Genomic DNA, 71,755 nt, shown 5'->3' on the forward strand with positions numbered 1-71,755 from the left:
AGGTTTCTTCCCAAACCATAATTCATACGGTGTCGTCTCAACGGATTTCGACGGAGCCCTATTTAAAGTGAATGCGGCAGTCTCTAAAGCATAGCCCCAAAATGAGAGCGGTAGATCGGTAAGAGACATCATAGATCGCACCATATCCAATAGAGTGCGATTACGACGTTCGGACACACCATTTCGCTGAGGTGTTCCAGGCGGCGTGAGTTGTGAAACTATTCCACATTTCCTTAAGTGTGTGCCAAATTCGTGACTCAAATATTCCCCTCCACGATCTGATCGTAAGAACTTTATTTTTCTGTCACGTTGATTCTCAACCTCACTCTGAAATTCCTTGAACTTTTCAAAGGTCTCAGACTTGTGTTTCATTAGGTAGACATACCCATATCTACTCAAGTCATCAGTGAGAGTGAGAACATAACGATAGCCACCGCGAGCCTCAACACTCATTGGACCGCACACATCAGTATGTATGATTTCCAATAAGTTGGTTGCTTGCTCCATTGTTCCGGAGAACGGAGTCTTGGTCATCTTACCCATGAGGCATGGTTCGCACGTGTCAAATGATTCGTAATCAAGAGACTCCAAAAGTCCATCTGCATGGAGCTTCTTCATGCATTTGACACCAATGTGACCAAGACGGCAGTGCCACAAGTATGTGGGACTATCATTATCAACCTTACATCTTTTGGTATTCACACTATGAATATGTGTAACACTACGTTCGAGATTCATTAAGAATAAACCATTAACCAGCGGGGCATGACCATAAAACATATCTCTCATATAAATAGAACAACCATTATTCTCGGATTTAAATGAGTAGCCATCTCGAATTAAACGAGATCCTGATACAATGTTCATGCTCAAAGCTGGCACTAAATAACAATTATTGAGGTTTAAAACTAATCCCGTAGGTAAATGTAGAGGTAGCGTGCCGACGGCGATCACATCGACCTTGGAACCATTCCTGACGCGCATCGTCACCTCGTCCTTTGCCAGTCTCTGTTTATTCCGCAGCTCCTGCTTTGAGTTACAAATATGAGCAACCGCACCGGTATCAAATACCCAGGAGCTACTACGAGTGCTGGTAAGGTACACATCAATAACATGTATATCACATATACCTCTGGTGTTGCCGGCCTTCTTGTCCGCTAAGTACTTGGGGCAGTTCCGCTTCCAGTGACCACTTCCCTTGCAATAAAAGCACTCAGTCTCAGGCTTGGGTCCATTCTTTGGCTTCTTCCCGGCAACTGGCTTACTGGGCACGGCAACTCCCTTGCCGTCCTTCTTGAAGTTCTTCTTACCCTTGCCTTTCTTGAACTTAGTGGTTTTATTCACCATCAACACTTGATGTTCCTTTTTGATCTCCACCTCTGCTGATTTCAGCATTGAATATACCTCAGGAATGGTCTTTTTCATCCCCTGCATATTGAAGTTCATCACAAAGCTCTTGTAGCTCGCTGGAAGCGACTGAAGGATTCTGTCAATGACCGCGTCATCCGGGAGATTAACTCCCAGCTGAGTCAAGCGGTTGTTTAACCCAGACATTTTGAGTATGTGCTCACTGACAGAACTATTTTCCTCCATCTTACAACTGAAGAACTTGTCGGAGACTTCATATCCCTCGACCCGTGCATGAGCTTGGAAAACCATTTTCAGCTCTTCGAACATCTCATATGCTCCGTGTTGCTCAAAATGCTTTTGGAGCCCCGGTTCTAAGCTGTAAAGCATGCCGCACTGAACGAGGGAGTAATCATCAGCACGCTGCTGCCAAGCGTTCATAACGTCTTGGTTCTCTGGGATGGGTGCGTCACCTAGCGGTGCTTCTAGGACATAATCTTTCTTGGCAGCAATGAGGATGATCCTCAGGTTCCGGACCCAGTCCGTATAGTTGCTGCCATCATCTTTCAGTTTGGTTTTCTCTAGGAATGCGTTGAAGTTGAGGGCAACATTAGCGTGGGCCATTTGATCTACAAGACATATTGTAAAGATTTTAGACTAAGTTCATGATAATTAAGTTCATCTAATCAAATTATTCAATGAACTCCCACTCAGATAGACATCCCTCTAGTCATCTAAGTGAAACATGATCCGAGTCAACTAGGCCGTGTCCAATCATCACGTGAGACGGGCTAGTCAACATCGGTGAACATCTTCATGTTGATCGTATCTTCTATACGACTCATGCTCGACCTTTCGGTCTTCCGTGTTTCGAGGCCATGTCTGTACATGCTAGGCTCGTCAAGTCAACCTAAGTGTATTGCGTGTGTAAATCTGGCTTACACCCGTTGTATTCGAACGTTAGAATCTATCACACCCGATCATCACGTGGTGCTTCGAAACAACGAACCTTCGCAACGGTGCACAGTTAGGGGGAACACTTTCTTGAAATTATTGCGAGGGATCATCTTATTTAAGCTACCGTCGTTCTAAGCAAATAAGATGTAAAACATGATAAACATCACATGCAATCAAATAGTGACATGATATGGCCAGTATCATATTCCTCCTTTGATCTCCATCTTCGGGGCGCCATGATCATCTTCGTCACCGGCATGACACCATGATCTCCATCATCATGATCTCCATCATCGTGTCTTCATGAAGTTGTCACGCCAACGATTACTTCTAGTTCTATGGCTAACGTGTTTAGCAATAAAGTAAAGTAATTTACATGGCGTTATTCAATGACACGCAGGTCATACAAAAATAAAGACAACTCCTATGGCTCCTGCTGGTTGTCATACTCATCGACATGCAAGTCGTGATTCCTATTACAAGAACATGATCAATCTCATACATCACATATATTTCATTCATCACATCCTTTTGGCCATATCACATCACAAGGCATATGCTGCAAAAACAAGTTAGACGTCCTCTAATTGTTGTTGCATGTTTTTACGTGGCTTCTATAGGTTTCTAGCAAGAACGTTTCTTACCTACGTAAAACCACAACGTGATATGCCAATTTCTATTTACCCTTCATAAGGACCCTTTTCATCAAATCCGATCCGACTAAAGTGGGAGAGACAGACACCCGCTAGCCACCTTATGCAACTAGTGCATGTCAGTCGGTGGAACCTGTCTCACGTGAGCGTACGTGTAAGGTCGGTCCGGGCTGCTTCATCCCACGATGCCGCCGAATCAAGATAAGACTAGTAACGGCAAGTAAATTGACAATATCGACGCCCACAACTGCTTTGTGTTCTAGTCGTGCATAGAAACTACGCATAGACCTAGCTCATGATGCCACTATTGGAGATCGTTGCAGAAATTAAAAAAAATTCTACGCATCACCAAGAACAATCTATGGAGTCTTCTAGCAACGAGAGGGAAAAGAGTGCATCTACGTACCCTTGTAGATCGCGCGCGGAAGCGTTCAAGAGAACGGGGTTGATGGAGTCGTACTCGTCATGATCCAAATCACCGATGATCCTAGCGCCAAACGGACGGCACCTCCGCGTTCAACACACGTACGGTTGGGGAAGACGTCTCCTCCTTCTTGATCTAGCAAGGGGGAGGGAGAGGTTGATGGAGATCCAGCAGCACGACGGCGTGGTGGTGGAAGCAGCGGGGATCTCGGCAGGGCTTCGCCAAGCTCAGCGAGAGGGAGAGGGAGGCGCCAGGGGCAGGGGTGCGTCTCCCATGCGCCTCCCCACTATATAGGGGTGGAGGGGGCTGGTTTCTTGCCCTCCAAGTCCATTGGGGCGTTGGCAAAGGTGGGGGAAAGAAATCCCATCATTTCCCTTCCCCACCAATTGTTATCCCCCTTTTTTAGGGATCTTGATCTTATCCCTTCAGGATATGATCTTATTCCTTCTAAGGTGGGATCTTGGTGCGCCTTGACCAGGGGCGTGGGGCCTTGCCCCCACTACCCACGCTCATGTGGGTCCCCCCATGCAGGTGGGCCCCACTTCGGAACCTTCTAGAACCTTCCCGGTACAATACCGAAAAATCCCAAACATTTTTCGGTGGCCAAAATAGGACTTCCCATATATAAATCTTTACCTCCGGACCATTCCGGAACTCCTCGTGACGTCCGGGATCTCATCCGGGACTCCGAACAACTTTCGGTTAACCGCATACTAATATCTCTACAACTCTAGCATCACCGAACCTTAAGTGTGTAGACCCTACGGGTTCGGGAGACATGCAGACATGACCGAGACGACTCTCCGGTCAATAACCAACAGCGGGATCTGGATACCCATGTTGGCTCCCACATGTTCCACGATGATCTCATCGGATGAACCACGATGTCGAGGATTCAATCAATCCCGTATACAATTCCCTTTGTCAATCGGTACGTTACTTGCCCGAGATTCGATCGTCGGTATCCCAATACCTTGTTCAATCTCGTTACCGGCAAGTCACTTTACTCGTACCGTAATGCATGATCCCGTGACCAAACACTTGGTCACATTGAGCTCATTATGATGATGCATTACCGAGTGGGCCCAGAGATACCTCTCCGTCATACGGAGTGACAAATCCCAGTCTCGATTCGTGCCAACCCAACAGACACTTTCGGAGATACCCATAGTGCACCTTTATAGCCACCCAGTTACGTTGTGACGTTTGGCACACCCAAAGCACTCCTATGGTATTCGGGAGTTGCACAATCTCATGGTCTAAGGAAATGATACTTGACATTTGGAAAAGCTCTAGCAAATGAACTACACGATCTTGTGCTATGCTTAGGATTGGGTCTTGTCCATCACATCATTCTCCTAATGATGTGATCCCGTTATCAATGACATCCAATGTCCATAGTCAGGAAACCATGACTATCTGTTGATCAACGGGCTAGTCAACTAGAGGCTCACTAGGGACATGTTGTGGTCTATGTATTCACACATGTATTACGATTTCCGGATAACACAATTATAGCATGAACAATAGACAATTATCATGAACAAGGTAATATAATAATAACCATTTTATTATTGCCTCTAGGGCATATTTCCAACACTGCCAACTGCTGTTGGTCGTATTAATAGTGGCACTTTTGATCACATCGGGGAGAGGGCACGGAGCAAGATGCAGGGATGGTCAGAAAAGCTACTGGCTTGTGTCGGGCGGGAAACCTTGCTAAAGTCGGTGGTTCAAGCCATTCCAACTTACTCGATGAGTACTTTTTTGCTCACTAAAAAAGTCTGTAAGAGTCTTACTTCCCCAATGGCAAATTTTTTTGGAGTAGCTCTCTTGACAAGAATGGAATGCATTGGGTGTCGTGGAAGAATCTAGCAACACCGAAGTGCAAAGGAGGTATGGGTTTTCGAGACCCTCATCAGTTTAACCTTGCGCTACTGGGAAAGCACGGGTGGAGATTCCTAACCAATCCGAGCTCTCTCTGTGCAAGGGTTTTAAAGGGCCGCTACTTTCCTGACACGGATTTTATGCATGCAACAGTCCCTAAGTCTGCATCTGCAACTTGGAGGGCGATCATAGCTGGCAGGGAAGCTTTGAAGGTAGGCTTGATCAAAAGAGTGGGAGATGGATCTTCCATTGATGCATGGACAGATAAGTGGATTCCGGGCACAATTTCTATGTCCCCCATGATGAAACCAGCGTCTGCTACAATCCACATGGTGTCAGACCTCATTGACACGGATAACTGGTCCTGGCGACAGGAGCTAGTTAGGTCAAACTTCATTGCCCCAGATGCGGATGCGATCCTCAACATACCAATCAGGCGTGGGGGTGGTGATGATTTCTTTGCTTGGGCCTTTGAGACTTCAGGTAACTACACAGTTAAATCGGCGTACCTTGCTCTAATGACTCAGAACGAGCGTCTTGCTCTAGGAGAAGGGACGGATACCAGAGCTTCAAGAGATGAATCACTACTGTGGAGTGCTCTGTGGAAACTCAAAGTTATCCCAAAGGTGCGTGTGTTTTGGTGGCGTGTACTTCGACGGATACTGCCTGATGAGTGCACACTCAAACACCGCCATATTGCAGTCATCGACAGATGCAATGTTTGCTTGGCCAAGGAGGAAGATCTCATGCATGCACTTATTCATTGCACACATGCACAGCGCTTCTGGAATGAAGCGTTTGCTTGGTTTGGCATCAGATTACCTCCACTTCACCCGGACTCTTGGTCTCGGGATATCTTATGTGATACTCGGTTTTCTGAGGATGATCGACCAAAAATCATCACCATCATGTGGACGATCTGGCACTCTCGCAACCGAGTTAAACATGGAGAAGAAGGTAGGGGCCCGACAGCAGCTCTCCGAGCCACTAAGGAAGCCCTAGCCCTACTTGAGATGCCACGCAACACACCGATTGTTCTTCCTGGACATGGGTGGAGACCACCAGAACAAGGCGTGATCAAGCTCACAACTGATGGGGCATTGAATTTTGCAGATGGAAGGGGGGTGCAGGTGGTGTAGCTCGTTCCTCGAATGCATTATTGGGGGCCTGGTACAAACCATTCGTGGGCATCTCTGGCCCACTTATTGTTGAAGCTTTGGCAATGCGAGAGGGAGCCCGCTTTGCTGCACTACGAGGGCTATCGCATGTGATCATGGAAGTGGACTGTCTGGAGTTGGTGACACTCTGGAACACTCGCCACAATTCTAGATCGATTGTGGCACCTATCTTAGAAGAAATAGGAGAGCTAGTCTTTAATTTTCCTGTATTTGTGATTCAGCATGTAAACCGGTCGGCAAACTTACCGGCACATCTTTGTGCTAAGCATGCTTGCACTCTGAATGTGACCGGAAGTTGGCTCGACAAAACCCGAGCTTCCTGGTATCAAGCCTACTGGCTGATTGTCCAAGGATCTCTTTTGTTGAATAAAAGCTCTCTGATTTGATCGAAAAAAGAGTGCTAAGTTTTTCTTTTTAAGGAATCTCGCCAACTTTATTCATTCAAGAAATGTTCAAAGGTACTCCATGTCTACCTATGGCTAAAAGGTTTTATATAGTGGGAGTACAAAGTCATGTGGATTTTTTGAACCAAACATGCCTACCTATGGCTAAATTACAAGCCATTTTAGAGCCAGGGCTTTGCCTCCTCCTCCTCCTCCTCCTCCAAGAAAGAAAGTTAGGGTTCGTGCCTCTCGCCGGCGCCGGCGCAGGTCCGCCTCGTCTCCGGTGGCCCTAGGGCCATGGAGGCGCGGTGGATCCTGGCAAGGGCCGGCAGGAGGGCTCCGTTTTTAGTCGTTTTTTTCAATCTTGTTAGGGTTTGTGTCCTACTCAGGAAGGTGAGACGGCGGCGGCTCCCTGAAGATGAAATAAAGGTCTCCCCGTCTAGTCCCCGTTCCGGCGGTGCGTCTAGAATCGTTGGTGGGCGTGTGGAGGTGTGTCTCCGGCAGATCTATCTTTGGTGGATTTGCTCGGATCTCGTCGTTGTTCGTCCACGTTCGTGTGTCTTCGGTTTGGATCCTTCCGATCTACGTTATTTTTCATCGGCGGCGGTTGCTGTTCTGGGGTGCTGGTCCTATGGGGCCTTAGCACGACGACTTCCCGACTGTCTACTACAATAAGTTGTGCCCGGCTCCGGCGATGGAGGGGCGATGACGGCGGCGCGCCTTCGGCTCGCTTCGGTGCTTGTAGTCGTCGCTAGGTGGTCTACGGGTCTGGATGTAATTTTTATTTCTGGTGTTTGTTGTACTGCCATGATTGAAGATGAATAGATTGGAAGTTTTTTCGCAAAAAAAAAATTTACAAGCCATTTTGCTAAGATTGTGAGCTTCAAAAATAAAGTTCCTATGCTCGTGAATGAAAATACACAACTCAGAAAATTTCACACTCTCTACTATCTCCTTGACTATTGCTGCATGAGGCCCTCCAGTGCCCTGCTTGATGTCCTTCACAGCACCTTCACAATATGATGCAACATAGAATCTTTGCACACCCAGGTCCGCAGCAAGTGCCAAAGATACCCGGAAAGCATATGTTTCTACGATCGTTGGCACCCGGGGTCGTGGGTTGGCCATGTACTGTAGCGTCGATTTTCACTATTTTACTGTTTTGCATGATTTTTTTTCTTGTTTTCCTTTTGTTCACACACATTGTACATTATTCTTAGACATTAGGAATATACTTCTAAACAAGTTTACCATTTTTCAAATATATGATTATCATTTTTTGAACAAAATACCCTTTTCTGTCTATTTTTACATTGTACCTTTTCATATACATCTAAAACATTTTTTATACATGCTTAAACATTTTCAAATAAATAATTAGCATTCGTTTACAATATAAGTTTTTGATATTTTTTAATATGTGTTAAAAAATAAAATACACGTTGGAACACTATTTATTAATACTAAGTATTTTTAAACTACACAGACACTTTTGTACATTGTACAAATAACATTTTTTTAAATAACAAACATATTTTTGAAACTCGTGAATATTTTTAATGAATGTACATTTTATTAAATGGTACAACACACTTTTCTTAATTACATGAACTTTTTTACATTGTATAGACGTTTTTAAAAATTCACATACATTGTTTTGAAATACATAGCATTTTAAAATGTCACAAACATTTTAGTTGAATTCTACCAACATATTTAAAAAATTACGCTTACAATTTTTGTACATTGTGTTAACATTTTTCAAATTCATGGATCTATTTTTTTCTTAAGTAAAATTAAGTTTTGAAAATATGTATTCAGAATATTTTCTAAAATATGAACAAAACAATAAAAATTAAGAAATGAGTGAATGGAAAAACAGCAAAGAAAAATGACTGATCTGCGAAAGCTACTTGTGCCTCCCTATTAATAGTATCGCCTGACGCGAGACGAGCTTCTGTCTCGGCAGAGGCGAGACAAAGCCACGCCCCTGCTACATGATTGAGTACAAAAAAAGTGTTTTTTAAAACAATTGTTTTTATGAAAATTACCCAGATGTATTATCAAAATTTGTTGTTAAAAAAGTTCACCAAAAGTACACATTTTTTTCTTCAAAATGACTCGGATCTATTATAAAAGTTCGTCAATAGTGCAAAGCAGCTCAAACATAATAAAAATTATATCGAGGTCCCTAGACAAACAAATGACCAATCTCGCACTAGAACAAGTCGTCACCGCTTCCTTACCGAAGCTGGCCTTACCTTGTCGATGACAGTCGAGAAATCTTCGTGCACGTTCCCCTATGGACCAACTCCCTGGAGCCGCAGTTGTCTTTGTTGTCTTTGTTGAACCCTTGAATCGATCTAAAGAATCTGACACCAAATCTCATCGTCGCAAACGCACAACGAGAAACCCTAAACTTGCCACCCCCAAATAGTTGGCTGGAATATACGACGAAGCTCCGTCTAATCTATTCCAACAAACGAACTTAAGGAGGATCTGAAGCAGGGAGACTGACTCGAAGAAGAAGCGCCCAACCTATCTACTAGACGAAGCTGAGGCACCAGGATTACCCTTTCCACCACCGCCGCCAGAGCGACGGGCAGACAGGAGACGAATCCATAGACTCGTCGACGGAGATCGAGGGGAGGAAGGATGTTCCCTAGTCACCTTGCAAAAGTACAAAGTGTGCCCCAAAAGATACATCGAGGACTCTAGATCAGTGAACGACCACTACCACTGCTACAATGAGTTGTCGACGTGCTGATGTTGTCGCTCCCCTACCAGAGCCGACCTAACCTTTTCGACGATAGTTGGAAAGTTTTCATGCACGTGCCCCTAAGTACCAATGCTCTGGAGCTATAATCATCATTGTTGAACCATTGAACAAATCCGAAGCACATGGCACCATATCTCACCATGGCGCACACATATCGAGAAACCCTAACATCACCTCTCAAGGAGACAACGGGAATCTATGTCGAAGTTCTGTCAACACCATCCATATGGACGAACTCGAGGTGGATCGGCGCCCGGAAGACCAATTACAAGAAGAAGCGACGCCCTTGCGAGGAAAAAAGAAACCTAACCTAAGCTACTAATTGGAGCCAAGGCACCGGGATTCCCCTCCCGACAATCGGCCATCGGATGCGGCAGACAGAGGGAAGACGAATCCACGGGTTCACCTGCGGAGCCTAGAGGGGAAGAGTATGCCCTAGCCACCACTTACAAGGAGAAGGGAAGGTGTATGTTCCTTGTTATAAAAGAAAATTTAGTGTTCAAGTGATTTTCAATCCGAGTGTGACAAGCGTCAGGAGGTGAAGCTTGTGAAATCTAAACATAAGGGAATGGGCCGGGGGGAGATAACATCAGTGACATTCATTTGGTTTTAGTATAGCATGAATACTACCGAGTTTTTGGAGAAACCAAAACCCTAACTTTACCCTTAGGAAGATGTGTGGGGATGGGTGTGGGGGGGGGGGGGGGGGGGGCAATAGTGGACCATGGAAATGACAATGACTTGGGAAGCTAATACCAACGCCAAAGCGATAGTACAACGCATCAATGTTTAGATGGATATCTGACATTGGTCTCCTTCACTTGACAATGTCGTCTCCAGCGCAGGCAAATCTACCCAACGGGGTAGGAGAATACGAGGTGAGAGGAGCTAGACCATGAGGAAACGACTCATGTTGACAATAGAGGCAATATATCGATTGATTCATATAAAATTTTAGAAGAAACCACTTCATTTTGAAATGTTTTTTCTCTTTACCATGTCGTAGTGGGAAACACATGAATAAAAATGAATCATGAAAATATAGCACTTAAGTATCATGTAGTGTCTTGTGGATTCACACGACAATGAAGAACATAAAGATTTCACCTGGCGGTTATTTGGATGCACTACAAAAACCCTGTAGAAAATTGATTTCCAAATTAGAGGGAGTGAGGAGGGTAGATAAACCGACTTGGACTTCTCAAAGATCACATGTTCCAAATCCTGCAAAACGGCGAGAGAAAAATATTTCCCATATATCTATTCCTAAAAGTTGAAGGATCTGCCAGGAGAATTTTCAATGAGTGCAACCCTATAAAATCCCTACAAGTTCCTTTTATTCCAAAACAACCCTGAATTGTTGGACCAATTGCAAGTCTCCTTACAACTTTTTTTGAGGGCTTCTCCTTACAAGTAGGTGGCCAGACAGTGCAGTTGAGGCCAAAACTCACCTGAATAACCTGGACCCATGGATAAGTGGCTTCCTCCGTTCGCTACCGATTTAAAATCGCTATTTAGATTGACACTGCTACACGAGTAGTTAACTAGTTATATAAAATGTTATAGCACAAATGCACGTCTCAAAAAGAAAGAAAAAACTTCGGTACAAATCTTATTATTCACATAAGCGTTCTGTTGAAGATATATGGTCTCAGGCTTTCCCTATTCGGCCCTTCTCATTATTTGTATAAAAATGTTTTTCCTAAACTTGTTGCTAATACATTCTCTACTGTCCATTTGGGTGTTATATATGTTATATTTGGTATTGATTTCTCTGCCAACATTTGCCCTTGGGGGCGATAACAATGTGATATAGTTTATTTTGCTGGCACATTAAGATTCATATCTCGTTTAAATTACAACAAATATAATACCAGAAATGTGTGTCGAGGAATCATGATAGGACTATGGTTGTGATATATGCTTTCAAGTGTTTTATTGTTTGTAAAAAGATCGGTGTGTGGCAATGCATGACTAATGGTACTGAGATCAACGTCCTGCAATTCAAACCATATACCAAACTAAGGCTCCAATTTTAGAATCTGCCTGTCGATTTCGTCTTGGTCTTCCATATGGAAGGTGCCAGTGTTGGGTGGGCTCGTTTTGTAAGTGGTTGTGTCTTGTGGTCGTAGGTGTCGGTGGGGAAACGCAGGTTTCTTCATTGGGTCAAAGTCGGGGCGGCTCAGGGTTTGTTGGGCAAGCGTCGATTTGTACCGTGAATGCTATATCTCTCTTATAGCGAGAATAGCATCCGTCTCTCCTGAAGGCGCGCACATACAGGGCCAGCCCGTTAGCTCAGGTCATTCGCTTGTGCTTAGGTCGCTCGCTCGGTCGGTTCCACGTACTGGTTTGGTGCTTTTTTTTTCTTTTTCATTTACTATTCTTTCGGTTTTCATTCCTCTTCACCCTTTTTTTGGTTTTATGTTTTTCTTTGTTTACTCGTCGGTTTTCTTTGTTTCTTTCATGGTTTTACTGGGGTTTCTTTCTTTCTTTTTGTCTTTGTTTCTTTCTCGATTTTCTTTGACTTTTGCTTTTCATTCTTTTGATCTCAACTCCTTTTACATACACATTCAGTATTTTTCATATACACCAGAAACATTTTTTGTATACACGTTTACATTTTTCAAATGCATGATTAATATTTTAAAATAATATTTTTATGTCTATTTTTTCATACATGTTATACATTTGTTTATATATCAGGAACATTTTTTATATAGACGTTTAACATTTTTCAAACACATGATTAACAACCACGCATGGGGGAAGGTTGGGATGTGCGACCCCGTACCTCCGGCGCACCTGACGATGGGAATGGATCAGCGTTATCCATTGGGATACTGGTCCAGCCATAATTTCAAGGTTGAAGGATCTTTTGGGCAGACTTCATAAGAAAATTGGTACAGGAAGCAGGTCATCGTCGGCTGACCGGGATAAGCGGGTCGACCCAAATTTAGTGATCCAAGGCTCTAGTATGTCGTTGCAGTGCACATGCCTTTTCAAGGTTGTTACCCCTAATACTTATATTAATTTTTTTTAATCTATTGACCCAAGACTTTTTTGGTTTCAGAGTTACAAATATGCTACCTTACGATGTAAACGATTCATGGTATGTAGTTGCATATGTTCCTTTTTTTCTTTGAACAAATAAATTCTAAATATCCTAACCTAATAGAAATCCCTTCTGCTAAATGATGCTGTTTTTTTGAACGGGTAGATGATACTAGTTGAAATAATACTTGTTGTATAAATGCTCTTTTATTCTTGTGCAATCTGGTATTGAAACGGGTCAGACCATGTTGCCCAACAAGACATGAGTCCACTCGGTATTGAACAATTAGGCCGGCTCCATGTCCGTGACAGAACAGACGGGCCGACAGGGACGAGGTCCGTGCCAGAGCGGGCCAGCCCATTCCCAAATCGCAAGTCTCGTTATAGCCACGTGGACAGACACTTTCAAGTGGAGCTTGAAACTCCTCTAAAAAAAAGTGGAGCTTGAAACTCACTCGAGTAACCCGGGCCCACGGGTCAGCACCTTCCTCCAGCCGCCACCACGCACGGCCATCGGAGCGCCACAAAGCCCAGCTCCCCACCACTCTCCCTCCTCCCCCGCCTCCGATCGCGCAGACAGCAGACGTGCAGCCCCTCCGGCCGCTCGCTCTCCGGCGCCCTTCTCCAGCGGCTCCTCGCAGCGCAGCGCAGGTACCGGTTGCCGAACTCGACCCGCGTGTCGGGAACTCGGGATCTGGGTGCTGGACTGCTGGTACGTTTGATCTCCTGCGGGCGTGCAAAGTACTCCCTAGTTTATGATTCTGCTTTGTACTACTGTGTGTGGTTTTACACGAACCTTGCGCAGACCCTGCTACTTTTGTATTATCCATTTGCACGGTGAATGAAATTGGGAGCTCTGCTCCTCAATTTCAAGCTCCTCTAGTAGCAGGTGAACTGTAAATCATTATCCATCGATTATAAGTCAGGGAGTTGCCATGCTTTACTTTTCAATCAGTGTTGTACCTTCAAGTTTGGGATCCTTCTGCAATAAGTCAATTATTATTGTGCTGCAATACCGAAACTCCAAAATGTTGATCCACCTGTTTGTGTTTGGGATATCTGATACAGCGGCATAGATGGCTACTGGGAGGGGCATTAGCCAGCTTCTGAAGAAAGTATTTCGCCAGCACCCATCTGTAAGTACTTCCCAAATCTTTAAAAAAAATTACCATTTCAAAAAATTAGTTTACCATATTATGTTATTCACTTTTGACTGTTGGCCATTATTAATTTACCATATTATGTTATTCGCTTTTGACTATTTGCCTTTAACCTGAAAAAATAGAGCCAGCATCTTAAGTCACTGTAGTTGGTCAAAAGTGTTATAGTTACAACATTACCTATGCATGCACCAAATTAGTACTATTTATTAGTTATCTTGTACTTCTTCTTACAGGGTTCATCTCTTCTTTCTTCAACCCGGATATATCATGGAGAAGGAATCACTGGCTTCACTGGACTGAAAGCATTGGCTATTCTTGGAGTTGGTGCTTCTGGCCTTTTAAGCTTTGGTACAATAGCGTCAGCTGATGAAGCAGAGCATGGGCTCGAATCTCCGAGCTATCCCTGGCCACATGAAGGCATTCTTAGTTCTTATGATCACGCATCGTAAGTAAAATCATATTCTCTTGTCAAACAACTTTTCTTGACCAGTTTTGACTCTAACAAATAGCATGGAAGCACAATAGCTATTTGATCATACATACAATATTATGCTTGAGTCCACTTAGGACAATATAAAAAAGTATACAATTGTTCTTTTTCCATAAGCCGGCAAATTGCGTTGGTGTTCCACTATTGGAACCAACAACAGAGCAACAGTCCAAGTTCAGCAACAGGGGAATAGTAGTACAATTATGCTATCTGTAAAAACCTTCTCTTAAATTGGTAATATCTCTTGTAAACCTCTTTAATTCTTTTGAAAACATATGAGCAGAATAAGGCGTGGACACCAAGTTTATCAGCAAGTGTGTGCCTCCTGCCACTCGATGTCTCTGGTGGGTGTTGCCTACACAGAGGAGGAAACAAAAGCAATGGCTGCTGAGATTGAGGTGGTTGATGGGCCCAACGATGAAGGCGAAATGTTCACGCGCCCGGGTAAGCTGAGTGACCGTCTCCCACAACCATATGCGAATGAGCAAGCAGCTCGATTTTCAAATGGTGGAGCATACCCTCCAGACCTCAGCTTGATCACAAAGGTGACCGACTAATGGATTCTGGTTGCATTCATCCAATATTTGGCCTCAAAATTGTACTCCCTCTGTCCCACAATATAAGAACGTTCTTATATTATGGGACGGAGGGAGTATCTCACCCTTTGCTAACATTTTTGCAGGCCAGGCACAATGGCCAGAACTATGTTTTTTCTCTCCTTACTGGTTACCGTGATCCACCTGCTGGCGTCTCGGTAATCCTCTCTCGTTTATATTTGGTGTTGATGGCTTCTTGTGGTTCTCAATTTGATCTTTCCCAGTGTATATACTTTTATTATGCGTAAGTAGTAGCAGCAACCATGTGGATACAATGGACTCACATTGGCGCACGATGGCATACAGTTGTTCTGGATTGGCACTGAATTTACCCAAACTTTAATCCTTTCACACTATTTTCTTCTAATGGTTCATTATTCGAGCTAAACATGTATGCATTACCTAGTATATTTCCCACGCTGACACATGCAGTTTTGGAACTGTAGTTAAGAATTCAGATGTGTTTTTTTGTAGGTTCTTCTTATTACAACATGTTGTGACTTGTTGGTGCTGCTAGATAGTCATTTTAGTTGTAGTGGCATGTTGATCAGCCTGATAAAGTGGGGTTGGATATCCCACAAGATTGTCAGCTGCTATTCTAAAGAGTATGAATAAAAATCTTCTTGGGAGTTCTAAAGAGTATGAACAAAAATCTTCTTGGGAGCTCTATTTTTTCTTTGCTAGTTTTATGTATAACCAGTTTTAAATGTTGGACCCCCAGTTCCCTATAAATTATAAGCGTCATAGCTAAACTCTAAGGTGCATTATGCAACTGGGTTAACAATATTATCACTAGCCTTTATGCTATTCAACTTCAAGGTTTGGTCTACTAAGTGAAGAATCTTAAAATGCTGTGCCACTCTCTGGTCACTAAACCTAATTTTTTTCACTTGGAATTTGAAAGGATTAGCAACTTCATCTGAGATTTTTTTTTTGAAAAATTCCTCTGAGAATTCTACTGTGAAAAGGAATATTGTAATCAAATTTTCCAGTGAGTATGCATCTTTCTCTCTTGATGGAAGTTGTCTGGTAAGGTAGTTAGCTTGTTTTGGTTATACCCTCATAAAATTCACCCCCTAGCCTATTCGTATTTGCTCTCTGATTGAGTCTTAAATCTTAACCTTCTGCTTTTGATTTAAAAATCTAGATTCGTGAAGGCTTGCATTACAATCCCTACTTTCCTGGTGGCGCCATAGCCATGCCCAAGATGCTTAGTGATGGAGCTGTCGAGTATGAAGACGGTACTCCTGCAACGGAAGCTCAGGTAAGTCTTACTTTTCTATTGTGAGCATCACGGAACTTGTGCCGCGGATTCAGTACTAAATTAAAGGATGGTTTGTTTCTTCTGTCTACAATTCCAGATGGGTAAAGATGTTGTCTCATTCTTGTCATGGGCAGCTGAGCCTGAGATGGAAGAGAGAAAGCTGGTAGCCCTCTTGCTCTACACCACCCATTTTATTTGAATGGCAGCATAAATTATCTACTCCGTAATTGCTTACTCCACCTTGTGATTGTGTCATAGATGGGAGTCAAATGGATCTTCCTACTCTCGCTCGCGCTTATGCAAGCCGCGTATTACCGGCGCATGAAGTGGTCAGTCTACAAGTCCCGCAAGCTGGTCCTTGATGTGGTCAATTGAGGACCAACGCTTGGTTTTCTTCAAACATTTCTTGGGTAATTAGAAATATTTGAAATAAGGAGTACATGATGTACGTTTTCACACTGGCATGGTTGCCATGCATGCCTAGAATGCATTATTCTTGTCTACAATTACTCTCATCTTTTTGGGGGACACGGTTTTCAAAATTTGAAATGTCAACAGTGCCAACAATCATCTAGCAGAAATATCAGACAGAGATTGTAAATATATCTGTGCTTTGTTGATCAAATTTACTTTTACTTTGTTTCTTAAGTGGCAGTTTCAGGATTTGGGGAATATATGTATAGATAGTGCCGCAAGCCAGCAAGTCAGAAATCCATATTTGCATTCTAACTTAATTACAGTCTACCATCAACTTTTATATTTGTCATAGCAATTAGAATCAAATTAAAAAGAGGAATGGGAAGTCCAAGGAGACCGGAGCTGGTATCACCGGGAAGAACCGAGCAGGGCGCACAACACGACCTCCACTGATTTTTCTAAATTGTTACATTACTGGAAAAAAATCCTAGGCTACTACGAGATGTATGAGTTGTTCATTTTCGCCTTCTGTTGTATCCATGAACTGCTCATCTTGGTGATTTGTGAAGTGCTCATCAGCTACGTAGTTTATGAATAGGTCATCATGATCTGTGAGTTGTTCATCGCCTATGCAATTTAAGAACTGCTCGGATTTATGAATTGCTCACCTTCAGCCATGTAATTCAAGAAGGATTTGCCATGCTTTGCAACTAAAATTGCCACTCGGCAAACATAATTTGTCATGAAAAACATTTAATTTGTCATACTCATCTCTGTGAACACACACATACTTTATCCCTATTAGCACATCTGAGATTGCACTATCATGTCCTGCATGACGGCCTATGTAAGTAATGGTTGGAAGAATTTTCTTTAATTAAGACTCCCTTCGATCCATAATAAATGTCGCAGCTTTGAACTAAGGCCGTGTTCTGAGTGGAGGGATAGAAAAAACATAGGAATATAAACCTGTGAAGGAATTGGGTTGCATGTAGCTTGAAAACCTTTGTGATACTCAAATAGAGGATCGGCTAAAACTGAGGTGTTCGGGTCATGGGATAAAATCCAAAGAAAAAGCTAATTGTTGGTACCCACCAAGTTGTAGGCAAACACCAGCACTAGGGCGCAGCTAGTACCTTTCTTTCTCACATACAACATTTTATTTGGGGTACTTCTGCTTTTCCTCGGGCATCCGCCAACAAATGAGTTTGGAGTAGATTTTTTTTCCTTCGGAATAAACACAAGAAGCCAGCATTTCTTTTGGAATACTGTACTGCTATCCGACAATGCGAACACTTCAAAGGAAAAGCATTCAGCAGGAATTCTTGCGTGTAAAAATCCTGCAAAATTCCTGTGAAACGAACGGGCCTAAGGTTATATATTTTTTTAAGATCGTGTAAAATGGCGTGCATGTCTAGCAGTGAGAGTCTTTGGACTCATACAGCCCAGTAAAAAGCCCAGATAACTGCAAAAAGAAAAAAAATCCCGCAGCATCCATCATCCATCCATCTCGTCGCCCCGCACCAAACCAAACCCTCACCGGCTCGCCGCGACCCACCGCCGGCGCGGATGGGAGCACCCAACGCCGGCGCTCTCGCCGCTTATCCCTAAGAAGTCCGCGCGCCACGCATCTGGTACGTCCTCTTTTCCCTCGCTCTCCCCTCACTGCTAGGACGTAGTATCATTCTAACCTCTCGTCCTCCGCCCCGATCTCTGCAGATTAGCCGCTCGTTTCCTCCCAGGAGATGGCGACGGGATCCATGGAGGCGGCCCTCATGAGCGATCCGACGATCAAGCTCCCAGACGACCTCCTGGTCGAGGTCATCTCGCGCGTGCCCTACAAGTCCACCTGCTGCTGTAAGTGCGTCTCCACGCGCTGGCGGGACCTCATCACCCACCCCGACCACCGCGAGAAGCTTCCCCAGTCGACCCTCACCGGCTTCTTCTACAAAACCTACGGCATGGGCCGCGATCCACGGTGTCCACATGTTTACCAAAGCGTCTCGGGGAGCTGGTGCCCTCTTGACGCCTCACTCTCGTTCCTACCTGAATGCAAGGAGCTCGACATCTTGGATTGCTGCAACGGCCTCCTCCTCTGCCGACGCCGGACTGCCCCCAAGGCGTTGGATGACCCTGGGACGTTGGAGTACGTGGTGTGCAATCCTGCTACTGAGAAGTGGGTATCGGTGCCCGCCACCGAGTATTCCTTGTTCGTGAACGATGCTCGCCTGGGATTCGACCCGTCCGTCTCCTCCCACTTCCATGTGTTCGAGTTGGTAACTGCCGTGGCTTTGAATCTGAATAATAAGTATGATTATTGCATCGAAGAGGTGGGGATATACTCTTCCAAAGCTGGTGGTTGGACGCATCAAATTGTTTGGGACAATCCAATTGAGATACTCTGCTTATCAGGTGGCGCATTTTTCAACGGAGTGTTGTATTTACGTTCTGATAGTGATACAGTTGCAGCCATCGACGTGCAGGGTAATTATAGGATCATTCCTATTCCTACTTCACCTGATGCTCGTGGTGTTCCTAATGTTTATGTATCACGGGGACAATTGTATCTCACAGATCATGGTTCTTCTGAACTGTCAATCTGGGTTCTTGAAGATTCTATTAGTGAAAATTGTTGGACATTGAAGCTCAAAGTCAGCTACATGCAACTGGTCGGAGTAGAGTATTCAAGCGCCGGGGAACATTATGGTGTTATCTCAGCCCACCCAGAAGACAATGTGATGTTCATAACTGTAGAATCTGCATCGAGGATCTTTCCGCAGATGAAATTATTTTCATACGAAATGGATTCGAGGGAGCCGCGGTTCATATGTGATCTTGGACGGAATTCAAGGTGCCCTTATCTTCCATATGTTCCTTTGTTCTCGGAGTCATTGGCGGACGGGCACTAAATGTTTGTGTATTGAAGCCTTCACAATTGTCCATCTTACTGATGATGATAGTGAACTTAGATCTTGAATATGAGTAATCTGGGTAAGTTGTGATAAGCTGTTGGTGCTTGACTGAAGTCATGTACCTAACATTATGCTGCGAGCTATTCAGTCAACTTCTCTGTTAATCATGGATACGTGACCGTTATATATAGATACGGCATGTACCTGTTGGTGCTTGAGTGATGTACTCCCTCCGTAAACTAATATAAGAGCGTTTAGATCACTACTTTAGTAGTCTAAACGCTCTTATATTAGTTTACAGAGGAAGTATATAACAGTACTCTGCCCGTGTTTGTGTAGTGTTATATATATATTGGAACTATTATGAATATTTTAATATCTGCATTCTGGTCTCTGTTATTTCTCTATTGGGTATACCAACTTTTATTTGCGGCAGTACATGATAACATGAATGGTTATGTTGTTGTTCTTAATCTGTCCTATAATCTATCTTGTTGTTTGGGTGGACCTGGAATGGCCAGGGCTGCTGTTGCATTTCCACGGAGATTCAGTTGTCTTTGGTATTTCATTTATGTGCACTATTTTCATGTCTGCTGAAGCCGAGATTCAGTTTTCTGATATATGAACTGCTGTTTCCATGCAAGTGCTTTTTTGCCTTTCTGGTTTTGATTGTGTTCGTGTCACCTTCAGTGGTCTCAAAGCACGGTTCCTCCAGATGCAAGTTCTAACAGACGAGTTGCCCGCTTCATTCATGGGGACTGGGGTTGCAGATTTATCAACACAAAAACTTCTTATTGTTTGTTCCATACCGTAATTTTGATTGTTTGTCAAATGATATATATCTGGAGAACGTTCAGATTGAAGGCAATATGGTCTGCACATTTGAGTCAGTTCTAGATGAAGAGTGAGATTTGGCATGCGTTGTGCACCAGGATATGTGGTTGGTATGTGTAGTGGATGGCATTTGTGTTGATTTGTTCAATTCATGAGCAAAAATTGTCTGATGGTTTCTTGCTGCGATCCAATCTTCAACGCTTGTACCTGAACATTTTTTAAGAGTTTAATGTAATTAAAAACAGTGTTCGTTGAATTTTAAAAAATGTAACTATAAAATTATTTATGTATTAAAAATCTTCTTGTAATTTAAGAAATTCATGTAATATTAGATGAGAAATTTGAAATTACTCGTTTCTTGTTGAATTATTGTTTATATATTTTACAGGAAAGAAGAAAACAGGAAAAATAAATTTATGTTTAAAATGTTTAATAATTACCAATAAATAGAAACAAAAAGGGAAAAACTAAACATGGAAAGGAAAGAAAAGGAAGAGAAAACCTACTTTTGATAGATAATAAAGATAATAAAATGAAAAAGACCAATAAAAACTTGAAAAACAAAAGAAATAGAAGAAACGTCACAGGCCTAGAATGGTGTGGTGCGTCCTTCCTGAACTAAACGGTGCACAAAGCGTGGAATAGGATGCCTGATGCACATTCAACCAAGTAGATAAATGTAAAGCAGCTTGATTAGGTCCAGGGTACGGCAGGGGTTGTGTTGAGAAACGATAAAGGTAATTTTATTGCAGGAGGTTTGAAAATTGATCATTGTGTGGACACTCTAACAACAAAAGCTTGGTCTCTTAGATTTGACCTCATCATAAATTTTGATAATCTCGAGGTGATTGAAACCATAAATAATGGCTAACGGTTAACAGGAGTAGCGGCGGCAGTTTTCGATGATTGCTATTTTTTAGCTTGTGATTTTTCTATTTGTAGATTTGAACATTGTAATAGAGAAGCAAATAAAGTTGCGCACGAGCTTGCTAAATTGGCTAGATTTTCCTCTATTATTGACTGGTTTGAGGAGCCTATGTATGAAATTGTACCTTTCCTCACGAACGGTGTATCTGTTATATCAGTTGAATAAAGTTCATATGTTTTCCAATAAAAAAGGGCCGGGGTTCTCATAGTTTCAGGAGCAAAGATGGCACACGCCAGGTGCACGTTAGGCTAGTACTCCGGTAGTAGTTAATTAAGCTTTGCTTAGCTAGAGCGTAGCTAAATCTTTTTGCCAGCACAACGTAAGCCTCGATCTTCGCCTCATTTTGTTTATTCAAGATGGTGAGATGATTGACGTCACTGCCTACGCAATTGAACCCGGTGGACACACACTGGTTCGTCTCTCGACGGTATACAATCGACTCGTCGGACGGAAGGGTGCAATCATGCAGTATAATTTTGAATTTATTTTGCTATTAACATCTCACTATATATGCAGCTAAGGAAAATATCCAGCTCCATCGTTTGGAAGCAAGAAAATATTCATCACATGTAGCATAGCGTCACCGATTCTTTTTTATTGAGGCAAGCGTCACCCATATATATGATAGAATAAGTATAATTACTTAGTGTTAGGTCTTAGTTCATTGAGATTTAAGCAAGTCTCAGTCAAGTGACATAACATGAATGAAAGAAGAAAAAAGCTAACTTTTTTTCCATAGATCTTAATGTAAGATCTCATAGATATAGCATCGACTAGTATTTTTAGTCGACCGAGGCTTAACAAGACTGAATAAGTTAGACTAGCCACAATGAAGAGTAACATACATATATCCTCAGACTATGTTATTATCTTCATAGTGGGTAGTAACATAAGTATGGTAACACGCGAAGCCTCATTTATTGAGTAATAGACTCATATTGCATTGGGACATGTGATGTTACAGTAACTAGCTAAATTACTCAAACTACCTCTCTTCTCATTAACTCATTGCCACATAAGCAAATTTGCTGAGTTGGACTCGATGTTACTGCTGAAGTTACTCCCATTGTGGCTAGTCTTAAGTAACTCCTACAGCTAATTAAGGGCTAACCTTGTTAGGCGAGCCTTGATACCAAAACTTATCTCGTCACACCACGAAATTTTAATTTCAAGCCAACCGACCATTGACCAAATACTCCGGTGCGATTCCCCTGATCCCCTCCACTACAAATGCCCCGGTCCGCTCTCGTCTGACTCCACCTGCAGAGACCTTCTGTTCCTACTACAATGGCCCGCTTCGCCACCCTCGCCGTGCTCCTCCTCTCCCTCCTGGCCGTCGCTAGCTGCCGCGTCCTTGAGACCATCCCCGACGACCAGGGCCCACCCAACGCCGTCCTCCTCACCCAAGATGATCAGGCGGATGCTGCTGCTGAGGTGACCCTTCCGGCTTTGCCCACTCCGGCCGTCGCCGTGGACGAGGGCGTGCTCCAGCTCCCCTCCCACCGCCGCCCCTGCCACCTCCACCGTCACCTCTGGTGGGCGCGCCACCACGGCCTCTCCCACCACCGCGGCGCGTTCTCCGGCCCGGGCGAGCCTCGTGTCCATCCCGCCGTCGACGTCGTCGTGCCCACCGATCTTGCCCGCGGGGAAGAGCAAGAGCCCAGGGAAGCTGAGCTGGAGGCGGTCGCGGAGCCTGACCCCGACTCACGCCCGGACACCGACGCCGCAGAGAAGCTGCCTCATGGCGAGGAGGAGGAAGAGGCAGCGAACGCGTGGAAGGTGGAGATGATCAAGAGATTCCGCCACGGCATCCGCTTCCACCATCGCCACCACCACGAGCAGGACAAGGATGAAGGCACGAGCATGAAACTGTTCGAACGCTTCCACCACCGCCACCATCTCCGCCACCACCACGACCAGGACGCGGAGGAGGAGGTCGACCACCAGCAGGACAAGGACGAAGGCCCGAAGATGAAGCTGTTCCGACGTTTCCACCACCACCACGCGCATGACAGCGACAACGAGGTCGACGAGGTGGAAGAACTGGCCAGGAGGCTGAGCGAGGCGATCACGAGAAGGAGCTTCGGCCATGGCGGCCCCCGCCAGCACCACCACCACCACCATGGAGCGGAGGGCGGGGTGAAGAAGTGGTTCAAGGGCCTCATGAACCGATTCTAGACGTACCTACGACCGCCGGCCGGCGGCTGGTTGATTTGGTCGTTTAATTACTTTGGTTAATCTGTTCTCTGCACTGTGTGCGTGACGTGGAGTGCTCTGCCATTTCGTACCTTTTTTTGCTTCCTATTCCACATTACATTACTACTTGTGTTGATATATGTACTGGTGTGCTAGTTTACTCAGGGCTGTGAGATTGTACGAGCAGCAATGTTATGTGTTTTTCCTGCAGATTAACCAATACATTTGTCTTGTATGTGTGCAATTTTATTGTTATCTCCTAGGTTCGTATTAAAACTGGGTATGTTCATTGATCTCTGTTTTACCCCTCGCGTTTGCATAGTTTTCCATGTTCCTTATGTTACAAGTTATCAATTGTAGTTCTTTAGCGTTGCATAGAGCTAAAATTTAAACAAAATTTTGACGAAACTTCTGAGATTTTGGTGGGCGCCAAAATATTTGTAAGTTTGCAATTTCCGGTCAGATATAAACTAATTTCAGAACACATTTATCAATATTTTTGAATAATCCGGTGAAATTGATGGATCAAAATGCAGATTTTTTTACCTGAAATGATGATAAGGTCCAAAATTGTTATGTTAACGAAATATTAACCATCGTTGCTGCTTAGGAACTCAAACTCTTGATACTTTGGTGTTGGTCTTATTTTCCTTTTGCGCGGAGACGATTTGCCCTTTCATTTTAGCGCATATACATTCAGAAAATGCACCGGAGCTCCTGGGTGGTCCACACCCCTATACGGATATTAAATGTAAAAAATACCAAAAAATAAAATAAAAACTGAAATTTGAGGATATCAAACTGGGTTCTCAATCTACTCCTGTGTGAAGTTTCATGAATAAAATACCAGGAAATGTATATGTGGCGAGGGAAATACTGTCCGAATTAAAATTCATCCAAACAGTTTTTTTCTACACATAAGAAACTTCACACGAAAGTAGATCGGACACCCAAATTTGATATCCCAAAATCCCAGATTTGTTTTTCAAATTTCTCGGTATTTTCTTGAACTTAATGTTCATACAGAGGGTTGGAGCACCCAGGAGCTACATATCCTCTTCCTTACACAAATTTTCCAACCTCTTCACCGGTTCAAGCACACAAACTATCTTTAGTACAAAGTTCGGAATTCTTACAAGAATAACAAATTTTAGGCCTCCACATATGGGTCCTGCCTAGCTTACCATCATCTTTTCTGCAATTGCGCAGGCACGCAGCTGGCAGGCGGCCAGGCGTCAAGAAATTTGGTATGCATTGCTTAATTTGGCTGAAGAGATTAATTGTACGTGCAGATCACATTCACTCCCCCGCTGATAGTGACAAAGTCAGATAACTTCAAGTCTTTTGAAAGCATCTCCAGCCACGCCCCAGGACGGCCCCCAGAAGCCTTTTTTTAGCACTGACGTTAAAAAAGTGCCCCAGTCACACCCCCACAGACTCATTTTACGCCGGATTTAACAAATCTACGGCCGGCGCTCCAATCCCAGGAATCGGGGGGCAGCTGGGGCGCCGACACTAGTTTTTTTTGCTGCAAAAGGCCCACTGCCAGCCTCTAATCTCTCTCTCCTTTCTTTTTCTGACTAGCCCCACCACGTGCAGTGCCAGTGCATGCAAGAATCTCTTCTTTCTCCCGCATGCCTGCCGCCCCTTCTCCTCCACGCTCCACCACGCCCTCATCCGCCGTCGCGGCCTGCGCCGGCTCCGGACGGGCGAGTGCGGCCGGCGAGCGGGCGCGGTCAGGGCTCCACCGCGCCACCGGAGCTCGCCGCCTCTCCGGCCGGATCTCCTTTTTCTCCCGCATGCCCGCCGCCCCTTCTCCTCCACGCTCCTAGCAGCGTCGCGGCGTCCGCCTCCCCGGCCGGCTCCGCCTCGCCTGGCCGCCTCGCGGGCTCCCGCAGCCGGCCGCCTGCGCTCCCTCCCGCCGCCGGCGGAGACGATGCTGCTGTGGGGCCTGGGCCAGCCGGCGTCGCACCGCCCCAACGCCTTCGCGCGGCAGGGCTTGCCGGCCTTCCCCATCGACGCGTGCGGGCGCCGCCTGACGCTCCACCAGCAGCCGTCCTCCTTCCGGGGGGCTTCCGGTGTCACCGGCGCCGTGGTGTGGGACAGCACCGTCGTGCTCGCCAAGTTCCTCGAGCACGCGGCCGACGGCGGCCTGCTCTCCGTACGCGGGGCGCGCGCCGTGGACCTCGGCGCCGGGTGCGGGCTCGTGGCCGCGCTGCTCGGCGCGCGGGTCGTGCCGACCGATTTGCCTGACCGCGTCCGGCTGCTCCGCAAGAACCTCGAGGAGAACGTCGGGGGGTCGGCGACGGTGGCGGAGCTGGTGTGGGGCGACGAGTACGAGGTCGACCCGGAGCTGCTGCTCCGGCTGGACCCAGAGCCGCCGGAGCTGGTGCTGGGGTCCGACCCTTGGAGGCGGCCATGAGGGAGTTCGAGATCGGGTGCATCGAGCAGGAGCAGTGGCACCCCGACTTCCGCACCAACCGCATCGCCATCTTCATCCTCCTCAAGAAGACGCCGCCGTCGCTTCCTGTCTCGTCGCCATAGCTGCTCAACCTGAATGCCAATGAGCAGCAACAAGTCTGTCTGTCGGAAGCCGCTGTCGTGTGTTGTGCCGCGCTGGAGCCTGGAGCCACCCACCGACGACGCGACGCCGTGCTCGGAGCTCGTGTGCGTGTGTTGCGCCGTGATTGGAGCTCGCGTGCGTGCCCGAGCGCAGGCCGCCGCGCGTGTGCTAGGCAGCGCGTGCATGCGCAGCAGCAGCCCAGGCAAAAGAATTCGCCGGCAGCCCCCCAAGGGGCGAACATAATGCCAACAATAGCCCAGCCCATTTTAGTTTCTTATTAAGTCTTGTACTTTTTTCTACTGTTGCTGGGCTGGCCGTGTTATTGCAGCCTAATGCCTTTATTTTTCCAGTTGTTGTGTGCTTTTGGGCCAGCGATTTTTTTGACTATCGAGAGTTTTTGTAGATGCTGCTCGTTCTGGCAGACTGGCCGGGCCAGTAGTTAACTTTTTTTTACGGTGAGGACCAGTAGTAACCTTAGATGTCTCAAAAACAAGTAGTAATCTTAGCCGTTTGCATGATTTTCCTACCATCCGGCCTTTTGTTGTTTTTTGTTTGGTTTTTCTGTTTTTGCTTTTGTTTGTTAAATGTTTATTTTTCTTAAAAATCAGTTATTGCTTCACCATAAAAAAGAACTGAAAGCTTTGTTTACATTTATAGTAATATTTTGGAAAAAAGTGCTTGTTTATTTTTTAAATTATTCATCATGTGTTGAAACAATTTTTTTTTAAAAACATCATGTATATTAAAAAAAATGTTCACGGTGTGTTTACAAAAACAGAAAATAACTAAAAATATGACAACAAAATAAAATAGGCAGAAAAAAATAAATATGATAATAATAGTAGTAGTGATAATAATAATAATAATAATAATAATAATAATAATAATAATAACACCACAAAAGTTGCACTTTGAAAGACATGTAGTTGTAGTCGCGTCTACACTGTGACTAGTGGATGATATGCAACTGTCCCCCTCCTGACAAAAACATCACTGAGTTGCAGTCACGTTGAAGACATGTAATTGCAGTCGGGAGTGACACTTGCAGTGGTGTGTTTAATGGCAGACATGAAAAGAAAAAAGTTCCACACCGATAGTAGACATGTAATTACACGCGATTTAATTTACATGCAATTGTGTGTGATCGATGTATGTGCAAATAGGTGGTAATATTTTTGAAAAAAATAAAAACTAATAGAAAACAGAAAAATGGGGAAAAGAAAAAAAGAAAATAGGAACGAAGCTGGGGAACAATCCAGCGCGAATGCAACACAAAGCAATGACAAAAAGAACAAAAAACAAAACAAAAATGCGTGCTTGAACACCTGCCCAACCCACAAAAGCATGCTTGGTGTCAAGTATGCAACTGTGCCCCCTCTCCTGCCCGCCTATGGGGAAATGAAGGTCAGTTGCAGTCGGATGGTTAGACATTAAGTTGCAGTTGGGAGCGACGCTTGCAGTTGCGTACCTAGTGTCAGACATGCAACTGGCCCCTCTCCCGCCGCCCTACAACGTAAAAAAGGTCAGTTGCAGCCGGATGGGTAGACATGCAATTGCAGTCGAGGGTGACACTTGCAGTTGTATGCCAAGTGTTAGACATGCAACTTCCCCTACCTCTCTCGGCACCCTCCAACAAAACAAAGTTCAGCTGCAGTAGGGGGCGACACTTGCAATTGCATGCCTAGTGGCCGACATGCAACTGCCCCCTCTCTCACCGCCAGCTGACAAAACAAAGGTCGGTTGCAGTTGGATTGGTAGACATGCAATTGCAGTCGGGTACAACGCTTGCAGTTGCGAGCGTAGTGTTAAACATGCAACTGCCCCCTCTCCCGTCGTCATCTGACATAATAAAAAAAGTCAATTGCAGTCGGGTGGGTAGACATGTAGTTGCAGTCGAGGGAGACGCTTGCAGTTGCATACCTAGTGTCAGACATGCAACTCCCCGCTCCCCTCTTTGACTGCTCACCGAGAAAACAAAAAGGATAGTTACAGTCGGGTGGGTAGACATGCAGTTATAGTCGAGGGCGACACTTGCAGTTGCATGCCCAGTGTCAGACATGCAACTCCCCCCTCCCCGACTGCTCACCGAGAAAACAAAAGGATAGTTACAGTCGGGTGGATAGACATGCAGTTGCAGTCGGGGGCGACACTTGCGGTTGCATGCGTAGCATCAGACATGCAACAACCCCCTCTCCCACGGCCTACCGACAAAACAAAAGGTTAGTTGCAGTCGTCTAGGTAGACATGCAGTTACATTCAAGGTGACACTTTAGTTGCATGCCTAGTGTCAGACATGCAACTGCCCCTCTCCCGCCTCTCTTCGATGAAACAAAAGTCAGTTGCAGCTAGGTGGGTAGACATGCAATTGCAGTTGGTGGTGATGCTTGCAGTTGCGTGCCTAGTGTCAGACATGCAACTACCCCTCCTTTCCCGTCGTCCTCCGACATAACAAAAAGGTTAGTTGCGGTCGGGTGGGTAGACATGCACTTGCAGTTGCATGCCTAGTCTCAAACATGCAACTACCCCCCTCTCCCGCCCACTAGCAAAACAATGGTCAGTTTCAGTTACCGCTGAAAGTTATTGAGTTACCATTGTGTTTTTAAATTCCTCCCATAAATAGATGCCAACCGCTACCCATGTTCTTGTGCTTGCAATGACTCAAGCAAACTTCACACACCATCGCCTGAGCGCATAAAAAAACAAACAACACGAAGATGTTAACAAGGATATGAAAATGACATATTTTATGACCAGACAAGCAAACAACGGTTTCTTAACTAGGATATGAAAAAGCAAACATATATGCATAGATGATATAAAAAAAGAAACAATTACTAACAAAAATATGCATAAGTGGATTATTTCTTCCGTATAAGTAGATATATTAAAAGGATGTGGTCACAAAAATTGAAAATGAACATATTTTGTTGACTAACAAACAAATTCTGCTACTATCAAAAAGAAACATTTCAAAAACTAGACAGAAAAACAAACATACATGCATACCTCTAGAATGTCTACTTGAAAACTAACAGAACTCTGCATTGACTAACAACAAATTCTATTGCATTTAAAACAAAGAAACGTTTCTATTTGAAATTACTACAAACTCTGTTTGAAAAATACTAGACCTCTGTTGATCCTCTGCTAAGAATGGGGAAATGGAAATAAAACTCACTAACCTTTGTTGATCCAAAGTATATTTTGACTACTGGTAAAAAAGAAACTATTAATCTGCGCTTTGTCCAAACTACTGGAACAAACAAATCCCCCTCGAATGGGAAAAATGAAGATAACTACTAATCTCTACTTAAAACAACCTACTGGAACCAACAAACAGAAGAAATCGGAGGAACACCTACTCTCAGATCTACAGTATGACGGCTAAAAAAAAGAGGGATCAGAGGAACGCCAACCCAGCCCAGCGAACAACCCACCGAGAAAACCTCCCATGTCCCCTGACACAAAGAAGCCCGACAAACAAACAAACGGGCTGGACACACGTGTTACACATGCTGAAACAAAATAATCCACTTCTAGCGAGAATCTTGAAGCAAACAAAGATCCGACGGATGGCGCGTCGACTGAGACTTTACTAAATCTCAGTCGACTGAGATTTAGCGAGTCCGTTAAAATAATGAAAGCTAAAAAGGACAAAAAAATAAACTAAAAATGCGACAATAAAAAATAATAACAAAAGAAAGAAAAATGGGAAAAGAAAAGACATACAAATGATAGATAAAATGAAAAAGGAGGAAAATGAAGAAAAAGAAAAGACAAAGGACGAGACAACGACAGCCTAAAAACACACATTGAGATGCGACCTGAAAAAATAAAACAAAATGAGAAAGACCTGCACAACAAAGTCACAACGCGAAAACAAAAAACGGCCCAAACAACGGAAGACACAGACAAACAGAGAACCGGGCTGGACACTCTCCTTAGCAGGCTGAAAACAAAACAACCAACTCTCCAACACGAATCTTAAAACAAGTAATAATCATACGGCTGACACGTTGACTGAGACTTCGTGAAGTCTCAATCGACTGAGATTTAGCGTCACCGATAACTTTACTAATTGGCATCGATGATGCAATCGGCGAGGACCGTCGGTGGAATGCAACGGTGCTCCGGCGACATTCGAGAGCTACCACTGCTTTGCCATATTGACCTGGACATATGTAGTAGTAGCGTTTGATTAGGACCCGCGTTACTGTATTTGAAAGCTTGTGACTCGTGCAGGTACTCTAGTGGAGTAAAGGCATCTCCAACACCGACCCGCAAACCTCTTGCAATCATCCGGACCGCGTTGTCTGGATCGCGGAGCCCATTCAACGCTGACATGTATCGGTCCACGGAGCGGTCCGCACACGATTTCTCCTGCAAACTGATGACAAAAGTGGAGAGATTTGTGAGAGTCCGGACCGACCCAAAGCCCGCTTCTGACCGCCCTGACGCAGCAAAAATCCCTAACCCTCCCGCGCGCTCATTCCGTCTGGCGCCAGCTACGTACCCGCATTCATGCCGCTGTAGAGCGTGCCGCTCCGCATTGAACGCGACTCAGCCCGGACGCGACCTCTCATTGCCTCCGTCATTGAAGCGGCTCGCCAGCCAAGGGCGCCGCCCGCTGCATGCCCGGCTGAACATGCCTCCTTGCCGCATTCATACACCTCCATTAAACCTGTGTGGAAGCCGAGAAACCTACTCCGGCCACACGTTCGCTCATGAGCGGCCCGACATTAAACGCAACACCGGCCGAGCTCCTCCCGTCCGCCCTCTATTTAAACGAGGCCAGATGCCGGGCAAGAATCGCACCCCTCCGCCGCTCCCCCTATCTCCTTCGGACCCCTCCGCGACTCACCACTCTTTCGATGGCTTCCGAAGAGCAGTTCTTCGGCATACAAGCTGGCTGGGTGGTCCGCCGAGCCCATCGGATACGAACGAGGCAGTTCGCTGCTCCACCACCCGCTCCTGACCCGATGGAGCAAGTGGCCGCTCAAGCCGGCGCGTGATTCAGCAACTCGCCGCTCCAAGCCCACTCGATGAGGAGGGGCGAGTTGCTCCACGCCGGCATGGCGTGGAGCACGACGGCACGGGAGTCATCGCTTCCGTCGACGACGCCGCGTCATACCGCGCCTCCCGTGCCCGCGACCGCACCTCCTGTGGCTGCAACCACGCCATGCAGACAGAGACAGAAGCCGGGTGCGCGAAGAGCAATGAGTTGGTGGCCAGCGCCTTCGTGTCCACCTTCATCGTCGAGGAGAAGTAGAACACTGGAGTCCGCTGCCGCTTGGGTCCCATGAAGGCCACCGCCGAGGCGACGCCGGCGTACACATCCAGTGTCTTGCCCTGTTCTTCTCTTGCGAGGACCTCCGTCGATCCCACATGGACCTCCCTCGATCACACAGCTAAAATTTCAACAAAATTTCGACGAAACTTCTGAGATTTTGGTGAGCGCCAAAATATTTGTAAGTTTGCAATTTTTAGCCAAATTTAAACTAATATCAGACCAAATTTAAATCAGGTCATTTTTTAAATAATCCGGTGAAGTTGATGGATCAAAATCCAGAATTTTCCCCTAGAAATTTTAGTGAGGTCAAAATTGTTATGTTACCGAAATACTAAACCATCGTTGCCAGTTGGGAACTCAAACTCTTGCAACCTTGGTGTTGTTCTTATTTTCCTTTTGCATGGGAGACGATTTGCCCTTTCATTTCAGGGCACATACATTTTCCTTTACAATTTTCCGAACCTCTTTCGCCGGTTCAAGCACACAACTATCTTTATTACAGAATTCAGAATCTTTAAAAGAACAACAAATTTTAGGCCTCCACATATTAGCCCCGCGTCTAGCTCACCGTCATCTTTTCTGTAATTTCACAGGCACGCAGCTGGCAGGCGTCAAGAAATTTGGTATGCATTGCTTAATTTGGTTGAAGAGATTAATTGTACGTGCAGATCACATTCACGGGCCCGCTGATAGTGACAAAGTCAGATAACTTTTCTTCTCCTTCCTTGTCTCGATCCGGGAGGGCTTCAACTGGGAACCTTTTTGTTTTTTGATAGATCGACTGGGAAAGCTTAACAACCAAGTCTCCAAAGTTTGTCTGAAGTATTAGAAGGGAAGAGGAAGAACGCGTGCAATCACACATCACGTGCATCACCATAGTTTTGGTCTACGCTCCTCAGTCTTCTGATTTGTAAGCATCTGGCACCGATCATTACCCAACATAAACAAAGGCGTGACGCGAGTTTGATGGACACTCAACTTTAATTTTGGCATCGATGATGCAATCGGCGACAATTAACCGGCGGTGGAATACAACGGTGCTCTGACGACATACGAGAGCTACCCCTACTTTTGCCATATTAACCTCGACATATGTAGTAGCAGTAGCGTTTAATTAGCACATGCGTTACTGTATTTGAAAGCTTGTGACCCGTGCATGTACTCTACTGGAGAGCGCAGACGCAATTGAATCTGGCAGACCAACCACCGTTGGTGTTCTGATTGACGAGTGTGATTCGTGTGTTTTTAAGGGCGATGGATGGTGTTGTTGCTTGTTGCATTTCGCTGGTTGCGTTGGCTACCTTTATTTCCCTTTCCTTTTGGCATCCTTTGGTTGTGTGCATTCCTAATATCTTGATTATGCTCTTGATAAACTGTCATTGCAGTTCCCGAGAAAAAACAATCATTGCAGAGGCCGGGTGTAATTAATATAATCATGATATTAATATATTATCCGTTGTCGTAAAAATCAGCTAGCTAGCTTATATTATATAGATCGAGCACACTATACTTTTTGGTCGGGATTTTCTTGTGTCTATCAAGTCATTCATGCAATTTAGATCTTGCACACCAGTATAGAAAGAGTTACTACATTTTTTTTCCAAACTCACAATTTATACGTTGCAGCAACGACATCCGTACAAACTACAAATGCTGCTATGTTTGGCTGGGTTTGGCGATCAATGGCTGGGTTTGACAAAAGAGAGTGAGAATTGCCTGGTTAATTGGTGGAAAACCAGGCTAAAACCGATACAACGCAATCCACATGACATGGGCATCACTGACCAACCTGGCCACCGAGATGGAACACAGATCTACAAAGAAGAAAGACATCGGCTGAGAAGTCGCAAGCCTCATCGTCATCACCGGTTGGCTCCGAATGGGCGACTCCGACTTCACCATAGTGCTCCAACAACGAAGCCAACCCGCAAACAACTACATAGACGGGCACATGCCAACGGAAGGTCACACGTGCGAGCAATCCACAACTCTGACTTTGACGACGAGCTTCGCAAGGGAAATATGCGGGACTTGTGCCGACCATGCCCTCCGCAAAGGACCACTGAGTGTCTGTCATTGTTACCACCTGGACTCACTCCACCGCAACTCCAACTTCAAAGCAACCAAGCAACCCATAGAAGAGCACCTTGGACATGTCTGGAAGACCAAACCGACTATTGAAGTCTACGTCGCGACACAAGCTCCTCTCGACGCCATCATCGTTGCCAAATAGAAACCAACACCCCGCGTTAGCAAACGAAGCAGCCAAGATGCCGCCATGCACCGGTCTCCCAGTCGTGGCCGGCTACGAGATGATGCCCCTAAGGAGGAGAAATAGGCGAAGATTCCTCCATCGCCCGATCCAGCGGATTTGAGGTTTCCCTTCGGAGCCAAAGCCGTGGGGAGAAGGAGGAGCACACCGCCATGACGACGCTTCCAAGAAAAGTCGTGGCACCTGCAGGCGCCGCGATCGCAGGACCCGATGAAGACCGGAATAAGTATTTCTGCAAAAGATGCGCCAACCACCCACCGCCACCGACCGCCACCCACAAACCACCACCCTTGCCGAGAGCAACCTCACTCTGGCCGCGGGATCCCTCGATACACTGCACCCAGACACGCACCATCCCTCGGCCGTAGCCACCGCCTACCACCGCAACAACCAATTCCGCATCGTGAGAGATAGCATCAAGATCTGAGACCCAACCCGATCCAGATCAAAGCTGCTCAAGTGAAGAAGTAGAGCAGAGGATGAGTAGGCTAACCCACAGCACACCTCGCGCTCTGGAGAAGACACCTGCCACGCCTTGCTAGTCCTTGCGGCCAACCTGCACAAGCAACCTTTGCACCCAGCTGATGATCCGCCCCCCGCACGTGCATCCAGCGCCGAGCACCATCACAAAAAACGTGCGCAGCCACAAGCGCACACCACTGTGCATGCAGTCCACGCCCAGGTCACGTCGAGAGCCCGGACCGAGGCCATTGCCCAGGCGTCCCATTACACCAAGCTGCGCCCCTACACACGCGCTCTGCCGCACTCGGACGACTGGAGAACCCCACCCCCCTTTTGGGAGTGGGGACGTCGCCACCTCCACAAGGGCCAGCGGCAACAATGGTGAGAGGAGTCGATGGGGAAAGTGCCAGCGGCGGGTGGTTAGGTTTCTCTTGAGCCACCAGAGCTAGGCAAAGCAGACACCTTTCAGATTGGATATAACTATGAGACAGTCCTTAGCCATTCACATCCACTGCAGCGTAATCTCATGGACCTTTGAGTCATCGGTGTCGAAGGCAGGCACTGCTAAAGATCCCAACTAGTTGCCATGTTCATCTTGCGCCATCGCTGCAACACTTCCTACATGCTGGATCTTCCCCACCATGGTATCCAAATCATCGCATATCCCACTGGTGGCGGTTGGCAGCTCTAGTGCACTAGAGTAGTCTGAGTGTGGGGAGTAGCCTTCACCTCCTTTGTAGATAGGCGAAGTTCATCCAGGAAACTTCGAACAAAGTCAAAAGTGGATAACGGAGTTTCGTATATCTCTTTGTAAATTACCATTCTCCTTGCATGCCATATAGCTCAAAGGTTGAGACACACACATAGTAGTAAGTACTTCATGCGGTACTGACTCGAACACTGAGAAAAGCGAGTGCTTCGCCCACGGGGTCAGGATGGAGCTCATATGCTTCATGATGTTGCCATCAACAAGAGCCCATACACATCAAGCCATCATTTAGTTCATCAATGAGGAACACAATGAGTCTAGGGCACCACAGACATGGAAAAGTCGAGCCACAATGCTCTAAACTGAAGGACTCCATAATGTTGTCGCTGCAAATTGGACATGTCGACACATGGAAGAACTATGTCGTGATGCCTGCGGCATGGAAGGCGTGGGAGCACAAAAACCTAACGTCCTCCTCACCCCTAGTATTCAGGTCCAACAAACATATGGGGCACATTACGCAGGGCTCACGCCGATGCTTTTAGCTGGCTTGTGCCGCTAGAGCTCGGGCGGCATCTGTTTTTTCTTCTTCAGTGACCGCATCTTTAAACAAGAGGCGCAGTACATTGGGATTGTTGTAGACAAAACATACCCAGAGTTCCCTTATCCCGTTGTCCAAGTCGTACCGCAATTTCCTCGGCCTTGCAGCGATTGGGGCGACAATGTCCACTCCCAGGGTATCCCGTAGGAGAACGTGGCTCAGTTATCTTCGGGGAGGTCGTAGTTTCTAGCCACCTGCTCCTCGGTGAGCATCCCGTGGATGAGTTTGTGTGTGGGGAGGGGGGCATCGTGGATCAGAAATACGGTGGTGCGGGTGGCGACCTCAACCCGATGGCATATCTGGTGCACCGAAGCAATTGGTGTTACCGGTGCACCAGACCCATGTTGCACATTAAAAAATGTTCGGAAAATATCAGAAAAAATTAGTGCATTATCACAACATTATTATATGTTGTCATAATATTTCATATGAAAATTTGAAACATGGCACACTTTCAGAACGAACACATGGCACACTTTCATACTACCTATTGGTCAACCTGGATGCATACAAAACAAGGGTAGTTGTGTGGGTTGTAGTGGGTGTCGCCGCGGGTGACAAGTTCGTCATCGGGTGTAATGTGGGTCTTTGCCATCTCTGCCACACTTTCAGTCCTATGGGACAAAGCTGATCAAAGCATGCATGGCTACATTTAGCCATGTACACACGGTCACATACCGGGGAGTCTGACCAGAGTCGGAGTGTGCCATCAAAATCTGCAATTCAAGACCGGCTGAGTAGTTCCATGGGCATTGTATAGTGCGACATTGGTTGTTGGTCAAAGGGCCAGTTTTTTTGGCAGCTAAAAAGATAAGCCACCTCCTCTTTAGATTTTTCATAAGCCGCCTCTTTAATTCGTTGAGGCTTCTAAACTAGTTATGAAATAATTAATTTAGAAGTCTCAACAAATTTAGGGACGACTTGTTTTTTAATCTGGAGAGAGGCAACTTATTTTTATATTAAGCTGCCAAAAAGAACTGGCGCAAAGCCTCACATCAAGGTTGGTCCTTCAGAACGAAACCCTCAAAAAATAAGAGAGGGTATATGTCTCGCCCATGGAGCAAGTTTTAATGGACTGTTGCTGCCCTTAGGCCAGCCCAAATAAACTGTCCTTACTCACTAGTCACTACCACATAATTGAGTGTTGATATTCACCGTGGTGTGCACTGTTGAATAGAGTAGCCAACTTCATGTATGTTTCATGCAACAAAAGAAGTGTTTGATTTTTTTAAATGTCATTTAATTAAAAAAATAATATCATGTAATTTAAAAAGTGTTCAATGCAACTTAAAAAATGTTCATGTAATTAGAAAATGTAAATTAATTAAAAATATTCATGTAATAAAATAGAATGTTCAACACATTTTTAATAAGTGTTCAATGCGTTCAAAAATGATATAATAACAAAAGTGTTCAATTTTTCAAATGTTTACGTAATTTTAACAAACTCATTGAAAAATTAAGGTAATTAAATAATGTTTGGAACATTTAAAACACATTTTCATGTAATTTTATTTGTTATGAAAAATTTAAGAGTTGAAGGAGGACTAGAAATGAAAGAAAAAAGTAGCTAAAAATAGAGAAGCAGGTTAGGGATCCAAAATGCTTACATTCGAACTTTATTCTCTCAATTGTAGTGGTTTATGCATCCCAAATATTTATGACCTCAAGATATGTCTCCTTTTGGCTCATATGTAAAGAGATAGATGCATGGAGAAGGCAAAATTTGAAATACTATAATTGATGCATAATATCATGCTTCATCTCTAAACATTTTCCATTGCGATAAAGTAGGCACATCAACCTTTTGCAACGGGGTACTGTGATGAGAAAAATTTGTGAAGTTTGCCTACAAATGGTCTACTAGAGATGGTTATAAGGTGAGGATTTGAGAAGACACCTAGTATGGGTCTTTCCTTCATTTGTTGAATACTGCACATATATTGCATATGTAGAGAGTAGACTAAAAATGTTCGACGTATTTGGGATCGACACACCTTGGTGCTCTTGTTTGGAAGAATTTCATGCACGATAATGCCTTAGATTGTAAACATCCAAAACCTGGCACCAATCCATCTACCCAGTTCCCATATGTTCATATCTAAACGCTGAGCTTTCAAATGTGCCAAGACCAAGTGACACCATGGCCGCACATGATGGAGGTGACCGAGACTTGTTTCTTCACCTATGGGGGAGACGCCTTGCAAAGCTTATCTACTGGAAGTGAACCGACCGCTCATGCTCCATTCATATTCACAACGATGTTCTCCTGGTCCACGGGGTGCACAAGATCGGGATTGAGGTCAACAGGCCAGGGGTGGTGCTTGTTAGCCAGGTTCGACGATAGGGTGCCACTCAACCATCGTGTCGATGTCTCCGACCTTGTCGTCCGCCGGGGCTAAGTTGTTGTGAGATGATATACGGGATGTTAGCCGGCCTCGCCACTGGGAACTGGGGTTGTTAAACTTCCCCGCTCCCTCACTTTGCCAAATGCCAAGGGTTTCGACCGCGATTTTCCCATTGTGTGGGACGCAGTACCTTGCTTCGGCTTCGTGGTGGAGGAAGACAGGGTGAAGAAGTGGTTCAAGGGCCTAATGAACCGATTCTAGACATGCATGCATACCGCCCAGGGCGGCTGGTTTTTAATTACTCTGGTTGATGTCTACTCTGCACCTCCGCGTCTGCGTGGCCTCGAGTGTTCTACCATTTTGTTTAATTACCTTTGTATTATTCCACATTACCACTTTGGTTTATGTATGTATGTACTGGTGTGCCATTGGTGACTTGTGATGGTGGTGAAATTGTACGAGTAGCAATGTTACGCGTTTTTCATAACTATGTAATAACTTTGTCTTCTTATGTACTCACTCCGTTTCATAATTTTTGTTGTGCTTGTAATTCAAATTTCAGTTTAAACCGCGACAAGAACTATGGAACCAAGGGAGTATATTGCACGCATTATTATGCTCATCACACCTTTTTCCCTGATGTGAACATAGTCTGCTCATCTCGCTTTTCCCATCAAGCATTAGTACTGTTAATAGTTCCTTCATGTTCCTTACATATAACAAGTTAATTTACTCTAGCACCCTTATAAAAAGCTAGGAAGTTAAGTGTTCTTTTTTTTCCTTTTGCAACAGAGACGCTTTGCCCTTTCTTTTTCGGGGGCTATATCTTTTGAAATGGATAGAATGTCTCACACTTCTTCGTTGACCGGTATATGTATGTGCACAACCATTCTATTTACAAAGTTTCGAATCTTTAAAAAACTAAAATTAAGAGCCGAAAAAGCAATAAAATAGTAACATGTTAGAACTTAGCGTTTAAGATTTCCTTTCTGTATATTGTTTCGCCCCTGACCAATATTCACAATTTTTGAAGAACTGCACAAAAAAAATATTTGGCCTTGATCGAATATATGAGTATATATGTGACTATAAGAATGGCGAGCTCATTCTAAACCAGTACAATACAACTTAATTTGCTGTACTACTCCTAATTTGGTTTTAATCTTTTTAGAACCATCACCTATGGTAATTATTCAAATTTAATATACTATTTTCGACCAAGATTATGGCTTCTTCTTGACTCCTGCTGAAAATTGCTAATTTTCTCAGAAACCTTTTAAAAAAAGTCAAACAAATAGTTTTCTCCGGATGTCTACACTCTACAGCTAGAGACCACAAAATCCGGATCCACACGTTACGGTCAATGCACAAGTGCTAAAAGAAACTCGTGCCTCTGTTTTATTCAGATGAACGACCTTGTACTTCTTTACCATTGGTAAGATCTGTTCTCCCAAAAAATACGACTTCAAATCTTTATTTGGGTATATGCATATGATTTGGACACATCACAATAAATGGAGAGATGCAAGGAAACCTAATAATGGTAACATGACATGTAAGAGCATCTGACAGGGGCGGCATGGAGCGAAGAGTATGTCTGTTCAACTCTCCTTTTCAGCCTTGGAGGCCGCTCTTCCAGCATCCAAACCTCATCTCTCAATTATGTTATGAAGTAGTTTTCATCAAATATATCTCGGATCTCACTATAGGAAAATCAACGGAAAAGGATAAGACAAAGGCAGTCCTTAACTAAAATGTTAAGAATTGCAGTGACTGAAGAAAGAAATGTTGACCTAGGATGATCAGCCCAAAATAAAGTTTTATCCAACTCCGACACGATGAGTGTGACATTCAAGTATCTTGCAACCGTCACCATATCGCATATCTAATTTAACAGTGAAACTTTTATTGTTCAGTTTTAGCATTTCAACAGCAACAATGACTCAGAAATAGACAGTGATGTAAATGCATTGAGTTTGGCACAAGCTGTACTTACAACTGCGCACATCTGGTTGAGACTGCCACTGCAGGACAACAATACTTAGCCATATTCCTGTAGAACCGATAAGATCAAATGGCGATACAGACTTCAACATGGATTGAATTAGTATTCAACCACACATGACACACACACACACACACACACACACACACACACACACACACACAGGTTAATTAGCTATTGATATGATATGTTCTCGTCAAATACAGAACTTTGAGAGAAATGGTAGGTGTACTGTTATCAACATTATCCAGAGAGAAAATAAGCCTATGAATTGATCATCATTTGATACAGCCATCACTATACACATGGAATTTTTGGATTCTGCCATCTATCATTTCAGCTTCAAAGTGTACCAATTTATGCATACACAATATTTTTGGCCAGGGAGAGGTATAGAATTTTAACGAGAGAGAATGGGGAATCAAAAATCTCACCTGAGAAACTCATGAAGGTCTTCTTATTTGCCCGGGCGAAAGCTACTTCAGATGTCACGCAAATGTGAGAGTATTCCAGTAGGTGATAATTGAGACTGTCCTTGCTTACCCTCCACAATGAGTTTTTCAAACTCGCACAAGAAGCACCATTCCTTTTAGGAACCTAGAAAATACAATAGCAATATACTGTAACTCAAGGGAATGCGCTGAATAACATAAGAAACAGTTTAGCATTAATTTATCATTTTTTGAATGAATCCCCTTGACAAGGTACGCTGTAAGTGGTTGGGTAAAGGCCAAGCACCGAAGGACAACATTTGTGCAGCAACTGTAAAAATAAATAAAATAAGAAGGTTGGGAAAATATACAAATTGAACCGCTAAACTCAGATTCAGTAAATTGTTTACGCCATAAACCATAGTGCCCTAATATGTTTAATTTTCAATAAGTTTTAGGCATGAGTTTCATTTGTGAATCCACAGAGCTGCCACTAGAGTATTGCCTTGTTAAAGGAAAGAATTTTGAAAGTGCCAGGTTTTAACAATCTCAGAATTATAACCTATAGGATACACCTAACAAAAGCAAAAAAAATGTCCAGCATATTTAGTTTCAAAATAGCTATTAAATAGTTTAGTTAATTGTTTACCTATTCCTACTGTTTGAAACGACAAAAGGACGCAATTCCACTTTGTCAAAGTTGTAGAGCTAACAAAAGTGTCTTTGACACATTTCGATAACCATTAGGTTCATCATAAAAAAGTGTATGTTGGCGATTAAACGAGTCATCAAGTTTTACTTCCCGACTCCGATGGATAACGCCTCACAACTGTTCAAGCAGTTTCTTGTCTGATCAAACTTTTTGTCCTTGGTAGATTACCTCGCACCACAACTCAGATCTCCGATTTAACGATAACTCAAGAAGATCATCAGCCTCTGCAGATCGATCAGACGCTTACAAAATGTTCATGTAATTAGGAAATGTACATAATTAAAAATATTCATGTAGTAAAATACGATGGCGAACACATTTTTAGTGTGCAATCTGCTTAAAAACCATATAATAATAAAAGTGTTCCATACATTTTTTTCTATATGTATGTAATTATTATATATAAAATGTCACTGAGAATTTGAAGTAGAAAAATGTTTGGCACATATTTTTAAAAAGCATGTAATTTTACTTGTCATGAAAAATTTAAGAGTTGAAGGAGGATTAGAAGTGCAAGGAAAAGTAGCTAAAAATAGAGCAGCAAGTTAGGGATAAAAAATTCTTACATGCGAAGTTTATTCTCTCCATTGTAGTGGTTTAGGCATCCAAATATTTATTACCTCAATATATGTCTCCTTGGCTCATGGGTAAAGAGATATATGCATGGAGAAGGCAAAAATTGAGATACTATAATTGATGCATAATATCATGCTTCATCTCCAAACATTTTATGTTGTGATATAGTAGGCAAATCAACCGTCAATGGGGTACTATGAGGAGAAAAAGTTGTGAAGTTTGCCTACAAATGGTCCACTAGAGATGGTTATAAGGTGAGGATTTGAGAAGACACCAAGTATGTGTCTTTTCCTTCATTTGTACAATACTAGACATATATTGCATATGTAGAGAGTATATTAAAAATGTTCAACATATTTGCGATGGACACACCTTGGTGCTCTTGTTTACAAGAATGTCACGCACGATAAACGCTGAGCTTTTAAATGTGCTACGACCAAGTGACACCATGGCCACACGCGATGGAGGTGACCGAGACACGTTTCTTCGCCTATGGGGGAGTCGCATTGCAAAGCTTATCCACTGGAAGCCAACTGACCGATCATGCTCCATTCATATTCAAATTGATGTTCTCCTGGTCCACGGGACACACAAGATCGGGACTGAGGTCATCAGGCCAGGGTTGATGCTTGTTAGCCAGGTTCAATGATAGGGTGCCACTCGACCACTGTGTCGAAGTCTCCGACCTCCCCATCCGTCGGGGCTACATTGTTGTGAGCTGATCTATGGGATGTTATCCAACCTCTCCACCGGGAACTGGGGTTGCTAAACTTCCCTGCCCCCTCACTTTGCAAATGTCAAGGGTTTTGACCGTGATTTTTTCCATTGTATTTGACACAGTCCCTTGCTTCGGCTTCGTCCTTGACCAGTTGGCGCGCCTGGTATGCTTGGTCTATAGGGATACCAAGGCGTTATTCCTCATGTTTAAAGAGGCTGCCGCAATGGGTGAGCTTGCCAGCATTTTGGCATGTAGCCTAAAGCTGCATGGGGAGTTGTGCGCCATCTTTTTGTTGCAAATGGCTATTGGGGGCGAGGAGAGCATCTGGTTGTCATGCTTGCACGCCATTCATATTATGTTAATCACGTCGTGGTTCTGCCACACATCGACGTGCCCAAGTAATTGGCTTGAGATGATGGATTACTTAAACTTTATTAGATCAGAGCAAGATCCACAAGATGAATTTTTTATAATAAATTCATGTAATTTAAAAGTTGCTTGATGCATTTTTATAAAATATTCACGTAATTTTAACATTGTTCATCCATTAAAAATTCATGTAATGGAAAAAAGTGGGTGGATGCATTTTTTAAAATCATGAAGTTATATAAATTTTTCTATACAACAAAATAAAGTGGTCAGAATAATTTAGTGTAATTCTCATGTAATAAAAATTGTATTAGATGAACAATTTTTTCTATATCTAAGTTATTGTAATAAAAACGTCACTTACTTATAAATGTTTATTACATATTCAAAATGTTCATGAAGTACTTATAAAAAGTTGATGTACGGAAGAACAAAAGAGAAAACTAATCAGAAAAATGAAAATGATAAAAGTACATAAACCTAAAATAAAATGGAAAGAAACAAAAAGACATGCAAAAAAGGGCAGACATCCGGCACATGGGCCGGCCCAAAATGATGGGTTATGCGTCACTGCTTGACTAAATGGTGTCTCCTCTAGAAACAAATGAGTAAACAGTGTCTCCACAATCTAGAAACAAATCACTAAACAATGTCTCCTCAACGAGACAAAAGGGGCCGACTTTCAAGAAAGGGGGTGGGGGTGGGGGGGGGGGGCTAAACGGTGCACCAAGCGTGGAATAGGATTTCGGGATGCCTAATGCACATTCATCAAAAAGAGGAAAAAAAGGTCTAAACTAAGATGATATGTTACTATTTGACTGGAACTCGGATAGAATTAGTATTCAACTACACATGACACACACACTGGTTAATTAGCTATTGATATGATATGTTCTCATCAAATACGAAATTTTGAGAGAAATAGTAGGTGTACTGTTATCAACATTATCAAAAGAGAAAATAAGCCTGTGGATTGATCATAATTTGATACAACCATCACTATATACATGGAATTTTTGGATTCTGCCATCTATCATTTCAGCTCAAAGTGTACCATTTTGTGCACACACAACATTTTTGGCCAGGGAGAGGTATAGAATTTTAACCAAAGAGAATGAGGAATCAAAAATCTCACCTGAGAAGCTCATGAGCGTCTTCCTATTTTCCCGGGCGAAAGCTACTTCAGATGTCACACAAATGTGAGAGTATTCCAGTAGGTGATAATTGAGACTGTCCTTGCTTACCCTCCACAATGAGTTTTTCAAACTCGCACAAGAAGCACCATTCCTTTTGGGAACCTAGAAAATACCATAGTAATATATTGTAACTCAAAGGAATGCGTTGAATAACATAAGAAAGAGTTTCGCATTAATTTATCTTTTTTGAATTAATCCCCTTGAGAAAGTACACTGTAAGTGGTCGGGTAAAGGCCAAGCACTGAAAGACAACGTTTGCGTAGCAACTATAAAAATAAATAAAATAAGAAGCTTGGGCAAAAACAACATCACTGAACCGCTAAATTCAGATTTAGTAAATTGTTTACGCCATAAACCAAAGTGCCCTAATATGTTTAATTTTGAATATGTTTATGCATGAGTTTGATTTGTGGATCCACAGAACTGCCACCGGAGTATTGTCTCGTTTAAGTAATCAGTTTTGAAAATGACAGGTTTCAACAATCTCAATATTATAACCTATAGGATACACCTAACAAAAATAAAAAAATGTCCAGCATATTTAGTTTCAAAATAGCTATTAAATGGTTTAATTAATTGTTTACCTATTCCCAGGGTTAGAAACACCAAAATGACGCAATTCCACCTTGTCAAAGTTGTAGAGCATACAAGAGTGCCTTTACCACATTTCCATAACCATTAGGTTCAGCATACAAAAGTGTATGTTGGCGATTAAATGAGTCATCAAGTTTTACTTACCGATTCCGATGGATAATGCCTTACAACTGTTCAAGCAGTTTCTTGTCTGGTCAGACTTTTTGTCCTTGGTAGATTACCTCGCACCACAACTTGGATCTCTAATTTAACGAGAATTCAGGAAGATCATCAGCCTTTGCAGATCGATCAGGCTCTTAAAAAATGTTCATGTAATTAGAAAATGTACATGAATTAAAAATATTCATGTAGTAAAATACGATGGCCACCACTTTTGTAATAAGTGTTCAATCCATTTAAAAACCATATAATAATAATAAAAGTGTTCATTACAATTTTTTCCAAATATTTATGTAATTTTAAAAAATGTCACTGAAAATTTCAGGTAAAAAATGTTTGGCACATATTTTTAAAGCATGTAATTTTACTTCTTATGACAAATTTAAGAGTTCAAGGAGGATTAGAAGCGCAAGAAAAAGTAGCTAAAAATGGAGCAGCAAGTTGGGGATAGAAAATGCTTACATTCGAAGTTTATTCTCTCCATTGTAGTGGTTTAGGCATCCAAAATATTTATTACCTCAATATATGTCTCCTTGGCTCATGGGTGAAGAGATATATGTAGGGAGAAGGCAAAATCTGAGATACTATAATTGATGCATAATATCATCCTTCATCTCCAAACATTTTATGTTGTGATATAGTAGGAACATCAACCATCAACGGGGTACTGTGAGGAGCAAAAGTTGTGAAGTTTGCCTACAAATGGTCCACTAGAGATGGTTATAAGGTGAGGATTTGAGAAGACACCTAGTATGGGTCTTTCCCTTCATTTGTACAATACTAGAAATATATTGCATATGTCGAGAGTATATTAAAAATGTTTGACATATTTGGGACGGACACACCTTGGAGCTCTTGTTTACCAAAATGTCACGTACGATAATGCCTTACATTGTAAATATCCACAACCCGACACCTATCCATCCGCCCAAATGCCGCATGTTCATATACAAACGCTGAGCTTTTAAATTTGCTACTACCAAGTGACACCATGGCCACACGCGATGGAGGTGACCGAGACACATTTCTTCGCCTAGTGGGGAGTTGCATTGCAAAGCTTATTCCACTCGAAGCCAACTGACCGCTCATGCTCCATTCTATCCACATTGATGTTCTCCTGGTCCACGAAACACACAAGATTGGGACTAATTAAGGTCAACAGGCTAGGGGTGATGCTTGTTAGCCAGGTTCAATGATAGGGTGCCACTCGACCACTGTGTTGAAGTCTCCGACCTCGCCATCCATTGGGGCTACGTTGTTGTGAGCTGATCTACGGGATGTTAGCCAACCTCGCCACCGGGAACTGGGGTTGTTAAACTTCCCTGCTCCCTCACTTTGGTAAATGCCAAGGGTTTTACCGCGATTCTTCCCATTGTATGGGACGCGGTCCCTTCCTTCGGCTTCATCATTGACCCATTGTTGCGCCTGGTATATGCTTGGTCTATAGGGATACCATGACGTTATTCCTCATGTGCAAAGAGGTTGCCGCAATGAGTGAGCTTGCCAGCAATTTGGCATGCAGCCTAAAGCTGCATGGGGAGTTGTGCGCCATCTTTTTATTAGAAATGGCTATTGGGGACGAGGAGACCATCTGGTTGTCATGCTCGCACGCCATTCATATTATGTGAATCGCGTTGTGGTTCTACCACGCATCGACGTGACCAAGTAACTGGCGTGAGATGATGGATTACTTAAACTTTATTAGATTATAGCAAGATCCACAAGATGGTTTTTTTATAATAAATACATGTAATTCTAAAATTGTTAATCCATTAAAAATTCATGTAATTAAAAATGTGTACTACACATTTTTCAAGTAATGGAAAAAAATTGTGGATGCATTTTTGTAAATCATACAGTTATATAAATTTTTCTACACAATAAATTAAGTGGTCAAAATAGTTTAGTGTAACTCTCATGTAATAAAATTGTATTAGATGATCACTTTTTTTATTTCTATATCTAAGTTATTGTAATAAAAATGTCACTTACTTTTAAATGTTTATTACACATTCAATATGTACATGAAATACTTATAAAAAAAGTTTATGTATGGAAGAACAAAAGTGAAAACTGATCAGAAAAATGAAAAAGATCAAAGTACAGAAACCTAAAATAAAATGGAAAGAAACAAAAAGACATGCAAAAAAGGCAGACATCCGACACATGGGCCGGCCCAGAATGATGGGTTATGCATCACTGCTTGACTAAATGGTGTCTCTTCTAGAAACAAATGACTAAACAATGTCTCCACAATCTACAAACAAATCACTAAACATTGTCTCCTCAATGAGACAAAAGGGGCCGACTTTCAAGAAAGGGGGGGGGGGGGCTAAACGGTGCACCAAGCGTGGAATAGGATTTCGGGATGCCTAATTCACATTCATCAAAAAGAGGAAAAGGGACTAAACTAAGATGATATGTTAGTATTTGAGTGCAACTCGGATAGAATTAGTATTCAACCACACATGACACACACACGGGTTAATTAGCTATTGATATGATATGTTCTCGTCAAATACGAAATTTTAAGAGAAATAGTAGGTGTACTGTTATCAGCATTATCAAAAGAGAAAATAAGCCTGTGAATTGATCATAATTTGATACAACCATCACTATATACATGGAATTCTTGGATTCTGCCATCTATCATTTCAGCTTCAAAGTGTACCATTTTGTGCATAAACAATATTTTTGGCCAGGGAGTAGTATAGAATTTTAACCAAAGAGAATAAGGAATCAAAAATCTTACCTGAGAAGCTCGTGAACGTCTTCCTATTTGCCCGGCAGAAAGCTACTTCAGATGTCATGCAAATGTGAGAGTATTCCATTAGGTGATAATTGAGACTGTCCTTGCTTACCCACCACAATGAGTTTTTCAAACTCACACAAGAAGCACCATTCCTTTTGGGAACCTAGAAAATACAATAGTAATATACTGTAACTCAAGGGAATGCGGTGAATAACATAAGAAAGAGTTTAGCATTAATTTATCACTTTTTGAATGAATTCCCTTGAGAAGGTATGATGTAAGTGGTCGGCTAAAGGCCAAGCACTGAAGGACAACATTTGCGTAGCAATTGTAAAAGGATATAAAATAAGAAGGTTGGGCAAAAATAACAGCATTGAACCGCTAAATTTAGTTTCAACAATTGTTTATGCCATAAACCAAAGTGCCCTAATATGTTTAATTTTCAATAAGTTTTAGGCATGAGTTTGATTTGTGAATCCACAGAACTGCCACCTGAGTATTGTCTCGTTAAAGGAAACAAAATGACTGGTTTTAACAATCTCAAAATTATAACCTATAGGATACACCTAACAAAAGCAAAGAAATGTCCAGCATATTTAGTTTCAAAATAGCTATTAAATAGTTAAATTAATTGTTTACCTATTCAAAGGGTTAGAAACACCAAAACGACGCAATTCCACTTTGTCGAAGTTGTAGAGCATACAAAAGTGTCTTAACCACATTTCGATAACCATTAGGTTCAGCATACAAAAGTGTATGTTGGCGATTAAATGAGTCTTCAAGTTTTACTTACCAATTCCGATGGATAATGCCTCACATTTGTTCAACCAGTTTCTTGTCTGATCAGACTTTTTGTCCTTGGTAGATTACCTCGCATCACAACTTGGATCTCTAATTTAACGAGAAATCAGGAAGATCATTAGCCTTTGTAGATCGATCAGCGCTTAGAAAATGTTCATGTAATTATAAAATGTACATGATTTAAAAATATTCATGTAGTAAAATAAGATGGCCAACACTTTTGTAATAAGTGTTCAATCCATTTAAAAACCATATAATAATAATAAAAGTGTTCATTACATTTTTTTCAAATGTTTATGTAATTTGAAAAAATGTAACTGAAAATTCAGGTAAAAAAAAGTTTGGCACATATTTTTAAAAAGCATGTAATTTTACTTCTTATGAAAAATTCAAGAGTTCAAGGAGGATTAGAAGTGCAAGAAAAAGTAGCTAAAATAGAGCAGCAAGTTAGGGATAGAAAATGCCTACATTCAAAGTTTATTCTCTCCATTGTAGTGGTTTAGGCATCCCAAATATTTATTACCTCAATGTATGTCTCCTTAGCTCATGGGTGAAGAGAATTATGCATGGAGAAGGAAAAATTTGAGATACTATAATTGATGCATAATATCATGCTTTATCTCCAAACATTTTACGTTGTGACATAGTAAGCACATCAACCGTCAACGGGGTACTGTGAGGAGAAAAAGTTGTGAAGTTTGCCTACAAATGGTCCACTAGAGATGGTTATAAGGTGAGGATTTGAGAAGACACCTAGTATGGATCTTTTCCTTCATTTGTACAATACTAGACATATATTGCATATGTAGAGAGTATATTAAAAATGTTTGACATATTTGGGACGGACACACCTGGGTGCTCTTGTTTACAAGAATGTCACGTACGATAATGCCTTAGATGGTAAATATCCACAACTCGACACAAATCCTTCCGCCCAAATTGCGCATGTTCATATATAAACGATGTGCTTTTAAATGTGCTACAACCAAATGACACCATGGCCACACGCGATGGAGGTGACCGAGCCACGTTTCTTCGCCTATGTGGGAGTTGCATTGCAAAGCTTATCCATTGGAAGCCAACTGACCGCACATGCTCCGTTCATATCCACATCGATGTTCTCCTGGTCCACGGGACAGACATGATCGGGACTAACGTCAACAGGCCAGGGGTGATGCTTGGTAGCTAGGTTCAATGATAGGGTGCCAGTCGACCACTGTGTTGAAGTCTCCGAGCTCGCCATCCGTCGGGGCTACGTTGTTGTGAACAGATCTACGGGATGTTAGCCAACCTCGCCACCAGGAACTGGGGTTGTTAAACTTTCCTGCTCCCTCACTTTGGCAAATGCCAAGGGTTTACCGCAATTCTTCTCGTTCTATGGGACGCAGGCCCTTGCTTCGGCTTCGTCATTGACCCGTTCGCGCGCCTGGTATGCTTGGTCTATAGGGATACCATGACGTTATTCCTCACGTGCAAAGAGGTTGCCGCAATGAGTGAGCTTGCCATCAATTTGGCATGCAGCCTAAAGCTGCACGGGGAGTTATGCGCCATCTTTTTTGTTGGAAATGGCTATTGGGGACGAGGAGACCATCTGGTTGTCACGCTCGCACGCCATTCATATTATGTGAATCGCGTCCTGGTTCTACCACGCATCGACGTGCTCAAGTAATTGGCATGAAATGATGGATTACTTAAATTTTATTAGATCATAGCAAGGTCCACAAGATGATTTTTTTATAATAAATTCATGTAATTTAAAAAATGATATTTTTTATAAAATATTCTTGTAATTATAAAATTGTTAATCCATTAAAAATTCATGTAATTAAAAATGTGTACTACACATTTTTCATGTAATAGAAAAAATTGGTGGATGCATTTAAAAATCATATAGTTATATAAATTTTTGTATACAATAAAATAAATAGGTTAGAATAGTTTAGTGTAATTCTCATGTAATAAAATTATATTAGATGAATTTTTTATTTTTCTATATCTAAGTTATTGTAATAAAAAATGTCACTTACTTATAAATGTTTATTAAATATTTAAAATGTTCATTAAATACTTATAAAAAATTAAGTACAGAAGAACAAAATAGAAAACTGATCAGAAAAATGAAAATATAAAAGTACAGAAACCTAAAATAAAATGGAAAGAAACAAAAAGACATACAAAGAAGGCAGACATCTGGCACTTGGGCCGGCCCAAAATGATGGGCTATGCGTGACTGCTTGACTAAACGGTGTCTCTTCTAGAAACAAATGACTAAACAATGTCTCCACAATCTAGAAACAAATCACTAAAGAGTGTCTCCTCAACAAGACAAAAGGGGCTGACTTTCAAAAAAAAAAGGGGGGGGGGAGGGGCTAAGCGGTGCACCAAGCGTGGAATAGGATTTCAGGATGCCTAATGCACATTCATCAAAAAGAGCAAAAAAGAACTAAACTAAGATGATATGTTAGTATTTCACTGCAACTCAGATAGAATTTGTATTCAACCGCACAAGACACAAACACACAATTGTTAATTAGCTATTGATATGATATGTTCTCATCAAATACGGCATTTTGAGAGAAATAGTAGGTGTACCGTTATCAACATTATCAAAAGGGAAAATAAGCCTGTGAACTGATCATAATTTGATACAGCCATCACTATATACATGGAAGTTTTGGATTCTGCCATCTATCATTTCAGCTTCAAAGTGTACCATTTTGTGCATACACGATATTTTAGGCCAGCGAGAGGTATAGAATTTTAACCAAAGAGAATGAGGAAACAAAAAACTCACATGAGAAGCTCATGAGCGTCTTCCTATTTGCCTGGGCGAAAGCTACTTCAGATGTCACACAAATGTGAGAGTATTCCAGTAGGTGATAATTGAGAGTGTCCTTGCTTACCCTCCACAATGAGTTTTTCAAACTCACACAAGAAGCACCATTCCTTTTGGGAACCTAGAAAATACCATAGTAATATACTGTAACTCAAGGGAATGCGCTGAATAGCATAAGAAAGAGTTTCGCATTAATTTATCATTTTTTGAATGAATCCCCTTGAGAAGGTACACTGTAAGTGGTCGGGTAAAGGCCAAGCACTGAAGGACAACATTTGCGTAGCAACTGTAAAAAGAAATAAAATAAGAAGGTTGGGCAAAAACAACAACATTTAATCGGTAAATTCAGATTCAATCAATTGTTTATGGCATAAACCAAAGTGCCCTAATATATTTAATTTTCAATAAGTTTATGCATGAGTTTGATTTGTGAATCCACAGAACGGCCACCGGAGTATCGCCTCATCAAAGGAAACAATTTTGAAAATGACAGGTTTTAACAATCTCAAAATCATAACCTATAGGATACACCTAACAAAAGCAAAAAAATGTCCAGCATATTTAGTTTCAACATAGCTATTAAACAGTTTAATTAATAGTTTACCTATTCCCAGGGTTAGAAACACCAAAATGACGCAATTCCACCTTTTCAAAGTTGTAGAGCATACAAAAGTGTCTTTACCATATTTCGATAACCATTAGGTTCAGCATACAAAAGTGTATGTTGGCGATTAAATGAGTCATCAAGTTTTACTTACCGATTCCGATGGATAATGCCTCACAACTGTTCAAGCAGTTTCTTGTCTGATCAGACTTTTTGTCCTTGGTAGATTACCTCGGACCACAACTTGGATCTCTAATTAACGAGAATTCAGGAAGATGATCAGCCTTTGTAGATCGATCAGGCGCTTAAAAATGTTCAGGTAATTAGAAAATGTACATGAATTAAAAATATTCATGTAGTAAAATACGATTGCCAACACTTTTGTAATAAGTGTTCAATCTGTTTAAAAACCATATAATAATAATAATAAAAGTGTTCATTACATTTTTTTCAAATGTTTATGCAATTTTAAAATATGTCAATGGAAATTTCAGGTAAAAAATGTTTGGCACATATTTTTAAAAAGCATGTAATTTTACTTCTTATGAAAAAATTAAGAGTTCAAGGAGGATTCGATGTGCAAAGAAAACTAGCTAAAAATAGAGCAGCAAGTTAGGGATAGAAAATTCTTACATTCAAATTTTATTCTCCATTGTAGTGGTTTAGGCATCCCAAAATATTTATTACCTCAATATATGTCTCCTTGGCCCATGGGTGAAGAGATATATGCATGGAGAAGGCAAAATTTGAGATACTATAATTGATGCATAATATCATGCTTTATCTCCAAACATTTTACACTGTGATATAGTAGGCATAGCAACCGTCAACGGGGTACTGTGAGGAGAAAAAGTTGTGAAGTTTGCCTACAAATTGTCCACTAGAGTTGGTTATAAGGTGAGGATTTGAGAAGACACCTAGTATGGGTCTTTTGCTTCATTTGTACAATACTAGACATATATTGCATATGTAGAGAGTATATTAAAAATGTTTGACATATTTGGGACGGACACACCTAGGTGCTCTTGTTTACAAGAATGTCACGCATGATAATGCCTTAGATTGTAAACATCCACAACCCGACACCAATCCATCCGCCCAAATCCCGCATGTTCATATATAAACGCGGAGCTTTTAAATGTGCTACAACCAAGTGACACCATGGCCACACGGGATGGAGGTGACCGAGACACATTTCATCGCCTATGGGGGAGTCTCATTGCAAAGCTTATCCACTGGAAGCCAACTGACTGCTCATGTTCCATTCATATCCACATTGATGTTCTCCTAGTCCACAAGACACACATGATCGGGACTGAGGTCAACAGGATAGAGGGGTGCTTTTTAGCTAGGTTCGACGATAGGGTGCCACTCGACCACTATGTCGAAGTCCCCGACCTCGCCATCCGTCGGGGATACATTGTTGTGAGCTGATCTACGGGATGTTAGCCAACCTTGCCATCGGGAACTAGGGTTGTTAAACTTCCCCAATCCCTCACTTTGGCAAATGCCATGGGTTTGACCGTGAATTTTCCCGCTGTATGGGACGCAGACCCATTGGCGGCCTGGTATGCTTGGTCTATAGGGATACGAAGGTGTTATTCCTCGCGTGCAAAGAGGCTGCCGCAACGAGTGAGCTTGCCAACATTTTGGCATGCAGCCTAAAGCTGCATGGGGAGTTGTGCTCCATCTTTTTGTTGGAAATTGCTATTGGGGACGAGAAGACCGTCTGGCTGTCGTGCTCGGACACCTTTCATATTGTGTGGATCGCGTCGTGATTCTACCACACATCGATGTGCCCACCCCAAGTTATTGGCGTGAGATGACGGATTACTTCAACTTTATTAGATCATAGCAAGATCCACAAGATGAATTTTTTTATAATAAATCATGTATTTAAAAAGTGCTTGATGCATGTTTATAGAATTGTTCATCCATTAAAAATTCATGTAATTAAAAATGTGTTCTACACATTTTTCAAGTAATGGAAAAAATTGTTGGATGCATTTTTTAAAAGCATACAGTTATATAAATTTTTATATACAATAAATTAAATTTGTCAGAACGTTTCAGTGTAATTCTCATGTAATAAAATTTGTATTAGTTGAACATTTTAAATTTGTCTATATCTAACTTACTGTAATAAAAAATGTCACTTACTTATAAATGTTTATCAAATATTAAAAATGTTCATGAAATACTTTTTAAAAATTTATTTATGGAAGAATAAAAGGGAAAACTAATCAGAAAAATGAAAACGATAAAAGTACAAAAATCTAAAATAAAATGGAAAGAAACAAAAAGACATACAAAATCTGAGGAGACATTCGGCACACGGGCCGGCCCAGAATGATGGGTTATGCGTGACTGCTTGACTAAACGGTGTCTCTTCTAGAAACAAATGACTAAACAGTGTCTCCTCGATCTAGAACAAATCACTAAAGAGTGTCTCCTCAGAGAGAGAAATGGGGCTGACGTTAAGAAAAAAGGGGGCTAAACGGTGCACCAAGGGTGGAATAGGATTTTGGGATGACTAATGCACATTCATCAAAAAGAGGAAAATAAGGACTAAACGGTGCACCAAGCGTGCCTTCGAGCTTGGATTGGGTTGGGTGGGGGGGGGGGGGGGTGCTATTCCAGTGTAGGAAGAATGTTCTTTCCGCTCTTTCCTCCTTCCGTTGGTGTGCTTATCATCGGGGGAGGGCTTGTGGAGGCATGTATATGGCGATTGTTTTGGGATCCAGGCGGTTTAGGTTTCTTATGGATCCATCTGGATTCGGCCAACTTTTATTGTCTTTGTTCTTTCTACAAGTCCTTATCATTGTTTTGTTCTCCGGGACGGCGATTTGCTTCACAGGTCACAGCTGCCGGCGTCTCCTGGTATTAATCGGCAACTTCCTAGCCGCTGCTTCTACAAGCTCCTGGGTTTAAAAATGGTTGCTCCACTAAGCCAGACGCCCAGAGGCGGCATCGAGCTATGCTCATGGCGCACCGCCGGTGGATGCAGGAGGAAGAAGACTTTGGCACCCCCACGAGATATGAATGTAATTTTATGTTTTCATATGGGTGTGTTTGTAAGGACATGTGATGCTTGATATATATGGGCCTTGGGCCCTTTCACACACAAAAAACACAACACATGCCTTCCAAATGATATTAACCAAAATCTAATTCTAGAAAGAATGGAAAAGTAAGGGATTTCAGTCTGCCAAGAGGTTGAATATCTCTCCCGCGTCTGATCTTTGCACCATTTTGTTATTCAAAACCGTGACACAATTGACGCCATCACGTACGCAATTGGACCCCATCGACACACACTGGTTCGCCTCTCGACGGTGGACAATGGACTCGTCGAATGAAAGGGTGATGCAGTACACCAGACAGCTTCAGTTTAATTTGCTATAAGTTATGCCTTTATATATGAAGTGCAGCTAAGAAAAATATAGCTTGCAGTTCCACCGTTTCGAACGAACAAATGTTAATGTAGTCTAGCCACTCATGTGCCTGATGAAGCGTCAGTGCGTCACCGATATGATGGAATAAGTAAGTTAATTAACGCCTCCTGCGCTAAGAGCTAAACTAGTTAGGTCAGCCTTGATTTGTTCTCCTAATATGCGGTGAAGAGGATGCATATATATCGAAACTGAAATTTTAATTTTAAGCCAACGAACTATTTGACCGAATACTCAGGGCTAACAACTAAAAAAATTCATTCCCATCCCGTGGCAAGCGCGATCAGCAATCTACAAATCTTCTTATATAGTAGAATGCATTCATTCCCAACTAAAAAAATTCATTCATTTCTCCACTACAAATACCCCGTCCAGTCCGCTGCCCGCTCTCGTCTCAGTCCACAGGAGACGTTCTGCTCCAGCCACCATGGCCCGCCTCGCCACCCTCGCCATGCTCCTCCTGTCCCTCCTGTCCGTCGCAAGCTGCCGCGACCTTGAGGCCATCTCCGACGACCAGGGCCCACCCGTCCCCGTCCTCCTCACTCGAGCTGATCAAGCGGATGCTGCTGCTGAGGCGACGACCCTTCCGAGCTTCCCGGCCCCGGTCGTCGCATGGGACGAGGACGAGCTCCCATCCCACCGCGGTCACCTCTGGTTGGCGCGCCCGCGCCATCACGGCTTCTTCCACCGCCGCGGCGCGTTCTCCGGCCTGGGCGAGGCCCGCGTCCAACCTGCGGCCTTCTTCCCCACGGAGGTGCTGGGAGAAGAGCAAGCACACTGGGAGGCGGTGCTGGAGGTGGTCGCGGAGCCTGAACCCGACACCCACGGCGAGGAGGGTGAGGGGAACGAGGCAGTGAAGGCGTGGAAAGTGGAGATGATGGCGAGCATGTTCGTCCACGGCGTCGGCCTCCACCACCGTCACCACCACGACCAGGAGGAGGAGGACGACGACCACAGGCAGGGCAAGGATGAAGAAATGAACACGAAGCTGCTCGGACGCCTCCACCTCCACGCCCACGACGGCGACCACGAGGCTGACGAACTGGGAGAACTGGCTAGGAGGCTGGGCCCGGCGACCACGAGCACGAGGAGCTTCAACCACGGCGACCACCACCTTGGGGCGGAGGAAGCAGGCGGGGTGAAGAAGTGGTTCAAGGGCCTCATGAACCGATTCTAGACATGCATGCATACCGCCCAGGACGGCTGGTTTAATTACTATGAATACTGTTTGCTCTGCACCTCCGCGTCTACGTGGCGCGTCGATCGGGTGTTCTACCATTTCGTTTACCTTCCGATTATTCCACATTACCGCTTCGGTTCATGTACTGGTGTGCTACTGGTGACTTTGTGAGGGTTGTGAAATTGTTACGAGTAGCAATGTTACGTGTTTCTTATAACTACGTAATTACTTTGTCTTCTTATGTACTCGCTCTGTTTCATAATTTTTATTGTGCTTGTAGTTCAAATTTAATCTAAAACCGCGGCAAGAATTATGGAACCAAGCGAGTATATTGCACGCATTATTATGCTCGTCACTCTTTATTTCCCTGATGTGAACATAGTCTGATCATCTCGCTTTTTGCATCAATCTTTAGTACTGTTAACAGTTCCTTCACGTTCCTTATATGTAGCAAGTTAATTAACTCTAGCACCCCTATATATGTATGTATGTATGTATGTATGTATGTATGTATGTGCACAACCATTCTATTTACAAAGTTTTGAATCTTTAAAAAACCCAAATTAAGAGATAAGCTAGGGTTGAAGATTTCCTTTCCGTATTTTGTTTGCTCCTAACCAATATTCACAATTTTTAAAGAAATGCTAAAAAAATGGTCTTGAAATCGAACATATGAGTATATATATGACTATATGAATGGTGAGATCACCCTAAACCAGTACGGTACAACTTAATTTGCGGTACTACTCCTAATTTGGTTTTAATATTTTTAGAACCATCGCTGATGGTAATTATTAAACTGTAATATACTATTTTTTGACTCCTTCTGAAAATTGCTAATTTTCTCCATTTTTTTAAAAAATATCGACAAATGTTTTTCTCGGGGTGTCTACATTCTACAGCTAGAAAAACCCGAAGCCTCCAAACATTAAGGTCAATGCTACCCAAGTACCCATAATCATGCTTTTTGTAATTGCACAAGTACTTTAGCTGACAGTTGTCAAGAAATTTGGTACGCATTCCTTAATTTGGTGAAGGGATTAATTGTACGTGCAGGTAGCATCCCCTTCCCGCTGATTGTGATGGAGTGAGATAACTTGGTTTCTCCTTCCTTGTCTTTATCCGGAAGTGAGAAAGCTTAACAAGCAAGTCTCCAAATTTGTCTAAATATTAGAAGGTAAGAGGAAAAACTTGTGCAACTGCACATCACATGCATCATCATTGTTGCCGTCTACGCTCGATCATCAGTCTTTTGATGCGTCGATGATATGCAACAACCGTCGGTGGAATGCAACACTAGTAGAAAACTGGGCTTTGGTCACAGGGCAATATTCACATTAGTCCCGGTTCAGTCACGAACCAGGACTAATGTGAGCATTGGTCCCGGTTCGTGCGGCCAGGGGCCTGCCGGGCCTCGTGGGGGCATTGGTCCCGATTCGTCCGGCCCCTTTGGTCCCGGTTGGTGGGACAAACCGGGACCAATGGGCCTCGCTCCTGGCCCACCACCATTGGTCCCGGTTGGTGGCTTGAACCGGGACCAGAGGCTCACCCTTTAGTCCCGGTTCATACCACAAACCGGGACTAAAGGGTTGGTCCTAGTAGCGGTCAGAGTTTAGTCCCACCTCGCCAACCGAAGGGCGCTCACACCGGTTTATAAGCCCGCCCCTCTCTGCCTTGTTGAGCTCCTCTCAAAGTGAAAATAGATGCCCTTATACAGGGAATTTGACCTAAATTCAGAGTAAATTTCTTTGAATTTCATAGAAAATTATTATGAATTTAGGTTGAATTTTCTCTATAGGCGCATCTATGTTCATTTTTTATAGTAAATAAAATAAATAAACCTTAATAAAATAAATAAAAATAAATAAACCTTAATAAACTAAAATAAAATAAACTATAGTAAATAAAATAAATAAACATTAATAAAATAAATAAAAGTAGCAGCAGTAAAATAAATAAAAATAGCAGCAGTAAAATAAATAAAAATAAAATAAATAAAGTAAAATACATAAGTAATTAGAAACAAAATGGAATAAAATAAATAAGTTTTTTGTTGTAAGTAGAAACAAAACAAAATAAATAAAGCAAAAGAGAAAACAAAAAACAGGAAAAATATTATGCCACCTACTGGGCCACCACGGCCTGAATACGACTGGAAACCCATCCATGGGCCAGGATTCAGGCCCGCAGAAGGCCCAGTAGGCCCCACAGGCAAAGAGAACGGTTAGGCCCGAAAGCCTGCAGTTGAGAGGAGCTCGAGAGGGTGGGCGCAGCAGCGTTTATAAACCACTCTCGAGCTCTCTCAACTAGCGAGGTGGGACTAAACTTTTGACGCGGGGCAGCACAAGGCCTTTGGTCCCGGTTGGTGCCACCAACCGGGACTAAAGGGGGGCATGCGTACCGGTTCGTGGCACCAACCGGGACCAATGCCCCCCCTTTAGTCCCGGTTGGTGCCACGAACTGGGACCAATGAGTTGCCTATATATACCCCATCGCCACAGCAGAGCACTCCACAGTGCTCTGTTTTTTCTGGCCGGCGAGGGGAGGGCATTTGGGTGCTTTAGCTCACCTCCTATGCACATGAGGTGTTCGATGAAATGTCTAAGCCACACTAGTTAATCTTTCTCCTCTCGAAACACGACCTCCGAGCTCCATTTTCCCCGAGATTTGTCTAGGTTTAGCGGTCCGTCACGTCCCGTCCCCGTCTTCACCGCCGTCGATCGCCCGCGCCGATCTCGTCGCCAGCACCACCGTGGTGAGCCTCTTGTTCTTATCTTCTTTCTGAAAGAAAAAAAAATTCTTACTTTAGATAGATACTTGTCTAATTTTGTTACTTTTATTATTCCTTCTTATTACATAGTGCGACGGTTTTGGTATCCGCCCCTGTCGGCCCTCGTCCTGTCTATGATTCGGATGTGGTATATATTATCTTTTCATAACTATTTGGTTCATTTATTGTTTATGACAAATATGCCGACCAACGTGACATAGATTTTATTTATCTAGGAGGTGGTTGAACCGGAAATTCCAACCGACCCTATTGTCGAGAGGTTAAATTTAGTTGAAGAAGAAAACAATTACTTGAAGGAAAAAATAAAAAAATTGAGGAGGAGAAGATGATATTGGAGTTGCATGTTGCGGATGTCGTCGATGATCACAAGATCGAGATGGATGCAATGCGCTTGAAGATTAGAAAGATTAGAAAATATGCCATTCATACCGAGGCTTGGTATCATTATGCCGTTGGATCAATTGTTACCTTGGTTGCGATTATGATCGCATTTGTTTTCGCATTGAAATGTTTTACATAGTTTCAATGTATGGTTTAATTAATTAGATGCTCTGGAGAGCTATATATATGTTGTTAGATGAGAACTATGTATGTACTTTGGTTTTAATGTGATGATGAACTTCTATTAATTTGGTCACTTAATTATCTATTCATGATGTTCTGTAATGGTTCTTGACACACTTAATTATATATAATGCACGCAGATGAACCGGCAATGGATGTACGGTGACAGAAACACCTCCGAGTACATTAAGGGCGTGCATGATTTTCTCGAAGTGGCTGAGGCAAACAAGCAGAATGGTTTTATGTGTTGTCCATGCCCTACATGTGGGAATACGAAGTCTTACTCTGACTGGAAAATCCTTCACACCCACCTGCTTTACAAGGGTTTCATGCCACACTATAATGTTTGGACAAGGCACGGAGAAATAGGGGTTATGATGGAAGACGGCGAAGAAGAAGAGGACGATGACAACTATGTGCCCCCTGAATACGGTGATGCTGCAACGGGGGAAGCTGCTGAAGATCAAGAGGAACCAGACGATGTGCCCAATGATGCTGCAAGGGGGGAAGCTGCTGAAGATCAAGAGGAACCAGTGCCCGATGATGATGATCTCCGCCGTGTAAGAACCGGGACTAAAGGGTTAGGGCTTTAGTAACGACCCTTTAGTCTCGGTTCGAAAACCGGGACAAAAGGCCCTTACCAACCGGGGTAAAAGCCCATTTTTCTACTAGTGCAGCTATGACATCCACTTTGCCAAATTAACCTCTGACATATGTACCATTTAATTAGCACACGCGGTACTGTGTTTTGAAGCTTGTGGGCCGTGCATGTACTCTACTGGTCTAATGCCATCACTGAAATGGACATGCCAACTACCGTTGGTGTTCGGCTTGTGGAATTTCTTTAAAATATTTTTTTCAAAAAATTCAGAAAACGTATGCTCGAATTAAAAAAATCAGAACTATGACCCCGGTGGCCCCCCTTTGGCAAAAGAGGAACTCTTCGGTCTAGCTTAGGCCGAAGAGAGTTCTTCGGTGTACACACTAGGCCAAAGAGAGGCAGATATGGGATGAAGAGTGGTTGTCGGTGGAGGAGGAGAGACCTGGGGCACGATCCAAGTGCCGGAGAAGGCCAAGATGAAGGTGCGGACGCACCCCTTCGGTCGTTGTCATGCTGCAAATGGAGAAGAGGTGAGGGGGCCATTGGCTTAATGCTTATCAGGGAGGGGGCAACGTGCCTCGGCACCAGGGAGGCGGAGTCACCACGGTGCCTCGCCGGGGAGAGGCCACCGACAATGAGGCAGTCGAGGGCGGCGGCTTGATTGGGGATCGAGCAAGAGGGAGAAGAGAGAGTGGGTTGGGTGGGGCGTTTGCGAGAGAAAACTAGTCAAAGTGCCCACATGGCGTTTTTTTTTGCCCAGCTAGCTCCTGAGAAGCGGGGCCCATTTGTCATATTCGTGCGCAGAGCGCTTTAATCCGTCGATCAGTGATTTATTAGAAAAACGTAGACATGGTGTTTTTTGTTAAAAAAAATGTAAACTAATGTTTATGATAATCTGGTCTACAATGTGGTGGGTTCTTGCAATTAACTCAGATTTGATAGATGGAAATGCATATGTATGGATGGATGTGTGATGTTTTTTGTCATGTGTGTGCTGTTCATGACAAAGTTGACGCCAAAGTTTTTGCCATGTATATGTTTGTCTCAAAGGCTTCAGCACACATCGATGAATGCCTTACTAGGCCACATATCACACGGATGTTGTGGTTTATGTATGTATTTTCTTACTAGTGTCGATTTTGTACATGTGCGATTGGCAATGAGCTGGCCAATGAGCCTTCGAATTATGGGCTTGAAAGTATTTCTAACCTCACTCATCGTGCGTGGTATATTGAGAATGGGTGTGCAAGAAGCAAATCTTGTTCACTTTTACTTATTTTCTGTAATTACCAAGCTAGTGAGCACGCCTTCAATAATTGTCATAGGTTATACCAACTTTGTGCATCAGGGGGCACCAAACAGCCACCGAGACGATGTACGACGAGCGGTTCGCGGAGTACTTCGATAGAGAGGGCCTACTACCCTTGGTCCTCCAGTTCAAACATGCCCCATCACAGGTCAACCATGTGATAAATAGATCATGTCATTACTTAACATATATCGTAACTCTAACCCTAGTTCTTGCTACAAACCACAAGTATGTTGGCTACTACACATGATAAAACTCATACCACCCTACATTCCATCATTTTTACAATGGATTTAAGAGAAGTCCGGATATAATTGGTTAGTTGGAATGATCGTTGGAAGTTTTTGGCACAATTAGCACAATACCCGGACTTCTCTGGATGTTTATGGCACAATTCTGGTTGCATACACCTACTATAGACATGTTGTCTGAACTCTAAATCTTGATTGCAAATAAAAATGCGGAAGTAAATTCAAAGGAAAAATTGCACAAGGAGCCATTCCAAACATGGTTCCTTCTATACCATAGCAAAATGCACAATTTTGGTAAGCGTCCTGTTGGAGGCTTTCCCTGTCACACATGCATATGCATGCATGGACACAAAGAAACACGCAGAATTGTTGTCTAGCTTGTTTCCTGACGCTACGAAAGGGCATGTGGGTTTGGATGCTGCCATTGTGATGAATTATTCACCGTTGAATCCATTTGGACTGGTCAGCGAGGCGGCAAAAATGCAGCATGTTGGACCAGTCGTCCAGTCGGCAGGTGCCAATTCGCCAAACACATCGCTGTAGATGCATGCATCTTATCCTCAGCTGATCTTCTTGGCTGGTTGGTCTTCTTCTCTGACTAGTTAGATACCACTCCAATATATAGATGCTTCAGTGCATCGATGAATCTGTACATATATGCACCATGGGGCACACAGAGACGCTGGGTGCAGCACACCGAAGTGGACTCAAATCACATCAAAGCCACACACAGCCGACAAGATGAGGATGCACTCACACGCCTTGCTCGTCGTCCTCCTCTGCTCTCTCCTCGCCGGCGCGGGCAACGCCGAGCCCTCTCCAGACCCGACCTACAAGGACTGCCACCCGGGCGACAAGGCGGCGCTGCTCGCCTTCAAGGCCGCCCTCGGGGAGCCCTACCACTTGTCGGGGTGGACATCCGACAGCCCCTGCTGCGACTGGAACGGCGTCACCTGCGACCACTTCACCGGCCGCGTCGTCAGCCTCGCCGTCTTCCAGGACGCCAACATCACGGGCACCATCCCCAGCGCCCTCGCCGGCCTCCCTCACCTGCAGGACCTCACCTTGCGCCACCTCCCATTGCTGTCGGGCCCTATACCGCCGGCGATCGGCAAGCTCTCCAACCTCTCGAGCCTCCGCATATCCTGGACGGCCGTGTCGGGCCCCGTCCCGTCCTTCCTGGGCTCGCTCAAGAAGCTCACCTTCCTCGAGCTCTCCTTCAACTCGCTCACCGGCGCCATCCCGGCGTCGCTGGGGACCATCCCCAACCTGTCCGGCATCAACCTCAGCCGCAACCGCCTCACCGGCGCCATCCCGATGTTCCTCAGCAAGTCTGCGGACCAGGTCTACCTCTGGCTGTCGCACAACAACCTCACGGGGCCCCTCCCGGCCGGGTTCGCCGCCGTGAACTTCGCGCACCTCGACCTGTCGCGGAACGACCTGACCGGCGACGCGTCGGGCCTCTTCGGCCGCGGGAAGGAGTTGCAGTACATCGACCTGTCCCGCAACGACTTTGATTTCGACCTATCGGGCGTGGTGCTCCCGGAGCAGCTCTACTTCGTCGACGTGAGCCACAATGCCATCCATGGTAGCATCCCGGCGCAGGTCGCCAACTTGTCCAACCTGCAGTTCTTCAACGTCAGCTACAACAAGCTCTGCGGCCCCGTGCCGACCGGCGGTAACATGGCGAGGTTAAATCTCTACAACTTCCAGCACAACAAGTGCCTCTGCAGTGCTCCCCTCCCTCCATGCAAGAAATAGATAGAAATACAACAAATGACTTTGACAGAGTAACGAGATGTTGGTATTGCCATGTCGATCAATTCGACTGTACATTGATGTCTCTCTGGATTAAGAGTTGTGCTGAAATAAAGTCAAGATGATTATGCTTTCCACCAGTGTAGCAGTGAATTTATAGATATACTGTGTCGAACTAACATGGTCTTTCTATACCATTGAAAAATGCACACTTTTAATAAGCATCATGTTGGACACTTTCCCTGTCAAACATGCATGCATGGACTGATGAACACATAGAAACACCAAGAGTTGATGATGATGTTCATGTCGGTACTGACGGCATGTGGGTTGGATGCAGCCATTGTGGTGAATTATTCCTCGTTGAATCCGTTTGCACGCGTCAGCGAGGAGCAAATGCAGCATGTTTGACCAGTCATCCAGTTGGCACTGCCACTTCGCCAAACACATTACTTGCGAGGGGCGAAAAAACGCCACCCAACCCGAGCTGGCAAACTCGGCCCAAACGTCCGGACTGACCGGCACCCCTATATCCAGCTCATATATATGTGGGACGGATATACAGACGCTCAGACGCATTTGGACGCGTCCGACACGTCTTCTTGATGAATGGGCCCGAGCTAAAACCCGTAGAGGTCCAACGGGCGCTTCCTCCGGTTTAGGTGAGGACCGTCTGCTTCGCTGTACCACCCAAGGAACCAAGTCCGGCTATTTAAGTCGGACGGCAAGGTAACCCTAGCCTCGTCCCATTCTCACCCCTCTCGGTCGCGCCACTGCTTCCCCCTCCTCTCCCTAGTCCACTTCGAACCGAGGTATGCCGATGCTGCCATGGTCCACAGCAAGATTACCTACTACAACTTATTGACTCCTGAGCTCCAAGCGGAGATCCAGACGGCTACAACAGGCTCTGCACAACTTTCAGCACAACAAGTGCCTCTGCGGTGCTCCCCTCCCTCCATACAAGAAATAGATAGAAATACAACAAGTGACTTTGATAGAGTAATAACGAGATGTTGGTATTGCCATGTCGATCAATTCGACTGTACATTGATGTGTCATATGTATGGAGAACACATTTTACTCATTTCAAATATTGGTCCTCAATTTAAAAAAAAACTTCTACTTCAGGAAACTACTTTCCCTAATTTCTAAAAACTATCACCTTAGAAAAACAATTTCACTCATTTCAGAAAACACATTGCGCTCATTTTGCAAAACTAATTTTACTGCGGATTTACGAAATATATTGAAACGTACTTCACTCATCACAAATATCAATTTCCAACACTGAAAAATTCAGTTTCACACAAAATATTGGTTATATTCCACTTTTTTCAAATACCTTATTTCACTCATTTCAGAAAACACATTACACTCACTCAATTAAAATACTATATTTCACTTGTTTCTGTCGCTACTAACGGAATGTGGGGTGGATGCTTCCATTGTGATGAATTGTCGGCGAGTCAGCAAATATGCAGCATGTTTGACCAGTCGTCGAGCGACCAGTCGGCAGTGCCACTTCGCCAAACACATCGCTTGCGACCAGTCGGCAGCTGTAGTCTGTAGAATGTAGATGCATCTTATCCTCAGCTGATCTTCTTGGTGGATCCATGGTTGGTCTTCTTCTCTGACTAGTTACATAATACCACTACAAAAGTAGGTGGTCCGAGTGCATCGACGATCCAGTCTGTATACATATATGCACACAGAGACGTAGGGCGCAGCACACCCAACTGGACTCACATCACATCGAAGCCACACTCAGCCGACAGGATGAGGATGCACTCACACGCTTTGTTCGTCCTCCTCCTCTGCTCTCTCCTCGTCGGCGCGGCAACCGCCGAGCCCTCTCGGGAGCTTACTTACAAGGATTGCCACCCTGACGACAAGGCGGTGCTGCTCGCCTTCCCGGACTCCTGGTCCTCGTCATGGGCGCCCGACACACTCTGCTGCGACTGGTTCGCCGTCGCCTGCGACCGCTCCACCGGCCGCGTCGTGGGCTTCTCCGTCTTCCAGGACCCCAGCTTCACGGGCACCATCCCCAGCACCATTGCCGGTCTCACCCACCTGGAGGACCTCTTCCTGCACCACCTCCCGGGGCTGTCGGGCCCCATACCGCCGGCGATAGGCAAGCTCGCCAACCTCTCCAGGCTCGAAATCTCATGGACGGGGGTGTCTGGCCCCGTGCCGTCCTCCCTGGGCAAGCTCAAGAAGCTCACCCAGCTCGACCTCTCCTTCAACTCGCTCAGCGGCGCCATCCCGGTGTCGCTGAGGACCATCCCCGGCATCACCCTCAGCCGCAACCGCCTCAGCGGCGCCATCCCCCAGATGTTCCTCAGCGAGTCCGCGGGCCAGGACGTCTACCTCGACGTGTCGCACAACAACCTCACCGGTGCCATCCCGGCCGCGTTCGCCGCCGTGAACTTCACGCACCTCGACCTCTCGCGCAATGGCCTGACCGGCGACGCGTCGGGCCTCTTCGGGCGCGGCAAGGAGCTGCAGTACATCGACCTGTCCCGCAACGCCTTCGATTTCGACCTGTCAGGCGTGGTGGTGCTCCCGGAGAAGCTCTTCCACCTGGACCTGAGCCACAATGCCATCCATGGCAGCATCCCGGCGCAGGTCGTGGACGTGGCCAACCTGCTGGCCTTCAACGTCAGCTACAATAGGCTCTGCGGCCCCGTGCCGACCGGCAGGAACATGGCGAGGTTCGATCTCTACAACTTCCAGCACAACAAATGCCTCTGCGGTGCTCCCCTCCCTCCGTGCAAGAAATGAAGGAATTATCTGGTGGATTTGACAGAATAACGAGATGGTGGTATTCATATGTCGACCAATTCGACTGTATTGATGTCTCTGGATCAAGAATTGTGCTGAAATAAAGTCAAGATGATTACATATAGAGAGGTAAAGCTGCCGGCTAGCTTTGGTACTTTGTTTTTACCGGTGTTTTAAATAGCGGACCTCCAGATCAGTTATAGCGAACTATTTTGTACATGAGACCATTTAGTGATACCCTGCTTAAAAGGTTATAGCCGGCTATTTAAAACTATGGTTTTTACTGTCTGACTAAGATTTATAAGTGGAAATTACAAGTTATCTGGTGTAGTTCAAAGATCCTAGATAATTTGACCACGGTCAAAATTTAGTTTTACATTATAATTTTTCTTTATTTCCTTTCTGATGTGTTTTTCCGTTTTAGAAGTTTGCAATTTTTTAGACAGATCGACGGTGCAAATAAAAACTTATCTCTTGTTTAGAAAAGGGACATATGTACAATTTATGGACCCACCCTTCAGGTCTTACGTGGTCAAAAAGTCAACTTTGTTTATTTTGACCACTAAGTTAACCGTTATGACAGGTGGGGCCCACACGTCGGCATCCTCCTCTCTCTCTATTTGGCATTTCAACAAACACCTTTTGTGCATTGGACAGCACCACCGCACCGACCGTGTGGACGCCAGGCGAGGCCTGCTCGCTGCCTTCTATCGAGGTGAGGATACTCCACGGCCTCCTGGGCTTCCCGAACTACACCTTCACACGCTCATGGTGGCCATGGCCAGGAACACAAGGTGTTTCATGAGCTGCACCTTCAGTCGGGCAGCACCACAACACCTTCAATTGACGAGCGCAGCGGCCCACGGCAAGTCTAGTTCGGTTGTTGCAAAATTCAGATTTTAAAAATATTCACATAAATTTAAAAAAATATACGTGAATTTAAAAATATTGCTATTTTTTAAATCATAACGTTTCGAAAATGTGTCTGATTTTTTTAAATTAAAATTAAAAAAACTGATCTAGAATTTGAAATATGTGTTGACAAATTTAAATTTGATTCTGAACATTGGGAAAATACTACAAATTAAAAACACCAATAAATAATAATAATAATAATAATAATAATATCGAAAAAACAAATAGAAAACTACACCAGAAATGAAGAAAACCTGAGGAAAACCCAGCAGAAAAAATGAAAAAAAATCCAGAGAAAAAAACGCAACTATCTACACTAGAAGACGACGGATGTGCGAAGAATAAAAAAAATTGAGGGCTTGTGCGAAGAATAAATTCTACGCCACTACGGTAGAATAGTAAATTTCTCCAAAGAGCCACATAACTCCTGTGAGGAAAAGAAAGAAGAAGCCCACCTTAGTTAGTTGGAGGCCATGCCCATGATGACGGCCCATGTCGCCCAGTACTAGAAAAAAAAAACCATGTCGCCCATGATGATGAGCGTGTCCTGCAAGCAGCCGCCACCAATCCAGTTCCATTGCCTAAAAAAAAAACCAATCCGGTTCCTAGTCTGCGCAGTGCCCGCGCTTTCATCATAAATCATAAGAGCATCTCCAACAGACGCCCAATCGAGCCGCGCGCTAAATTCTCAGCTAGCACGCACATCGTCAGGGGTGCCTCCTCCTCGATTGTTTCCTGTCTGCCGGTCCCCGTTGGCCCTGGCCGCTACAGCTACGGCAGCGGCGGCCATGGAAGCACTGCCGCCGTGGCCGCAGGCGGCGGCTGCGCCGGAGATCCACTTTCGTTTCCGAGGAGCACTGACCCTCAGCCTCGAGCTGAAGCCGAGCGACCAGCCGCGCACCATGCGCCTGCGTGGCGGCCTGGTCTTGTCCCATGCGCCGCGCAGGGCCGGGCCGGTCGACGTGACCAATCAAGTCGTCAGGAAGCTCGACCTACAGTTGGAGATCACCGATCACGCCGTCTTCCAGTCTGGCAAGGACTTCAGCCAACTCATCCACGATATGCTCGCCGCCGCGGTCAAAAGGGAGTACGACGACCTCCCCGCCAACGCTACGGATTCAATCCATATGCCCCTTGACCTAGCCACGATGATCGTTGAGTCGATTGGCCGCGGGATCGACGAGATCGTCGCCGCCGGGGGCGTCGTCCCTGGCTACGAATTAGATCTCGAGCTACCCCAGGCCTGTATAACCCTGGTCTACGAGCCCAGGGCGCTACTCCTCGCCTGCAAAGAAGCCGCCGCTGCGGAAACCAAGGCTCCCACCGGAGTTGTGGCACTCTGTGGCCGAAAGCGCCGCCGTGAGGCTGATGACCCGTGCGTCATCTGTTTATTGGACTTGGAGAGTGAGGAGGACGACGAGGAGCAGGTCCGGCTGCCGTGCTCACATGCCTTTCATACACCGTGCATCGAGCTGTGGTTCGACAGGGCGTCCACGTGCCCGACTTGCCGGCTTGACATTATGGAGTGCTTTAGCTTTGCCAGATCAGCGCCTCCAAGGAGTTCAGATATCCCCGAGGCGGAGATAAACCATTCCTAATTGATGTACACGAAGGTGATAGATAGTTCATATATTCCGAAGGTGAAGAATTATAATTAGCCAACCCTCAGCAGTATGTAGATCCCATAGCCGAAGATGAGCAGATCGCATCATGAGACGGGCGCGAATCTTTCATGAAAATTCAAACGACTGTGTGATTTTGGTACCGGCCGGGTACCATACCTCAAAGCATTATATAGTTGCAGGCTTTTATTAGGATATTCCGTCTAGTTGATTCACGGCCAGTGCATGTGTGGTGTGCCATGCGTGACATCGACTCTTCAAACACTGACACCCATAAACACCACCTTTGGATAGTTAGATTTAGAGATGTGTTTAGCTCTCATCTAGATGAGAAATAAGTATTTCCCATCTAACTCCTGCATTATTGGATTTGACGCGAATATCCGTATGGATGATTTGCTCCCATATTCGTGTCCGTGGACTGGTCTCCTCGGTCCGCGGACGGATACCATGTCCGGTTTGGGAGTCAATGTAGGAGATGCCCTTATCAGTTGAATGAAAAATGAAGATGGGGGTTGGGGGATTGCAGATCGAGGAAACAACCACAATGTTCTGTACTGTCATAAACTATAATACGTTGCTTTGAGATTGCTTGGGGAGGGGCTAGATTCATGTGGAGCCATGCTGCAAGCTCGGAGTTGAATTTTGGACCATCGTGGGGATGATTCTTTCTTTCGGTATGCAGGAAAAATAATCTGAATGTCTAAGTACATGTGTGTATACATTTTCTTTTGCAATTGATCTCCAAAGGGAATGGAATATAAGCTGGGCAGCCTGAATTTGTAGCTTATTTTTTTGACTTTATATATTATCTTATACTCTCTTTGTTCCTAAATATAAGTCTTTTTTATAGATTTCAAAATGAACTACATACGTATGTATATAAACATGGTTTAGAGCATAGATTCACTCATTTTGCTCCATATGTAGTCCATATTAGAATCTCTAGAAAAACTTATATTTAGGAACGGAGGGAATACATATTTATGAGGGGTTTTCAACCGAACTAATCCCCTGTTTGATATTTCCCCAACTTCTTGCTTTTGGTTCTTGGGGTATATGACTAGTCAGGGAACTAACCCATTTGCCACCAGAACCATTGGGGTATATAGGATTTTCAACCTAATGAAGACCCCTGTTTAGTAGTAGAGAGTGGCTTTTCTATACCCAGGTTTGGTGCACCCACGCTGCACCCTCTTATCTAGCCCGTCCATGTTGTACTGCTTTTCTCGAGATCTGTTCCAAGAACAACTGACACGTCAGAGGTTAAATTATGATTAACAGAGGGAATAGTGCACTGTTTGTCCTATGTGCTCTGTCTCGACTGTGCCCTACAGTTGTTGCAGACTTAAGACACAAAAAGGTGGGGTAGCACACAGACCACATAAAACTACAGAGAATGTGTCGTGGAATTGTCACGGCAGATGTCCTCGTGCAAGGACTTAGTCGTGGAGCCATCGCAGTTAGGAAGCTTAAAGGGGTTAAGCGGGACAAGGAACACGAGGGTTATACTGGTTCGGCCCCTTACGGTGAAGGTAAAAGCCTACGTCCAGTTGAGGTGGTATTACTTAGGGTTTCGATGACCAGGGAGCTAAGTCGCTATGCCTGGCTCTCGATCTGTTGTCTCTCTCCCTGAACCGCCGCCGGGTCATCCCTTTATATAGAGAGGTTGACGCCCTGCGGCTCTCAGAGTCCCGGCCGGCTTATACAGTATCCGACTCGGACTCTTAACTATTCTTGCCTTACAGTACAAGTCTTGCCGTAACGGCGGTTTATCACTACGGGCCTTAAGCCGCCTCCGGGTCTTAAGCCCACTACTAATCCGCCATCCTCAAGCTTGGTACTGGGCTTCACGTGATGATCCTTCTGACGTAACCCAGCCCCTCCTGGGCGGGTGACTCTAACAGTTATATCCTCAACATTAGGCCCCAGATTGATTTGAACCGGTTCATGTCAATCTTCAATCCCTTTGAGAGAAAATCTTTCGGCTTCTGCTTGTGCGAAGGTTATAACCTGCCGTGACGTCATCTTCTGGATTCCTGGTAACCCGCCATGACGTCATCTTCCATTAAGTTCATTTTTTATTCTGTCATATCCCAACGGATCTTATCTTTAACGGCCATCCCGAAAATCGAGGCTTTTTCGTGGCAAGATAATCACGTCGTGGCCTCCTCGTTTCTCGCGCCCATTTATCATCCGTGCCTTATAAATAGGCCCGGCCCATAAGCCTTCGTCTCCCTTCTCTTCCATCGTCTTCCTCTTCTGACGCTCCCGAGCTCGAGCTCCGCCGCCGCCGCCGCGCCCCTGGTCTTCCTCAACCTCGGCCGCTGCATCACCCTGAACTGGTCCAGAGAAACGGCGGCCTCCTCCGCATCTCATCAGCGCCAGTAAGTCCTTGCCACTCCATATAGTAGATTTGCATTAGGGTTCTGCCGTTCTTCCCCTGTTCTTCGTAGTTCATCCCGAGTTCTTCACAGTTCTTCCACCGCGACCCCCTTTGATCCAGAAAGTAGGATAGAACTCCTGCGGTAGTGGTTTTGCACCCATTTCCAGTACTAGCAGATCCCTCTTGCTTGCAAAAAGACCTCATTAGATCTTATGAACTTCTCCGTGCCAGTTTTTAGGTCTAGAAAAACTTTCCTTTCTAGACGACCGTTTGATCCAAAATAATTACTGCGATCTGTGAAACCTGTTTGTGCCACACTTAGTCAAAAATTGCATCTGTTAGCTATGGCGGCTCATATCTCCGGTTTAAAAGAGGCCATGCGCTGTGAAATTTCCGGCTCATTTATGATAGAGTTTTAAACAACTTGAATTACTCATGATGCCCACAACGGCTTAGATAACCCGACACAATTAGCCATATATCATTAGGCCCCTTCATAAGCCACCATCTTGAATACTGAACTGGAATCTTCCTCCGGCTTATATTTGAACCGGACATTTCCTTTTGTCATAGGCTTTCGTCTTTCACAATGCCGCCCAAGGCACCCATTACATGTAACTGGGGGAGGTCCAATGTTACTGATGACACCTTAGATGATTTCGTGAAGACGGGTTACCTGCCTAAGAAG

The 71,755-nt window shown here is 44.1% G+C and overlaps 6 protein-coding genes and 1 pseudogene across 13 annotated transcripts in view; all 7 read left to right on the forward strand.

Annotated features, from left to right (window-relative positions):
- The first annotated feature begins 13,098 nt into the window (after window positions 1–13,098).
- LOC109768172 (cytochrome c1-2, heme protein, mitochondrial) lies at window positions 13,099–16,807 on the forward strand. Its single transcript, XM_020326905.4, has 8 exons — window positions 13,099–13,371; window positions 13,728–13,795; window positions 14,056–14,267; window positions 14,596–14,857; window positions 14,995–15,066; window positions 16,056–16,172; window positions 16,270–16,335; window positions 16,431–16,807. The coding sequence occupies exons 2-8, from the start codon at window positions 13,736–13,738 to the stop codon at window positions 16,545–16,547; spliced, it is 906 nt and encodes a 301-aa protein (XP_020182494.1). The 5' UTR covers window positions 13,099–13,371; window positions 13,728–13,735; the 3' UTR covers window positions 16,548–16,807.
- Window positions 16,808–18,077: 1,270 nt separating this feature from the next.
- Window positions 18,078–19,653, forward strand: LOC109768178 (F-box protein At5g07610-like). 2 transcript variants are annotated; one of them, XM_040404714.3, is made up of 3 exons: window positions 18,078–18,223; window positions 18,309–19,073; window positions 19,164–19,653. In XM_040404714.3, exons 2-3 carry the CDS (start codon window positions 18,335–18,337, stop codon window positions 19,496–19,498), a joined length of 1,074 nt encoding a protein of 357 aa, XP_040260648.1. In that variant the 5' UTR covers window positions 18,078–18,223; window positions 18,309–18,334; the 3' UTR covers window positions 19,499–19,653. The 2 variants fall into 2 exon arrangements, with proteins under 2 accessions (XP_040260648.1, XP_020182500.1); XM_020326911.4 differs by having other exon boundaries at window positions 18,309–19,653.
- Window positions 19,654–22,502: 2,849 nt separating this feature from the next.
- Window positions 22,503–23,735, forward strand: LOC109768173 (uncharacterized). Its single transcript, XM_020326906.4, has one exon. It carries the CDS (start codon window positions 22,551–22,553, stop codon window positions 23,439–23,441), a length of 891 nt encoding a protein of 296 aa, XP_020182495.1. The 5' UTR covers window positions 22,503–22,550; the 3' UTR covers window positions 23,442–23,735.
- Window positions 23,736–25,120: 1,385 nt separating this feature from the next.
- LOC109768177 (uncharacterized) lies at window positions 25,121–26,548 on the forward strand (annotated as a pseudogene).
- Window positions 26,549–62,259: 35,711 nt separating this feature from the next.
- On the forward strand, window positions 62,260–63,498 carry LOC109768179 (polygalacturonase inhibitor). The gene has a single exon (XM_020326912.4). It carries the CDS (start codon window positions 62,263–62,265, stop codon window positions 63,364–63,366), a length of 1,104 nt encoding a protein of 367 aa, XP_020182501.2. The 5' UTR covers window positions 62,260–62,262; the 3' UTR covers window positions 63,367–63,498.
- A 1,553-nt stretch (window positions 63,499–65,051) lies between these two features.
- On the forward strand, window positions 65,052–66,278 carry LOC120976987 (polygalacturonase inhibitor-like). Its single transcript, XM_040404715.3, has one exon. It carries the CDS (start codon window positions 65,140–65,142, stop codon window positions 66,142–66,144), a length of 1,005 nt encoding a protein of 334 aa, XP_040260649.1. The 5' UTR covers window positions 65,052–65,139; the 3' UTR covers window positions 66,145–66,278.
- A 2,915-nt stretch (window positions 66,279–69,193) lies between these two features.
- Window positions 69,194–71,755, forward strand: part of LOC141042517 (uncharacterized) — a 5,948-nt gene continuing 3,386 nt past the window's right edge. For 5 of the 7 annotated variants that reach the window (XM_073511159.1, XM_073511162.1, XM_073511164.1 and 2 more), the window contains exon 1: window positions 71,509–71,755. This exon is cut by the window's right edge and continues 795 nt beyond it. In XM_073511159.1, coding sequence (XP_073367260.1) covers window positions 71,657–71,755 — 99 coding nt within the window. In that variant the 5' untranslated portion in view covers window positions 71,509–71,656. The other 2 variants (XM_073511161.1, XM_073511165.1) reach the window with 2 other exon arrangements.

Source organism: Aegilops tauschii, chromosome 3 (assembly GCF_002575655.3).
Source record: "Aegilops tauschii subsp. strangulata cultivar AL8/78 chromosome 3, Aet v6.0, whole genome shotgun sequence".
Taxonomy (NCBI): domain Eukaryota; kingdom Viridiplantae; phylum Streptophyta; class Magnoliopsida; order Poales; family Poaceae; genus Aegilops; species Aegilops tauschii.

What these genes read in the sequence shown, in the direction of transcription:
- LOC109768172 (XM_020326905.4), top strand. Translation starts at nt 13,736, where the DNA reads ATGGCTACTGGGAGGGGCATTAGCCAGCTTCTGAAGAAAGTATTTCGC. An exon ending in ATCCACCTGCTGGCGTCTCG is followed by an intron (nt 15,067 to 16,055) that starts GTAATCCTCTCT and finishes TTAAAAATCTAG; the next exon opens with ATTCGTGAAGGCTTGCATTA. An exon ending in AGATGGAAGAGAGAAAGCTG is followed by an intron (nt 16,336 to 16,430) that starts GTAGCCCTCTTG and finishes ATTGTGTCATAG; the next exon opens with ATGGGAGTCAAATGGATCTT.
- LOC109768178 (XM_020326911.4), top strand. Translation starts at nt 18,335, where the DNA reads ATGGCGACGGGATCCATGGAGGCGGCCCTCATGAGCGATCCGACGATC.
- LOC109768173 (XM_020326906.4), top strand. Translation starts at nt 22,551, where the DNA reads ATGGCCCGCTTCGCCACCCTCGCCGTGCTCCTCCTCTCCCTCCTGGCC.
- LOC109768179 (XM_020326912.4), top strand. Translation starts at nt 62,263, where the DNA reads ATGCACCATGGGGCACACAGAGACGCTGGGTGCAGCACACCGAAGTGG.
- LOC120976987 (XM_040404715.3), top strand. Translation starts at nt 65,140, where the DNA reads ATGAGGATGCACTCACACGCTTTGTTCGTCCTCCTCCTCTGCTCTCTC.